This window comes from Stegostoma tigrinum, chromosome 24, assembly GCF_030684315.1.
Source record: "Stegostoma tigrinum isolate sSteTig4 chromosome 24, sSteTig4.hap1, whole genome shotgun sequence".
Taxonomy (NCBI): Eukaryota; Metazoa; Chordata; class Chondrichthyes; order Orectolobiformes; family Stegostomatidae; genus Stegostoma; species Stegostoma tigrinum.
In genome coordinates, this window is record NC_081377.1 from 3,158,056 (window position 1) to 3,230,144 (window position 72,089).

Below are 72,089 nucleotides of genomic sequence, written 5' to 3' on the forward strand. Positions count from 1 at the left end.
GTCAATAAGGTTCTTTGGGAGTGTAATCATGGTTGACATGTAGAAAAAGGTGACTGCTGTTAGTCTCCTGCCTGACGTTAAAGGAGGATAGGCTTAGGGTTACGGTCAGGAATGATTTTCACACCAACTTACATTAGGACCACAAGATATAGGAGCAAAATTAGGCCATTTAGCACATCGCAATAATCACTGATGTGTTTCTCAATCCTATTCTCCTGCCTTCTCCCCATAACCATTGACCCCATTCCTAATCAGGCACTTATCTATCTCTGTCTTAAAACCTCAATGACTTGGCCTCCATAGTTCTCTGCAGCAATGCAACAGATTCACCACCCTCACATTGTAGAAATTCCTCCTCATCTCGGTTTAAAGAGTCATCTCTTCACTCTAAGGCTGTGCCCTTGGCTCCTAGTCTCTCTGACTAGAGGAAACATCTTCTCCACAACCACTCTATCTAGGTCTCTCAGTATTCTGTAAGTTTCAAAGAGATTCCTCTCAGCCTCTTAAACTTCATTGAGTAGAGACCCAGAGTCCACAACCACTCCTCAAGACATACTTGTAAGTCTCCTTCAGATGCCACTTAAGGCCAGCACATCCTTCTGTAGATACACAGCCCAAAACTGTTCACACTATTCCAAATACGGTCTGACCATAGCCTCATACAGCCTCAGCAGTACATCCCTGCTCTTGTGTTCTAGTGCTCTTGAAATAAGTATTAACATTGCACGTACCTTCCAGAATACCAAATGAACTTGCTTGTTAGCCTTAAGAGAATCCTGAACTAGAACTCCCAAGTCATGTTGCGCTTCAGATTTTTGAAATCTTTCCCCGTTTAAAAAATAGCCTACACCTCTTCTACCTAGGTGCATAACCTCACACTTTTCCACAATGTAATCTGTCTGCTGCTATTTTGCCCATTCTCGTAGCCTGTCCAAGTCCTTCTGCAGTCTCCCATCTTCCTCAACACACCTGTCCCTCCACTTATCTTCATGTCATTTGCAAACTTAGCAACAATGCCCTCAATTCCTTTGTCCAAATCATTAATGTAGAACATGAATAATTGTGGTCCTAACACTGAACCCTGTGGCACTCAACCAGTCACTGGCTGCCATCCTGAAATAAACCCCTTTATCCCCACTCTCTGCTTTCTGCCAGGCAGCCAATCCTCTATCCATGCCAGTACTGTGCCCTTAGCAACATGGGCTCTTGTCTTATTGAGCAGCCTCGTGTGCGGTACCCTATCAAAGGTCTTCTGGAAATCCAAATTGATCACCAATTCTCTTTTATCTAACTTTCTTGTCACCTCTTCAAAGAATTCTAACAGATATGTCAGACATGACCTCCCCTTGACAAAGTTGTACTGAACAGTTATGATCATGCATTTTCCAAGTACTCAGCAGTCTCATACTTAATAGTGGACTGTAAAATATTACCAATGACAAAGGCCAACCAGCCTGTAGTTTCCTGTCTCCTGTCTCCTGCCTCCCTCTTTTCTTAAACATTAGGCATTTTCCAGTCCCCTGGGGCCGTCCCCTGATTCTAAGTGATTCCTGAAAGATCACCACCAATGCTTGCACAATTTCATCAGCTATCTCCCTCAGAGCTTTGGGGTGTAGTCCATCTCGTCTGGGTGAGTTACTTTACTTCAGCCATTTCAGCTTGCCAGCACCTTTTCCTCAGTGGCGGCCTGTATACTCACTTCTGCCTGTGACTGTGTAAAGTTCTGGTATGTTACTGGTGCCTTCCATTGTGTAAAGTACCTATTCAGTCACTCTGCCAACTCTTTGTGTCTGCCACTCCTTCTCTAGCCTCATTTTCCTGTGGTTCGAATCCATTCTTGTCTACTCTTACGTTACTATGTTTTTAAAACAAACTCTTGCAATCTTCTTTTATATTACTAGCTAGCTTACTCCTATATTTCACTCTCTCCCCTTTTGTTGCTTTTTTAGTTATCGTCAGATGGTTTTTAAAGGCTTCCTCTGGCTTCCCACTAACCTTCTCTATGTCGTATGCTTTCTCTTGCTAGCTATGGTTATCTCATCCTCCCCTATCTTTCTTCTTCCGTGGGATGAACTTCTGCTGTGCCTCAGAATTACCCCAGAAACTGCTCCCACCACTGCTCCAATGTCTTCCCTGCTAGGTTCCCCTTCTAATCAACTCAGGCCAGCTCCTCCCTCATGTCATTGTAGTTACCTTTACTCAATTGTAATACTCTTACGTCTAGTTCCAGCTTCTCCCTTTCAAAGTGCAGGATGAATTCTGACATATGATGGTCACCGCCTCGTAGAGTTTCATTCACCTTCAGCTCCCTAGTCAAGCCTGCCTTATGGCACATCACCAAACCTTGAATTGCCTGTTCTCAAGTGGGCTGATCTGTAGGTCACTCCAAAAACACATCCCGTAGACATTCCGCAAATCCCTTTCCTAGAGATCTGCTATTTCCTCAGTCCACCTGCATATTGAAATCCCCCATGATTATTGAAATTGTGCCTTCCTCACATGCCTCTTCTATCCCACGATTTATTTTCTTTCCCACATCCTGACTACTGCTGGGGCCTGTAGACATCTCCTATCAGGGCCTTTTTGCCTTTCCTCAACTCTACCAACAGATGCTTAAACCAGCCCTGAGTCTGACCTCCCCTTAACTTTTTCCATAACTTTCCATGCAAGTGAAGCCCCACCCCCTCCCCCTAAACCCCCAAAAATAAATTTCATTCAAAGCCTTATCCACAGCATTAGTTATGTTTAGGACTCTGGTTTAGGATCTATTAGTTAGGACTGTGGTTCCAGCATGATTCAGGTGGAGCCTGTCCCATCAGAGCAGCTCTATTGTTCCCCAGTCTTGGTGCCAGTGTCCTATGAATTTGAATCCCATTCTCCCACATCAATCTTTGAACGATGCATTCGCCTCTTTAATCTTGTTGACCCTGAGGCAATTAGCTCAAAACTCAGGCAAAAATCTGGAAATGATTCCCTTTTTGTTTCTGTTTAGCCCTGAGCTGTTCATAATCCCTCAGCAGAAACTCTGTCCTATTGCTTACATTTCTGAGTCCTATTGTCATGTGGGCACCTTTCAAGGTCTCCTTGAGTAGTGTAACAGGGTCAGAGAGTTGGCAACACCAGTCCATATCCCTTTCCCATCTGCCTTGTTCCTGGAGCTGCGTGTGACCCAGGCTGAGGAGAGGAACATCAACCACTTTCCATTCTGATGGTAGAACCACTGTGAATCCTACTTAAGAGGAAAGAATCAGACTGGTCCAGATAATTTAAAGGAAGTTTATTTTTAGGAGGACAATGACAGAGTTAGTTCAGGAGGTCACAGGAGCTCACTGTCACTAAGCGGCCAATTAGCAAAGAACACAAGTGAGCATTTGACAGTTTTACCCAAAGGATATTGGAAATCAAGTTATGTTTTGTCTCATGTTCAGTGTGCAAGTGTACCTTTAATACACATGTTTGTTGTAATATCCCTCAATGTAATTTATGATCTGATGGAACAAAGATTTCAGATGCCATCTTAAGATGAATCACTTAAAGCGTGATACACATGCTTTTCTGCTGTGAAACTATAGTCTCAATACTAGTCCAGACACTGAATGCCCTGTTAATGTAATAATTTGTAGATATTAGTGATGTTGTGGGGTACTTGACAAATTGATAGGAGAGTCCAGGAGAATAGATAATGACCATTTACTTCATACACGTATGGAGAGAAGCTTTAACACAAGAGTCAAAGCTCTATCTGCTGAAGATCACTTTCAAGATTGATACCGATTAAATTGGAAGGATATGGGTCAGGAGCAGGCAGGTGGGACTAGTTTAGTTTGTGATTATGTTCAGCATGGACTGTTTGGATCAAAGGGTCTGTTTCCATGCTCTATGACAACATTGATATTACAATTCCAATTTCTCCATTCAATAGTTCTGTGTCCCTTATTACCATTGTTTCCACGTAGTATTTATCGACATTGTCTGTTTCTCACCTAGGCCTTTGATAGCCACTAACCTTGACAGTCGAGATGCCTTGTTTGTTAGCTCTGTCTTTGCTTATTACTGAATATCTGACGAAAGATCTAATGCTTTCTAATTTAACCCTTCAATGCCCCATTTTGGATCTTGGACTAGCCAAGCTTCAAATCTCTAGTCAATCTCTTATCTCCTGTTACATCTTGTATAGCTTTCTGAAAAGGTCATTTAACCCTTTCATCTGTGAGTCCTACTTCTTCGCTACCAGTCACAACATTCCCTGACAAACGCATTGTCCTTCCTGTCAGTAACTCAAATGGAGTTAATCCAGTCACTCTGCTGAGTGTTTGCCTCAGTTCTATTCAGATCCTGTGCAACAAATCTGCCCAGCTGTACCTGTGATAATGGGAACTGCAGATGCTGGAGAATCCAAGATAATAAAGTGTGAGGCTGGATGAACACAGCAGGCCAAGCAGCATCTCAGGAGCACAAAAGCTGACGTTTCGGGCCTAGAACCTTCATCAGAGAGGGGGATGGGGAGAGGGAACTGGAATAAATAGGGAGAGAGGGGGAGGCGGACCGAAGATGGAGAGAAAAGAAGATAGGTGGAGAGGAGAGTATAGGTGGGGACGTAGGGAGGGGATAGGTCAGTCCAGGGAAGATGGACAGGTCAAGGAGGTGGGATGAGGTTAGTAGGTAGGAGATGGAGGTGCAGCTTGGGGTGGGAGGAAGGGATGGGTGAGAGGAAGAACCGGTTAGGGAGGCAGAGACAGGTTGGACTGGTTTTGGGATGCAGTGGGTGGAGGGGAAGAGCTGGGCTGGTTGTGTGGTGCAGTGGGAGGAGGGGACGAACTGGGCCGGTTTTGGGATGCGGTGGGGGAAGGGGAGATTTTGAAGCTGGTGAAGTCCACATTGATACCATTGGGCTGCAGGGCTCCCAAGCGGAATATGAGTTGCTGTTCCTGCAGCCTTCGGGTGGCACCATTGTGGCACTGCTGGAGGCCCATGATGGACATGTCATCTAAAGAATGGGAGGGGGGAGTTGAAATGGTTTGCGACTGGGAGGTGCAGTTGTTTATTGCGAACCGAGCGGAGGTGTTCTGCAAAGCGGTCCCCAAGCCTACGCTTGGTTTCCCTAATGTAGAGGAAGCCACACCGGAAGACCACTCTCTCCGTGACTCCTTTGTTCGCTCCACACTGCCCTTCAACCCCACCACACCCGGCACCTTCCCCTGCAACCGCAGGAAATGCTACACTTGCCCCCACACCTCCTCCCTCACCCCTATCCCAGGCTCCAAGATGACATTCCACTTTAAGCGGAGGCTCACCTACACATCTGCCAATGTGGTATACTGCATCCAATGTACCCGGTGTGGCTTCCTCTACATTGGGGAAACCAAGTGGAGGCTTGGGACCGCTTTGCAGACCACCTCCACTCGGTTTGTAATAAACAACAGCACCTCCCAGTCACGAACCACTTCCATTTCCATTTCAACTCCCCCTCCCATTCCTCAGACGACATGCCCATCCTGGGCCTCCTGCAGTGCCACAATGATGCCACCCGAAGGTTGCAGGAACAGCAACTCATATTCCGCTTGGGAACCCTGCAGCCCAATGGTCTCAATGTGGACTCCACCAGCTTCAAAATCTCCCCTTCCCCCACCGCATCCCAAAACCAGCCCAGCTCTTCCCCTCCCGCCACTACATCCCAAAACCAGCCCAGCCTGTCTCTGCTTCCCTAATCTGTTCCTCTCACCCATCCCTTCCTCCCACCTCAAGCTGCACCTCCATTTCCTACCTACTACCTCATCCCGCCTCCTTGATGTGTCCATCTTCCCTGGACTGACCTATCCCCTCCCTACCTCCTCACCTATACTCTCCTCTCTACCTATCTTGTTTTCTCTCCATCTTCGGTCTGCCTCCCCCCTCTCCCTATTTATTCCAGTTCCGTCTCCCCATCCCCCTCTCTGATGAAGGGTCTAGACCCTTCCCGAAAAATCAGCTTTTGTGCTCCTGAGATGCTGCTTGGCCTGCTGTGTTCATCCAGCTCCACACGTTGTTATCTTGGATTCTCCAGCATCTGCAGTTCCCGTTATCACTGTACCTCTTCTCTCTGGTTTGACAAATGTTCCTGCTCTCTGCAGGATTCCCTCTTACTGATTCTACTACTGGAAGCTTAGAAGACCTGATCCGAGCTGTCAGAATCATGGAAACGATAAACGGTAGGTACTTAAAGTTAGATGTTGGTGACAGGGTTAAAGACCCGTGATCATCTGACTCCCTGTTCCTTTCTAAAGGACAGGGAGCCCCTTTCAAAACCTGAGGTGGAAAAGCTGGAACACCCTTTGATGATACTTTTCCCAAAATGGTTCTCTAGGAATGGATCCACTGGCTGGGGTCATAAGTTAAGCTAAGTGTTTTAATGTGACTGTATCAGCCTGAACTCCAGGGAGCTCACTGAGATCCAAAGCAGTATTGGGAAGGCCACATGAAGTTGAAGTGAGAGTACATCACCTCATGAAGAGGATATGTACAGCATAAGTCAGCAATGAAGGAAATAGTGAGAGCTGTTAAACTACCATTAGAGGCAGCTGTGAAGATGGTCAAGGCACATTGGAAGGAACTAGTTGGCAGGTGCGGCAGCTAAGAAGGAAGTTACAATAGCCCAAAACATAAGGCAGCAGCAGTGATAGTTGATATGGAGGAAATAAACATGTTACATTCATAACAGGACATGGAAGACAAGGAAAAAGCAATGGGAAGAACAAAAAAATGGCAAAAGGCACCAACGGTGAAGAGAGGAAAGAGTGACTATCTGAAATTCCCGACCGCAGAGAGTTGTGGAGGCTGGATCACCGTAAGTATTTCAAGAGGCAACCGACAGACTTTTGGAATATCAAAGAGTTGAGGCTTGGGGCAGATTTAGAGGGCTGAATGGCCTACTCATGCTCTTTCTTGTTATGTTCTTAGGGAGCTATAAATTGCTAGAAAACAAACAAAATTTCACTTCCACTACCACCCACAGAGATAAGACATGATAGAAACTATCAACTAAAGCCATACAAGGGAGCAGGTACAGCTGGGCAATATAATAAAATGTGAGACTGGATGAACACAGCAGGCCCAGCAGCATCTCAGGAGCACAAAAGCTGACGTTTCGGGCCTAAACCCTTCATCAGAGAGGGGGATGGGGTGAGGGTTCTGGAATAAATAGGGAGAGGGGGGAGGCGGACCGAAGATGGAGAGAAAAGAAGATAGGTGGAGAGGAGAGTGTAGGTGGGGAGGTAGGGAGGGGATAGGTCAGTCCAGGGAAGACGGACAGGTCAAGGAGGTGGGATGAGGTGGGTAGGTAGGAGATGGAGGTGCGGCTTGGTGTGGGAGGAAGGGATGGGTGAGATGAAGAACAGGTTAGGGAGGCAGAGACAGGCTGGGCTGGTTTTGGGATGTAGTGGCGGGAGGGGAAGAGCTGGGCTGGTTTTGGGATGTGGTGGGGGAAGGGGAGATTTTGAAGCTTGTGAAGTCCACATGGATACCATTGGGCTGCAGGGGTCCCAAGCGGAATATGAGTTGCTGTTCCTGCAACCTTCGGGTGGCATCATTGTGGCACTGTAGGAGGCCCAGGATGGGCATGTCGTCTGAGGAATGGGAGGGGGAGTTGAAATGGTTCGCGACTGGGAGGTGCAGTTGTTTGTTGCAAACTGAGCGGAGGTGTTCTGCAAAGCGGTTCCCAAGCCTCCGCTTGGTTTCCCCAATGTAGAGGAAGCCACACCGGGTACAATGGATACAATATACCACATTGGCAGATGTACAGGTGAACCTCTGCTTGATATGGAATGTCATCTTGGGGCCTGGGATGTGGGTGAGGGAGGAGGTGTGGGGGCAAGTGTAGCACTTCCTGCGGTTGCAGGGGAAGGTGCCGGGTGTGGTGGGGTTGGAGGGGAGAGTGGAGTGGAGAAGGGTGTTGCGGAGAGAGTGGTCTCTCCGGAAGGCAGACAACGGTGGGGATGGAAAAATAGCTTGGGAGGTGGGGTCGGATTGTAGATGGCGGGAGTGTCGGAGGATGATATGTTGTATCCGAAGGTTGGTGGGCTGGTATGTGAGAATGAGGGGGATCCTCTTGAGGCGGTTGTGGCGGGGGCGGGGTGTGAGGGATGTGTTGCAGGAAATGTGGGAGACGCGGTCAAGGGCGATCTCGACCATTGCTGTGAGAAAGTTGCGGTCCTTGAAGAACGTGCACATCTGGGATGTGCGGGAGTGGAATGCCTCATCCTGGGAGCAGATGCAGCGGAGGCGAAGGAATTGAGAATAGGGGATGGAATATTTGCAGGAGGGTGGGTGGGAAGAGGTGTATTCTAGGTCAGTGGGCTTGAAATGGACATCAGTTTCTAGCTGGTTACCTGAGATGGAGACTGAGAGGTCCAGGGAGGTGAGGGATGTGTTGGAGATGGCCCAGGCGAACTTGAGTTTGGGGTGGAAGGTGTTGGTGAAGTAGATGAATTGTTCGAGCTCCTCTGGGGATCAAGAGGCGGCCCCGATACAGTCATCAATGTAACGGAGGAAGAGGTGGGGTTTGGGGCCTGTGTAGGTACGGAAGAGGGACTGTTCCACATAACCTACAAAGAGGCAGGCATAGCTGGGGCCCATGCAGGTACCCATGGCCACCCCTTTTGTCTGTAGGAACATAGAACATAGAATATTACAGCACAGTACAGGCCCTTCGGCCCTTGATGTTGTGCCGACCTGTCATACCGATCTCAAGCCCATCTAACCTACACTACTCCATGTACGTCCATATGCTTATCCAATGACGACTTAAATGTACCTAAAGTTGGCGAATCTACTACCGTTGCAGGCAAAGTGTTCCATTCCCTTACTACTCTCTGAGTAAAGAAACTACCTCTGACATCTGTCCTATATCTTTCACCCCTCAATTTAAAGCTATGCCCCCTCGTGCTCGCCGTCACCATCCTAGGAAAAAGGCTCTCCCTATCCACCCTATCTAACCCTCTGATTATTTTATATGTTTCAATTAAGTCACCTCTCAACCTTCTTCTCTCTAATGAAAACAGCCTCAAGTCCCTCAGCCTTTCCTCGTAAGACCTTCCCTCCAGACCAGGCAACATCCTAGTAAATCTCCTCTGCACCCTTTCCAAAGCTTCCACATCCTTCTTATAATGCGGTGACCAGAACTGTACACAATACTCCAAGTGCGGCCGCACTAGAGTTTTGTACAGATTCACCATAACCTCTTGGTTCCGGAACTCGATCCCTCTATTAATAAAAGCTAAAACACTGTATGCCTTCTTAAAGTGGGAGGAATCGAAAGAGAAGTTGTTGAGGGTGAGGACGAGTTTGGCTAGGTGGATGTGGGTGTCGGTGGAGGGGGATTGGTCGAGCCTGCGGGACAGGAAGAAGTGGAGGGCCTTGAGGCCATCTGCATGAGGAATACCGGTGTGTAGGGACTGGACGTCCATGGTGAAAATGAGGTGTTGGGGGCCAGTGAATTGGAAGTCCTGGAGGAGGTGGAGGGCGTGGGTGGGTCCTGGATGTAGGTGGGGAGTTCCTGGACCAAAGGGGAGAAAATGGAGTCCAGATAGGTGGAGATGAGTTCGGTGGGGCAGGAACAGGCTGAGACAATGGGTCGACCAGGGCAGGCAGGTTTGTGGATTTTGGGAAGGAGATAGAAACGGGCCGTGCGGGGTTGGGGAGCAGTGAGGTTGGAGGTTGTGGGTGGGAGGTCAGATCTGCAGAATCCAGTTTCTGGCTTGCCTGCTTCATTGGCCCCAACATGGCTCACACACTGAATCCTCCCATTTCCTCTTCAATATGTTTCAAGACAATTGAAAAAGCCCACTTCCCCCAACATTAATCACTGGACCAGTTCCACAAAAGCTATCCACGCAAGATACTGCAAATCCTTTTTTTCATTCATGGGATGTGAGTGTTAGTGGCTCGGCCGGCATTTATGGCCATTCCTAATGGGTCATAAATTAGGATTTATGGCAGTTAAGTGTCAACCACATTGCTACGGGTCAGGAGTCACATGTAGGCCAGACCAGGTAAAGAAGGCACCTCACGACTTGTCATCAGGAAAAAGTGGAAGCCAGGCAAAGGCAACGAATGGAGAGCACTGCCAAACCAACACCCCACCTACCCCAAATGCAATAGAACCTGCGGTAGCCGTATTGATCTGTACAGTCACTTTCAGACTCACCCTAAGAGTGGAACAGCGTCATCCTCATCAGCGGGGGACTGCCAATGAAGGAATGAATCAGTTGCACAATTTTGATCTGATGCCCCATGAGGAGATTTGGTCACAGCCTGGAGTAAACCATCCCAGTTGTCCTCACCCTTGCTTTTCCGTCAGTGCCTCCCTCACACTGCACAGTCTGATTCGGAGCCAGTGAGATTCAAGATGGAGATATCCTCTGCAGTGTTTATTTGGAACAATGTCACTGTCTCCAAGCTCTTACATACAGCAGTCTCAACACAAAGGTTTTTATGCTACATCTTAGTCTGGATTATTTCCCTTTTCCATCTGCATTTTAGTATCCTATAGGCTCCAATTTTCTTTCACATTAACTCCTACTAACTATGAAACATAGGGCAATAATGTTCAATACATATTGCTCCCAGCTAATGTGAACCAATGCAACTAATGAACATTTGAAGATAAAACAGCATAGTGGCTGTTGCCTCACAGCATCATGCACCCAGGTTTGATTCCAGTTTTGGATGACAGTCTGTGGAGGTTGCACATTTTACCTGTGTCTGTGTAGGTTTGATCCATGTTCCTCCCATCCAAAGCTGTGGATTGGCCATGGGAAATGCAGAGTTAAATGCAGTGTGTGTCTGGTAGGATGCTTTTCAGAGGGTTGGTGGTAAACTTGATGGGTTGAATGGCCTGTTTCCACACAGTAGGGGTTCTAGTATAAATCAAGGGGGTTATAGGGACTCCCCATTGAGCCTGTTCTACTCCATCCAATGAGATCATTGCTGATCTGATAGTTCTCAACTCCACTTTCCTGCCTTTTCTCTATACCCCTGATTGCCTGACTGTTTGAAAATCTATCTTAGACCTGAAAACATTTAATGACCCAGTATCAACAGCCTTCTGTGGTAAAGAATTTTACAGATTCGCCACCTTCTGAGAGAAGAAATTCTTTCTCATTTCTGCCTTAAATGAGCTGACCCTTAGTCTGAGATGCTGCCCTCTGGTCTTGGGCTCTCTCACACAAGGGGAGACGACATTGACACACCTGTCTTGTCAAGTCTACCAGAATTGCATGTGAGACAATCTGTTTTACTGAATTTGTGTTTGTCAAGGGTGTGTTTATGGCATGTTACTGCACTGGAACAGTTGTTATTTAGTCATTCTTCTAAACACCAATGAGTACAGACACAATCTAGTTAACCAGGGTCTAGGCCCGAAACGTCAGCTTTTGTGCTCCTGAGATGCTGCTTGGCCTGCTGTGTTCATCCAGCCTCACATTTTATTATCTTGGAATCTCCAGCATCTGCAGTTCCCATTATCTCTGATACTAGTTAACCACTGCAGTCTTTCTCCATTTAAAATACATTCAGCTGCTCTATTCTTGCTGTCAAAGTGCATAACCTCACATTTCCATACATTATATTCTATTTGCCAAGACTTGTACCCACTTGCTTAGCCTGTCTACATTCCTCTGTGGACTCTTTGTGTCATCCTCAGCACTCACCTTCCCATCTAGTTTCGTGTCATCCACAGACTTGACTACAGGATAATCAATTTCCTCATCCAGTTAATGACTATATATTGTAAATAACTGTGGCCCAGTACTGATCCCTGCTGCACTCTACTTGTTACATGCTGCCAGCATGTCCCCCTCATCCCAACTTTCTGTCTTCTAATAGTTAGCCAATCCTATCTCTATTCTACCTCCAACAACATTTTGACTTTATTTAGTAGATTATTTACACTGCACACTCTTCAAAATAGCTCTGTGCGACCTGATTACGGATGAAAAGATAGAGCTGTTATTGACCAGACAAAACCCCCTAAAAATATATCAGGGGGATAGCCTACATTTTAACTTGTATCTTACAGGTAGTTCTTCTATAATTTGTGTTTCATCAACATGAATCGGCTGTAACATGATTGATGAATAGTGGATGCTGTTTGGATGTTGCGAACGTTCTGCTATTCAAGTGTAGCGATTTCCCTATAATGTGATTTTCTTTTGCGTGCTTGCCTATAGCACAAGGATACTCAAGAACACAACTATCGCGTTACAGGAGAACTATCTGTATTTATAGGCAAATGTAAGATGCTGTGTTCCAGATGTAATTTGATTGGTTACGTTGCTTAGCTTTAAGCAAAACATACTTTATTTTTATCCTGCAGTTAAATACAAACAACAGAAAGAAGAAATGGTTGTGCTTTCAAGGGTATTGGAAAACTTAACAGAATATTGGATTATTTAATGACAAACACAAATTCAGTAAAACAGATTATCTCACATGCAATTCTGGTAGAGAGCGCAAGGGAGAACCCAAGCCTTTAGCTGTAACAGAGAGAGAGAAAGAAGGCAGCTTCCATAGTCAACTTCAAAACCCCAACAATTGCTGAAAGCTAAATGAAAACCCTGATTCTGTGGGAACCTGACTCCCCCCATCGGTGTTGCTTTTATTGTTCCAACTTTAAAAAAAACCCAAGGCCTCACAAGCTGTTTGCATTACTAGCTTGGAAGAAACAGCTCTTCACCTGAGGCTCAAAACCTCTCTTCAAAAAAAGAAACAGGACAAAATATGCCTCTTAAAACCATCACATCATCACAACTCCCCTCCTCCCCTTTAAAAAACAATGAACCATCAATATACAACAGTGGTTTTATTTTTACAAAACCTTTAACCTTAGCTATCAATACACTACAATACATATACAGGTAGTTATCCTATAATGTGATAGTCGCATTCTTCTGTGACCTTGTGCTATGGACAATTGCACTAGAAAAAATCAGCACAGAAAATCGTGTTATAGGGAAATCACCGTTGAACATTGCTCTACCTGTACAGCAGGAAGTTTGTGTTATCCAAACAGCATCCCCTATTCATCATTCACATTACAGCCAATTCATGTTAATGAAATATGCATTCTAGCAGAACACATAGACTCTAAGCATGCAATAGGTAGGCAATTATGTTCTCTCATCCTTCCATGTGCAAAATAAATAATAAACTCTATAATAATAAACTCCATCTAAACAATCTGGTATTCTTATCATTAACCTTTTCTAAAAACTTTTAAGGGGTTATGTTTGGGATATAACACTGTCTCAGACACATTATTGGGAGCATAAATGTTGAAATGTTATATTGCCAACATGTAACTCAAGGTCTCCTTGCTAATTGTGGAATATTGCTGTTGGTGATTATTCAGTTTTCTGGAAAAATACCCAACAGGTCTTTTTATCTTCTCATCATCTTCTAGGAAGAGTACAGCACCGAAACCCACATCACTCTCATCAACAGCTATTTTGAATGGCTTTCTGTAATGAGGTGTGGCTAATACCGGGACATAGGTTAACACAGCTTTCAATATGTCAAATGCCTTCTGACATTCCTCTGTCCACTGAAATTTTCTGCATTTCATCAACAAGTCCATTAGTGGAGCAACCACGCTGCTAAAATTTGGTATGAATTTTTGATAAAAATCACTCAAACCCAAGAATCCTAGTACTTTCTCTTCACTGATGGTAGAGGAAAATCCTCAATAAACTTTATTTTCATATCACTTGGAGCCATCAGTCCATGGCCCAATACCATGGCACGGGAACGTAACCTGGGTTTTTGTGAAATTACTCTTAGCCAGGTTTATCAAGCCTGCCTTCTGAAATTGATTGAACAATTACGATAGATGCTCCAAATGTTCCATCCACGTGTGACTAAAAGTCACCAGATCATCTGTGCGCACAACTGGGTAATCTTGAAATGACTTTATCAGTTAGTCTTTGAGATCTAACTGGTGAACTTTTCATAACAAATGGCATAGTTTTGTTTTCAGACCTGTGTCGAGTGGCTTCAGGAACATTTGCTGAAAGAAGCAAAAGCTGTGAGTGCCTGCAAAGTTTTCATGGATCAGGGCTGTATTGTAATACTGTGCCTAGGCACTTTACATCCACAACAGAGCAGCTTCCCCCATTCCGCTCTGCAAAAGTACATGAAAGCATGGCTTGATATCAATCTGGTCTTTGGTGACTGAGTGAATCTCATCTTCGGCAGAATTCAATAATAAAATGACCTTTATGCTTTTAAGTGCGTGGAGTTCAGGCTGAAGTTTGCAGCATTGGGGAATGGAGCTGGAGCCAAAGTTTGCAGGGTTGGGGGATGGAGGTGGGGCTGAAGTTTGCAGGGTTGGGGGATGGAGGTGGGGCTGAAGTTTGCAGGGTTGGGGGATGCAGTTGGGGAACATTTGCAGTGTTGGGGAATACAGTTGGGACTGACCTTTGCAGGGTTGGAGTATGGAGTTGGGTCCAAAATTTGCAGGGTTGGGGTATGGAGTTGGGGCCAAAATTTGCAGGGTTGGGGGTTGGAGGTGGGGCTAAAGTTTGCAGGGTTGGGGGATGGAGGTGAGGCTGAAGTTTGCAGGATTAGGGGATGGAGTTGGGGGCCGAAGTTTGCAGGGTTGGGGGATGGAGGTGAGGCTGAAGTTTGCAGGGTTGGGGGATGGAGGTGAGGCTGAAGTTTGCAGGATTAGGGGATGGAGTTGGGGGCCGAAGTTTGCAGGGTTGGGGGATGGAGGTGAGGCTGAAGTTTGCAGGGTTGGGGGATGGAGGTGAGGCTGAAGTTTGCAGGGTTGGGGGATGGAGGTGGGTCTGAAGTTTGCAGGATTAGGGGATGGAGTTTGGGGCCGAAGTTTGCAGGGTTAGAGGATGGAGTTTGGGGCCGAAGTTTGCAGGGTTAGTGAATGGAGTTTGGGGCCGAAGTTTGCAAGGCTGGTGAATGGAGTTGGGGCTGATGTTTGCAAGGTTGGTGAATGGAGTTGGGGCTAATGTTTGCAGGGTTGGGGGATAGTGTTGGGGTTGAAGTTTGCAGGATTAGGGGATGGAGTTTGGGGCCGAAGTTTGCAGGATTAGGGGATGGAGTTTGGGGCCGAAGTTTGCAGGGTTAGTGGATGGAGTTGGGGCTGATGTTTGCAGGGTTGGTGAATGGAGTTGGGGCTGAAGTTTGCAGTGTTGGGGGATGGAGGTGGGGCTGACATTTGCAGGTTTGGGGGATGGAGGTGGGGCTGATTTTTGCAGGATTACGGGATGGAGTTGGGGCCGAAGTTTACAGGATTTGGGGATGGAGGTGTGGCTGAAGTTTGCTTGATGGGGGAATGGAGTTGGGGCCGAATTTTGCAGGATTATGGGATGGAGTTGGGGCCAAAGTTTGCAGGATTTGGGGATGGTGTTGGGGCCAAAGTTTACAGGGTTTGGGAATGGAGGTGGGGCTGATGTTTGCGGGGTTGGGGGATGATGTTTGCAGGGTTGGGAGACAGAGTTGGGTGAGGGAAAAAACATCAGCCAGGATTCTTGTTTCTGAGCACTGCCCTGAGACTCCTACTAGAGGTAGGGATAGTTTGCATGAGAGCAAAGGAATAAGAGTGGGGTAAGATAAACTTATCATGGTTCAGAGGGCCAGAGATGTGGTCTACCTTTCATATATATTACTTTTACCGAATTCTTTCCTGGTTTCCTCATATTTACTGATGTAATCTGTTCTCATTGCTTCAGCCTGGTGAGCAACTGTGCACATCCATCACCATATCAATGCATTGGGACTTTATTGTAAAGCTAAGATATCTTTACTGCAAATGTCGAAAATCTGAAATAACTTGCTAGAAATATTTAGCATATTTGGCAGTATCTTCGGTGATTGAAACAAAACTGAAGTTTCGGGTCCTTGTCCTAAGAGATCATCATTGATGTTAACCTTGCTGCAATCTGACCTGTCTTTTTCTGGCATCCAGTTTATGGTGATATAGAGATCAGACGTCCCAGTTTGTAGCAGCTCCATGTTCAGTCAGATTTTATACCACCAACTGGAAATATTCAGACAACATTTGGATTCTGCTGGGTTTCTTGTCATTTATCTGAAGGATTTAGATGTGAACATGGGAGGTGTGGTTAGTAAATTTGCAGATGACACCAAAATTAGAGGTGTAGTGGACATCAAAAACAGTTACCTCAGAGTATAATGGGATCTTGGTCAGATGGGCCGGTGAGCTGAGGGGTAGCCCCGATGGCATCTATTTTCGATAAGTATGTGGTGCTGCATTTTGGAAAGGCAAATCAGGGTAGGATTAATACACCAAGTGGTAAAATCCTAGGAGTGTTGCCAATCAAAGAGACCGTAGGGTGCAGGTTCATAGTTCCTTGAAAGTGAAGTCCAAGATAGACAGGATAGAGAAGAAGGCATTTGGTTTGTTTGCCTTTATTTATTAGTGCATTGAGTAAAGCAGTTGGGACATCATGGTGTAGCTGTACAGGACATTAGTTAGGGCACTTTTGGAGTACAGCATGCATTCTGGTCTCAAAAACAAAGTTGCTGGAAAAGTTCAACAGGTCTGGCAGCATCTGTGGAGGTGACCCTTCCTCAGAACCAGATCCGAAATGTTAACTCTGTTTTCTCCTCCACAGATGCTGCCAGACCTGCTGAGCTTTTCCAGCAACTTTGTTTTTGTTCCTGATTTACTGCATCTGCAGTTCTTTTGGTTTTTATGCATTCTGGTCTCCCTGTTATAGAAAGGAAGTTGTGAAACTTGGAAGTATTCAGGAAAGATTTACAGGGATATTGCCAGGGTTGGAGGGTTTGAGCTAAAGGTAGAGGCTGAATAGGCTGGGGATCCTTTCCCTGGTGTGTCTTAGGCTGAGGGCTTATAAACCTCATAGAGGTTTATAACATCATTAGGCTCATGGGTAGGGTGAATAACCAAGGTCTTTTTTGGCAGATGAGGGGAGTCCAAAACTAGAGGGCATAGATTTAAGGTGAGAGGAGAAAGACATAAATGGGGCCTAAGGGGCAATGTTTTCATGCAGAAGGTGGAACAGTCCCTCTTTCACAACTACACAGGCACCATCCCTCATCTCTTTCTCATCAACAACTACATCAGTGTGGCCTCACGCTCCTGCAGGGAGCTCGAGCCCTTCATCAACTTTACCAACGCCTTCCACCTCGCTGTCAAATTCACCTGGACCATTTCTGACACCTCCCCTCCGACTTCTGGACCTCTCCATCTCCATCTCCGGAAACTGACTCACCACTGACATCCATTTCAAACCCACTGACTCCCACAACTACACAGACCACACCTCTTCTCACCTACCATCCTGCAAAAATGTTATCCCATATTCCCAATTCCTCTGCCTCTGCCACATCTGCTCCCAGGATGAGGCGTTCTACTCCAGTACATCCCAGACATCCTCCTACTTCAGGTACCGTAATTTCCACACCACCACACCCCACCTCTCTAAATAAGGATGCCCTCAACCACATCTCCTCTATTTCCCACACTTCTGCCCTCAAACCTCATCCCCCACGCAATAAAGATGGAGTCCCCCTTGTCTTCGCATACCACCCTATCAAACTCTGAATCCAACACATCATCCGCCAACAATTCCACCTCCTAAAATCAGATCCTACCACCAAAAAGATATTTTCCTTCTCCACCCTGTCCACTTTCTGCAGGGACCATTCATTCCTCAGCTCCCTCGTCAACTCTACACTACCCGCCCCCCCGCCACCAATGTCTCCATCACACCTGTTACGTTTCCCTGCAACCACAAGAGGTGCAACACCTGCCCCTACACCTCCCCTCTCACCTCTGTCCAAGGCCCCAAACAATCCCTCCAGATCTAGCAGAGACTCGCCTGCACTTCATCCAACCTGATCTACTGTATTCGGTGCTCCTGATGTGGTCTCCTCTATATCGGGGAGACCAAATGCAGACTCAGGGATCGGTGTGTGTAGCATGTGTGTTCTGCATGCATCAACTAACCTGACCTTCCGGTTGCTCCTACAAGCCAAAGTCCTTGCCTATTCAAGAAGGCCACTATTATCCCAGTACCTGAGAAAGCACATGTCTTAATGATTACTGCCCAGTGGCTCTGACCTCAATAATTATGAAGTGCTTTGAGAGGCTGGTCATGGTCCACATCACCTCCAGACTCCCAGCCCACCATGATCCCCTACAATTTGTCTACTGATGTAATGGGTTGACAGAGAATAGCCCGGCACTCATTTCTGGGACATCTGGACATCAAAGACACTAATGACAGACTCCTGCTCGTTGACTGCAGCTCTGCTTTCAATGCCATTATCGAGTCCAGACAGATCTCAAAGTTGCATGACCTTGGTCTCGGTTCTGCCTCTGCAATTGGATCCTCAGCTTTCTGACCGATAGGCTGAAATCAGTGAGGATTGGTAACTGTACCTCCCACACAGTAACACGCAACACTGGAGCTCCCCCCTAAGGATGCATCCTCAGCAACCCCGCCCCCCCACCCCCCGCTGTACTCCCTGTACACTTACAACTGTGTTGCCAAGTTCTGAACAAATGAAACCTACAAGTTCCTTAGAGGGACGGATATCTAACAACAACAAGTTAAAACGCAAAAGGGAGATAGAGGGCTTGGTGATGCAATGAAAACAATCTGTCTCTCAACATTGGCAAACCTAAAGAACTGATCATTGATTTCAGGAAGAAAGGAGGAGAACACGTCCCCATCTACATCAGCAGAACTGAGGTTGAGAGGGAGAAGAGCATCAAGTTTCTCAGTGTCATTGATAACCCACGGCCTGTCTTGGAGTTCCCACATTGACAGTCAAGAAGGTACAATGACACCTCTTCTTCCTCAGGCCCTTAAGCTCCCTCACCAAATCCTACAGATGCACTATTTAAAGTAAACTGCCTGGGTGCATAATGGCCTGATACGACAACTGCACTGCCCAGTCCGTAAGAAACTACAGAAGGTGGTGTGCACAGCCCAGACCATCACAGGAGCCAAACTTCCATCTGTGAACTCCATTTGCACGGCTCACTGTCGCAGAAAGGTTGCCAACATCATCAAAGACCCATTGCACCCCAGTAAGTATCTCCTACAACCTTGTGTCAGGTAGAAGATACAGAAGCCTGAACGCACGCACAAGCGGGTTCAGGAACAGTTTCTTCCAGGCCATTATCAGACTGATGAATGGACTCTCTAGCCTCAAATAACTCTGATCTTGCTAATGTTGATATCGCCCAGTGCACGTCCTGTGCAATGTAACCTGTATGCCTCAAGTCTTTTTGATGAGTACATCCTTCGCTTACTATGATCAGCCTGTACCGCTCATAAACAAAGCTTTTCACTGTATTTCAGTACAAGTGGCATTCAATCAATCAATCAAAGCCACCCATTTTAATTCCTCCTCTCACTGTCCTGACGACGTGTCCATCCTTGGCCTCCTCCACTGTCAGAGTGAGGCCAAACATAAACTGGAGGAACAACACCTGATATTTCACCCTGGGAGCTTAAGCCCAATGGCCTCAACATTGACTTCACCAGTTTCAAAATCCTGCTGCCCCAGCCTTATCCCATGTCCAGCCCTCCCCCTCCTCCTCACCTTCCTGACCAGATCTAACCTGTCCATCTTCCTACTCACCTACCTGCTCCTCCATTCCCACAGACCAAGCACAATGCCCCTACTTGCATCCACCTATCACCATCCCTTACCCTTCCCTCACCCCCACCCCTCTACGTCTATTTCTGGGCTCCCCTTCCCAATCCTGAGTAAGAGTTTTGACCCAAAATTTTGACATTCCTGCTCCTCTGATGCCATCTGACCTGTTGTGCTTTTTCAGCCTCGCACCTATAGACGCTGGCTTCCAGCATCTGTAGTCCTTATCATCTCCAAATATTGATTCCCACCTTTTGTTTTAGAGAGGGATACTACTCAACAAATTAAGACTCTTGTAGAAGGTTCTTTAAATGCAGGAATGGATACTAAAGATGCTGGTTTTATCAGTGCCCGAGGGCTTTTAATTACCTGATATATATGACATTGCCTGCAAAATTCAACCACGTGATTAAACGTTATCTACATAGGTAAATTCTTTAAAAAGATCTGGTATTCTCCTATTAACCAACCCCTGAGCAGGCAGTATATTCTTTTGCAGGTCTTTAGTTTCCATTGGCATCTCCATTTCCATTTTAATAAGCCCCACTGGCTTATTTTGTTTTACAGCATCAGTCTTCACACACCCTCCCCATAATAGCAACCAAAACAGAATCCCCCTTGTCCTCATGTACCACCCCACCAACCTCCGGATACAAAGCATCATCTGCTGACACTCTGCCATCTACAATCCGACCCCACCACCAAAGACATTTTTTCCTCCCCACCCTTATCTGCTTTCCGCAGGGACCACACTCTCCGTGATTCCCTTGTCCATTCCACACTCCCCTTCAGACTCACCACACCCGGCACCTTCCCCTGCAATGTCAAGAAGTCTTCACTTGCCCCCACACCTCCTCCCTCACGCCCATCCCAGGCCCAGGAAGACTTTCCACATCAAGCAGATGTTCACCTGCACATCTGCCACTGTGGTGCACTGTATCCGCTGTACCCGTTGTGGCTTCCTCTACATCAGGTAAACCAAGCGGAGGCTTGAGGACCGTTTTGCAGAACACCTACGCTCTGTTCGCAACAAACAACTGCACCTCCCAGTAACGAATCATCTCAACTCCCCCTCCCCATTCCACAGACGACATGTCCATCCTGGGCCTCCTGTAGTGCCACAACGAAGCTACCTGAAGGTTGCAGGAACAGCAACTCATATTCCGCTTGGGACCTCTGCAGCCCGATGGTATCAATGTGGATTTCACAAGCTTCAAAACCTCCCCTCTCCCTGCCATATCCCAAAAGCAGCCTAGCTTGTCCCCGTCTCCCTAACCTGTCCCATCCCTTCCTCCTAGCTCAAGCCCCACCCTATCTCCTACCTACTAACCTCATCCCATCCCCTTGACCTGTCTGTCCTCCGTGGACTGACCTATCCCCTCCCTAACCCCCCACCTACACTCACCTTTACTGGCTCCATCCCCACCTCTTTGACTGGTCTGTCTCCTCTCCACATATCTTTTCCTCTATCCATCTTTTATCCACCTCCCACTCTCTTCCTATTTATTTCAGAACCCCCTTTCCCTCCCCCATTTCTGAAGAAGAGTCCAGACCCGAAAAGTCAGCTCTCCTGCTCCTCTGATGTTGCTTGGCCTGCTGTGTTCATCTAGCTCTACACCTTGTTATCCTAAACCCAACTTGGATATAGAGATTTAGATCCTGACAAGAGACCCCAGTTTGCAATGACCATACTAAACCAAACCCCTTCAAATATGTCAAGGAGATAACCTAGACATTAACTTTTATCTTATTTATAGTCTTGTGCAAGGTGCTGTGTTCCAGGTGTAATTTTATTGGTTACACTACTTGGCTTTAAACAAATCACACTTTATTCTTACCCTATAGTTAAATACAAACTGAAGAAAGAAGAAAAGAGTATAACTTCAACTCTATTGGAAAACTTAACAGAATACTAGATTATTCAATTACTGAGCAGCGACTGTTCCTGTACGGTAACATTCAATGAACACATACTTGGCAAAGGCAGAGTCAGGAAAACAGATAGTCTCACGTGATTCTAGCAGCAGAGAGAGAACTCAAGCTTTCCGCTGTAACAGAGAGAAAAATGCAACAGCTCTACAACCAGCTTCTAAACCACAACAGCTACTGAAATCTAAACTAAAACCCTGGCTCTGTGGGAGCTTGACTCCAGCCCCGCCCCATTCACTGCTGCTTCTATTGTTCAAACGTTAAAAAAATTCAAAGATGACACAAGCTGTTTACTTTACTAGCTTGGAATAGACTGCTAAACACATCCGTCTCAATATATCTTCACAAAAAATAAACAGAAGAAAATACACCTCTTAAAGCCATTGTATCATCACACAGCTTACTTTACTTCATCACATGATGCTGAGGCTAATTGCTACATATCAATTTTGTGTCTCATCTGGTCAATAATAACCTGCTCTCTGTTGCACATTTGAGAGGGGGTTCCATTGGAGCACACAGTTCCTGACCCCATTACAGCCTTGCTTCAAATATGGACCAAAACCCTGAAAACAGTGACTTCTCTTGACATCAAGCTTGCATTTGACCAATTGTGGCATGGAGGCCCCCCATCAAAACTGGAGCTAATTCGAATCAAGGAGAAATCTCTCTGCAGTTGAAGTTATCCCTAATATACAGGGAGATGGTTGAGATTGTTGGAGGTCATCTCAGCCTCAGGAGATCACAGAAGATGTTCCTCAGGATAGTGCCCAGGGATAGAACTCTGGAAGTCTTCATCAATGTTCTTCTCTCGATCATTTAGGCAAGGTGTGGAGATATACGTTAATGATTGCACAATGTTCAGCATCATTCATATACAGAAAGAAACCATCTCCACAGGTAGCAATAACCTGTACTGGACAATCAGCAACTTGGGTTTTCAAGTGGAAAGTAGCACCACACAAGAGTCAAGAAAAGACCACCTCCAACAAGACAGAAAATAAACATCTGATGAAGGGTCTAGGCCCGAAACGTCAGCTTTTGTGCTCCTGAGATGCTGCTGGGCCTGCTGTGTTCATCCAGCCTCACATTTTATTATCTTGGATTCTCCAGCATCTGCAGTTCCCATTATCACAGAAAATAAACATCACCCTTTAAGTTCAATAGCATTACCATCACTGAATCCCTTCTGGCCAACACCCTGAAAAATGATCAGAAACTGAACTGAACAAGTCATAAGAGCAGGACAGAGGCTGGGAATTGTGCAGCAAGTAACTCACCCCCTGACTCTCCGAAACCTGCCAATCATCTACGAGGCACAAGTCAGGCATGTTGGGTATAAATGTTGACTTTCCTGCTCAGATGCTGTCTGATCTGTTGTGCTTTTCAAGCTCTTCATTTATTGATTCTAGCTTCCAGCATATGCAGTCCTTACTGTCTAAAAGTCAGGAGTGTGCTAGATTAATCCTACTTGCCTGAATGAGTGCTGTTCCTACAACACTCGAGAATTTTCACCATCAGAGACAAATATAGCCACTTGATTGGTATTTCACCCATCGCTTTCAACAGTCACTCATTTCACAACTGGCACACAGTCGCAGCAGTGTGTACCATTGACAAGATGCACTGTCCCAATTCACTGAGGAACCTCAGACAGCACCTTCCAAAGCGACAAACTCTTCTGCCCAGAAGGACAAGGACAGCACTGGCAAGCCATACACCATCGGGAATTGAATCTCTTCACTGTATCTGAGTCAGAAATGTGGAAGTCCCTCCACAACAGCACTGTGGACCTATTTACACCCCATGGACTGCAGTGATGCAAAAATGGCAGCTAACCACTAGCTTCCTCAGGACAATTAGGGATGAGCAGTAGATGTTGGCCTTACCAGTGATACTCAAATCCTGTGAACGGATGAAACAAAGGACACAACCGTTGTTCAGATGAGCTCAGTTACCTTAATACATACTACTGAGTGAATTTTGCCTATTGTGTCATCAATCTGATTTACACATGGCTTTAATGGGTAAGTGACTCAGTTCGAGTGGATAGTGGGAGACCCCTTCATTAAATACCATCTTCACCATCTCCAATGCCAGTTTCACTCCATTCTTAATCAAGAATTATAATCTGGCACTTTCCGAGGCTGCAGAGTTCAGATCTAAACTGGCTCCAGGCAAATTCTTCCATTTCTCACAATTCATGGCTTCCACCAGTGAAATTCCTGGGATAATGGGAGCTGCAGATGCTGGAGAATCCAAGATAATAAAGTATCAAGCTGGATGAACACATCAGGCACAAAAGCTGACGTTTTGGGCCTAGACCCTTCATCAGAGTCTTCATCTCTGATGAAGGGTCTAGGCCCAAAATGTCAGCTTTTGTGCTCCTGAGATGCTGCTTGGCTTTGCTGTGTTCATCCAGTGAAATTCCTGGATTAGGTTTTGACCTATCTTACTTTGAGATGTAGACACTGGACCACATAGAACAAGATGGGGACTGTTTCAAAATATACAACTTGTTGGATCCTAACAAATAAAATTAAAGTCTCCATGGTCATTCTCTGAGAGACAGTCACTTTAGGAGAATCCTCAGTGGGTTTGGGAGTTGAACCCATGCTCTGCATTACAAACTGGCCATCACAGCAACTGATCCCCAAATGCTAATCTGTAGAGTGAGCTAGAAAGCCACCTTGCTGAATGTAAATTGGTCTTGATGCTCCACTGTCTTTCAGGGGAGCTTCTCAGATTGATGTTGACAGCCTGTGATTTTTGATTAATTCAGGGTTTGAGTGAAGATCTTGATTAATGCTTGATTCATTCCCTTTTGACATATTCACACTCCTCCAGCATTCGAACCAAACCTTCCAAGACCGCAGCTTCTGCAGTTTTGTGAATACCTCCTGCTGTCTCCTTGTTAACATTCTGCATCTGTACAGGGTAATTGCTGGCTTGAGTAATTTGTGACAAGACTGCAATAACATCTGAAGCTTAACAAATCTTCTGCCCCCTACAGTTTAGTTATCCAATCTAATCACCAACTAATGTCAGCAAGTTCACAATCCCAACCAGGAAGCTTAGTATTGTTGGACACATTGTTCAGGAAGTGCCTGGAAAAAGGCTGTGACTAAACATTCCCATAGATTTCTCTTGTTGAGTCATTCTACACTACAGTGGGTACATGACAACAGAGATTGCATTTATATAGAAGTTTTAATGATAATAAAGGGAAGTAAAGTTAATGTTTTGAGTCCAATGTGACTCTTCTTCAGAAAAATTTGTAGAAGTATTTGTGGAAACAGGTTGCAAGATGGGGTTGGAGAAGGAATGTCCTTCAAACTACCGCATCTAATTAACCCTAATACTTTTGTGATACCTTCAATACAGTCACCATTATATCCACCTAGACATTTTGCCAAGAAAGCAATGGGGCTGTGGCAGGAATGAGAATTGGAATTCATTTTCTGGGACTGTGGGACTAGGATCTTCTTTTTTATTCATTCACAGCATTGCTGGTTAGGCTGGCATTTATTCCCAGACTTGATTCAACAACATTGCTGTGGGCCTGAAGCCACATTTAGACCGGACCAGGTAAGGATGGCAGTGTCCTATCCTCAAGAACGCTAGTAAACCAGATGGGGTTTTCTGCCATTCACAACAGCTTCACGGCCATCATCAAGCTCTTAATTCCAGACTGTTATTTAATTCAAATCCCACCACCCGCCCTGAAAGGATTCAAATCCAGGTCCCCATGAGATTATCTGGGCCTCTGGATTAAAATCTCGTTCATGATAGCATTAAGGCATTGCCTAGAGGTGAAGTCAGAGAGGATGGCTTCAAAGACAGGCCAAGTGTCATAACCAGAGAAGGGAATAATTGGAGGGCTTCTAGGAATTTGAGAATTTGTGTGACAGCGCAGGAAGATTTTTTTCAGAAACAAACAATGTGGATTGTAAAATAAGGGAAGTCAGGTTAAAGAAGAAAGAGACACATTAACAGCTGCATGAGTGTGCTCCATCCACGCCAAGGGCAGGATGGTACTCAGGTAATTTTATTAAATTCCACCCACAGAGTCCAAAACCAGGGGTCACAATCTGAGAATAAAGGGTAAGCCATTCAGGACTGAGATGGGGAAACATTTCCTCTCTCTTAAGAGTTGTGAACCTATGGAATTATCTCCCACAGGAAGCTGTTGGGGCCAGTTCATTAGATATATTCAAGAGGGAGCTGGATGTGGCCTTGCAGCTGTAGGGATCAAGGAATATGCAGAGAAAACCAGAGTGGGATACTGGGATTGCATGATTAGCCATGATCATATTGAATGGTGGTGCAGGCTTGGAGGGCCGATTGGCTTACTGCTGCACCTACTTTCTATATTTCTATGCTTCACTCGTGCAAAGCCTGCCGGAAATCTACTTTTTCTAAAAAAAAACTATTCAAAGATGGAATTTGCCCCAGTTCTGATGAAAAGTTCTCAGATCTGAAACATTAACCCTGTTTCTCGGCCCACAAAGCCGCAAGATCTGCAGAGTGTTTCGAGAATATTGTGTTTTTATTCCTGTTTCCCAATATACAAGCTCTGTATAAATAGTTGTGAAGCCGCGCCTTTTGCACAGATGGACAATAACAATCCCTAGCCACGAGGGGGCAGTTCCCCCTCACACAGTGCTTGCTCAGGTACATGAATTGGTTTCCCGTTGAATCCCAGCACCAGCGAGAGCACTGCGACTTTAATGATAGGTTACTGCCCAGATTACAGTGTGATCTTTAAAAACACGAGCCTTTCCCAGCCTGACAGGCTATTACTGTCAGAAGTTAAATATTCACAGGTTTACAGCATTGAAAAGTATGACTTAAGTGTGGACGCCTGTATTTGCAAAATTTACATTTGATTACTGTGTTAAGGGGTTTTGCGGGAACCAAATTATATCCAATTTAACTGGTGACATTACAGAGTATTTCTGAGTGCTTAAGTGAGTTTCATTTTTGTACACAATACTGCTTAATGGGTTTACTTTGAATTGGCAATTAAATGATGTCTCAGTTAAGGGAGCCCCCCTGACTGGGAAATGCAATTTACTTTCCTGTCACTACAGAACAGATACAAGTGAATACAGGCTACCTGGGCATGCTCTCTCTATACTATCCTATTCTGTCTCTTGTACACACTGTCTTTCTACACATTCTGTGTCTGCTTTTCTGTCTCTTGTCCACTCTGCCTCTGCGCAGTATGTCTCTGCTCACTCTGTCTCAGCTGTCTGTCTCTCTCTCTTTCTCTCTCTCAGCCTCAGCTCTCTCTGTGTCTATCTCTCTGTCTCTCTCCGTCTGTCACTGCCTCTGCTCTCTCTCCCTCTCTCTGGCCCTCTGCTGTCAGTCTTTGTTCTCTCTGTCTCTCTCTCTGGCTGCCTGCTCTCCCTCTCTGGCTCTCTCTCTCTCTCTCGGGCCCTCTCTCTATCTCTGTCTCTCTCTGTATCTCAAGCTCTCTTTCTCTGAAGGTCTCTCTCTCTCTCTCTCTCTCTCTCTCTGCTCTCTCTGTCTTTGCTCTTTCTCTCTGTCTCTCTCTGTCTCTCTCTCCCTGTCTCTGTTCTCTCTCTGTCCCTCTCTCTCTGCCTCTCTGCATGCTGTCTCTGCTCTCTCACTGTCTCTCTCTCCTTATCTGTTCTCTCTTTGTCTCCCCCTTTCTCTGTCTCTGTCTGTGTCTGCTCTCTCTCTCTCTCCCTATCTATTCACTCTTTCTCTCTCCCTCTCGATCACTCTGTCTCTGTACTTTCTGTCTGTGCACATTTTGTGTCTGCAGTCTCTACATCAAAGCACTATCTTTTTCTCCACGATACAACCAGGCCTGTCCTGTCCTGTCCCTGTTACTTTTCTTTCTTGGAGCCTTTCTGTGAGTTCTGCAGCCAGGTAGTTTAGTAAAAGTGGACACTCGGACGTTGGGCTATGAGGATCAGCTCAAGTGTTGCCATGGTGCAATGGATGATAATGAAGATGTGTCATTAATTCACGGTGCTGTGTGTACACTGGACAAGGGGATGGCCCTTTCCCAGGCAGTGACCTCGGCTCAGGAGAAAGGAGAAAACTGACTTCAGATTCAGCCCTGAGATTTGGTCATGTAACCTGGGTTGGCTCCAGTGCAGTTCTTGGGCAGTACTGTAGAGTTGACTCTGATACCTTTCACACAGAGGGTAAAGGATTGCATGGCACTCTGCAGCAGGAGACCTCTCCCTCAGTGTCTTGCAAAAACACCACAAGGTAAACACAAGATCTTTGCAGCGCCCTGAGATTGTGAAAAGCTTTGTGGAAATGTCAAGATTTCCTCTCTCCCTCTTTTGCCAAGTGTTGCCTGATGCAGAAAACTATCAGGTGGGAATTCTAATGAGGAATAGAATGGGAGACTCAGTTCCAACCTCTGGAATCATCATCAGAGAGTGTGTCTCTGTAGGCACAGGCTCTGTACTGTGGAGTGAATTACACTCCTGGGTGTGGATGTGTGTGTGTGTGTGTGTATGTGTGTGTGTGTGTGTATTGGAGTCTGTATGTATATGAGTGTGCATGCATGTGTGTGTGTGTGTGTGTGTGTGTGTGTATCTATGTATGTGGGTGTGTTGTGGGATGTGTGTGTATGGGTGCGCCTGTGTCTGTATGTTTCTGGGAAGTGTGTGTATGGATGTGTGTATGTCTGCACATGTGTGTGTGTGTGTAGATATGTATGGATGTGTGTGTGTGTGTGTGTGTGTGCATGTGTGGGATATGAGTGTATGGATGTGTGCACATGTGTATGTATGGGTGGGTGTGTGTGTGTGGTTATGTGTATGGGTGTGTGTGTGTGTGTGTGTGTGTGTGTGTGTGTATTGGAGTCTGTATGTATATGAGTGTGCATGCATGCATGTGTGTGTATCTATGTATGTGGGTGTGTTGTGGGATGTGTGTGTATGGGTGCGCCTGTGTCCATATGTTTCTGGGAAGTGTGTGTATGTCTGCACATGTGTGTGTGTGTGTGTGTAGATATGTATGGATGTGTGTGTGTGTGCGTGCATGTGTGGGATATGAGTGTATGGATGTGTGCACATGTGTATGTATGGGTGTGTGTGTCTGTGGTTATGTGTATGGGCGTGTGTGTGTGTGTGTGTGTGTGTGTGTGTGTTTGTGTATGGGTGTATTTGTATGTGTGTGTGTATAAGGGTGAATGTATGTGTGTTTGTTGAGGGGTGAGTGAATGTGTGTGAGTCTGTGTGTGTATGGGTGAATTTGTGTGTGTGTGTGGTGAGTGCATGTGTATACAAGTGTGTGCACGGGGGTGTGCGTCTGTCTGTTTGTGTGTGTATGTGTGAGAGAGTGTGCATGTGTGTGTGAGATTGTGTGTGTGTGTGAGAGAGAGTGTCAGTGTGTGTGAGTGTGAGTGTGTGAGAGTGTGTGAGTGTGTGTGTGTGAGTAAGTGTGTGTTTGAGTGTGTGTGTGTGTGTGTGAGTGTGTGTGTGTGAGAGAGTGTGTGTGTGAGAGTTTGTGTGTGAGAGTGTGAGAGATTCAGTGTTTCTGCGTGCTCCTCCTGGTGTAAGTGATTTCACTTCGCAATGAGAGTGCTCCCCAGGCATACAGGCTGCATACTGGCCTGTATCTGTATCTGTGTCCCTCTCACTGCGAATTATCCATTCCAGACCGTCGGGCAGCATCATTTCAAAGTTCAATGAACATGAAGCTGTACTCTGAGTTACATTAATCTGTTAGTCTGAGAAACGCGTTGACACCATGTTATCTGTACAAAGTATCACAGATCTGACACAAAGAGATGCCAAACATAATTACATGGCAGACTTTAATAATGGAGCAATTGGCAATGAACAGTGTAATAATGATCCCGATGAGATACAGATGATACATCAGCCAGCACAACCTATAATGAAAGGTTTCTATAGAGAGACTGTACTAGCTCGCTCCAATACCTCAGTAATGTGATGACTGGTGTGTGGAGCTGAGCTGACGCACCAATGAGATTAGAGCGCCCACTCTCAGGGGATACTGCAATGAGATTAGAGTGCCCACTCTCAGGGGGAGTACTGCAATGAGATTAGAGTGCCCACTCTCAGGGGAAGTACTGCAATGAGATTAGAGTGCCCACTCTCAGGGGGAGTACTGCAATGAGATTAGAGTGCCCACTCTCAGGGGAAGTATTGCAATGAGATTAGAGTGCCCACTCTCAGGGGAAGTACTGCAACGAGATTAGAGTGCCCATTCTCAGGGGGAGTACTGCAATGAGATTAGAGGTCCCACTCTCACGGGGAGTACTGCAATGAGATTAGAGCTCCCATTCTCAGGGGGTACTGCAATGAGATTAGAGTGCCCACTCTCAGGGGGAGTACTGCAATGAGATTAGAGCTCCCACTCTCAGGGGGAGTACTGCAATGAGATTAGAGCTCCCATTCTCAGGGGGTACTGCAATGAGATTAGAGCACCCACTCTCAGGGGAGTACTGCAATGAGATTAGAGTGCCCACTCTCAGGGGGAGTACTGTAATGAGATTAGAGCTCCCACTCTCAGGGGGAGTACTGCAATGAGATTAGAGGTCCCACTCTCACGGGGAGTACTGCAATGAGATTAGAGCTCCCATTCTCAGGGGGTACTGCAATGAGATTAGAGTGCCCACTCTCGGGGGAGTACTGCAATGAGATTAGAGCTCCCACTCTCAGGGGGAGTACTGCAATGAGATTAGAGTGCCCACTCTCAGGGGGAGTACTGCAATGAGATTAGAGTGCCCACTCTCAGGGGGAGTACTGCAATGAGATTAGAGCTCCCACTCTCGGGGGAGTACTGCAATGAGATTAGAGCTCCCACTCTCAGGGGGAGTACTGCAATGAGATTAGAGTGCCCACTCTCAGAGGGAGTACTGCAATGAGATTAGAGTGCCCACTCTCAGGGGGAGTACTGCAATGGGATTAGAGTGCCCACTCTCGGGGGGAGTACTGCAATTAGTTTACAGTTCCTGCTCTCAGGGTGTACTGCAATGTGCTGGCTGTTGGGGGATCTGTACTTGGCTTTATTGTCATTGTGGGGATGGTGGTATAACTGTCTGGTACCATGATCCTCAGTATGTTGCAGTGTCCAGCTTCTGTATGTGCTGAATGTAAACAGGATCAGACTTGCCTGTGAGGCACATCACAGTTCAATATCATGCTGCAATGTCTAAATGTATTAAAGTCCCTTGGAGGAAAAATGTGGCCAATATTGATGGTCAGCATTTTCCCCAGATAAAGACACCAACCCTAGGAGTCTCCCACCCTTACATCCTTACAAACACAGACACCTCTCATGGAATGAGCACAAAGCATTTCCACAGCAACAGAAAACAAGCCCTGATAACCTAAACCCGCACATGGCCCAGCCCCTAATTCATTTATTGTTGGGGGTGTCAGTCAACGTAATGGGTTAGAGAACATGGGATTGCGGGCCATGTCAGAATTATTCAATGGACAAGAGAGCAGAAGGTGGATAAAATGGTCATTCTCAGGATAGCAACCTGTTAGTTAGCAGTGAGCCGAATCTCTGCTGGGCCCTCTACCATCCACAACCTCTCAATGATGGGGGTGCGAGGACCAATTGTAATATTTCCAAATTCAAACACAACCCTGGGTGGGAATATAAGCTGTGAGAAGGATACAAGGAGACTACAATGGAGTTTGGAAAGGCAAAGTTTATGGACATGAACATGACAGATGGAATAAAATTTGAAAAATGTGAAGTTATCCACGACACCCAAAAAAAAACAGAGACAGAAAATCTCATCAATGTTGGGAGTTTGGAAAGGGTTGCCATCCATAGGGCTTGTTCATGAGTCAGCATGAGTTAGCGGGCAGGGACAGCGAGCAATTAGCAACTGGTACATTGATTTTTATCACGAGCACATTTGAGTACAGGAGATATGTGATAGATTCAGCAGGCCAAGCAGCATCAGAGGAGCAGGAAGGCTGACGTTTCGGGCCTAGACCCTTCTTCAGAAATGGGGGAGGGGAAGGGTGTTGTGAAATAAATCGGGAGAGAGGGGGAGGTGAATAGAAGATGGATAGAGGAGAAGATAGGTGGAGAGGAGAAAGACAGGTCAAAGAGGTGGGGATGGAGCCAGTAAAGGTGAGTGTAGGTGGGGAGATAGGGAGGAGATAGGTCAGTCCAAGGATGACGGACAGGTCAAGAGGGTGGTATGGGGTTACTAGGTAGGAGATGGATGTGGTTCTTGAGGTGGGTGGAGGGGGTAGGTGGGAGGAAGGACAGGTCTGGGAGGCAGGGGCAAGCTGGGCTGGTTTTGAGACGTGGTCGGGGAGGGGAGATTTTGAAGCTTGTGAAGTCCATATTGAGATAACAAAGTGTGAAGCTGGATGAACACAGCAGGCCAAGGAGCATCTCAGGAGCACAAAAGCTGACGTTTCGGGCCTAGACCCTTCATCAGAAGTCCATATTGATACCATTGTGCTGCAGGGCTCGCAAGCAGAATATGAGTTGCTGTTCCTGCAACCTTCGGATGGCATCGTTTTGGCACTGCAAGATCCCCATGATGGGCATGTCGTCTAAGGAATGGGAGGGGGATTTAAAATGGTTTGCGACTGGGAGGTGTAGTTGTTTGCTGCGAACCAACGTAGGTGTTCCACAAAGTGGTCCCCAAGTCTCCGTTTGGCTTCCCTGATGTAGAGGAGGCCACATTGGGAACAGCGGATACAATATACCACATTACACGATTTTGGTTTCCCTACCTCATAGATGGGGTACCATGGGGATTTGCTAGACCAATCCCTTTGATGGTGGGACTGTGATTTGAGGAGAGATTGAGAAAACTAGCTCGTTCTTCTTTGAGAGCTTCAGTGAAGGGTAATCTCTTCTGAACATAGAGAATTCCTGCAGGGTGTGAGAGCCTGGATGTTGTTGGGCTGTGTTCCCCTAGCTGCCTGGCTCCATTCTTTCTAATGGTCCCCGTTGCTGCTGCTGCTCTCACTGGCAGGCCTCCGGGCTCTGTGCTCAGCTGACTGTGAAATCGGAGGTCTGTGAGTTCACTCCCGGATTGTCACCCGTGGACCCTCCAAGAGGGAACATGGCTGGCTTGTGACCCTACAGCGTGGGAGATAAACTTTTGGGCTGAGATAAGGAGGCATTTCTTCAGTCAGAGGTGGTGAATCGTTGGAATTTTTTATCCCAGAGGGATGTGGAGGCTCTGTTGTTGAAACTGAAATCAATACATTTCCAGAGGTAAATGACATCAAGGCACATGGCGATAGAGCAGAGAAGTGGTGTTGGAGCAGTGGATCAGCACAATCCTATGAAATGTTGGATGGGTTCAGTAGATTACTCCATCATTCCTACCTTCTTACGTTCCTTTGATGTGTGTTCAATGTCCAGGGCCAGTAAGTAAATGACACACAGCAAGATCCCACAAACAGCAGCTGTGACAAACATTGCTGCTTGTGAACAAACAGGCAGGACTCTGACCTTTGTGCGTTTTCGTACACTTTATCGAGCTCCACCTGCACTTACGGGAGAGGCAGGAAAAAGCACCCGACAATCGGGCCAGCTTGTGCTGGGGGATAATTTGGTAAATTCCAAACCGGTAAGTTTGGCACCAGAGCTCTGGCCCTGAATTTCATTCAGTCTTCACTCTTCTATAAGAGGTGGCCTCTACTCCAACCAGAAACAGAAGCAGCTGCTTCTCAGATCAGCAGTCATCCAGCAAGCAGGTCCCTATCTCTGGGAAAACACTCAAACCTAGATCTGGCCTCACAGAATATGACAATATAAGCTATTTACTTGTAATATTGAAACGTTAAATCAAACACAAACTATTCCCCTCTGCATCTTCCAAACCTCAATCACATCATCCGCTAAAGCCACTGATATCCCCCTGGAGAGTTAAAGCATTCTTTTTAACTGGGGGTTAGTCTAGGAGCTGTACTCTATAACTTTCCAAAGCCTTAATATCAACAGGCACCTTTCAGTTACTCCCTGGAATGTTTAATATCCGCTTGAGAGAAGAGATTTAATACAACATCCTAAAGGGTCAATCCACTGATTGTTTCACAGTACTGGGCATGAGACTGAAGCCTATAATTTGTCTGATTCACAGGCAAGAGAGCTGCTGCCTGGGTAAAGTATAAGTTCAAAAATGTAGGTTCTGCATGACTAAAGCATCCTGGATTCAGAAACCTTCAGCCCCTGGTGAGGCCATCATTATATAAGCAGGCTGCGCTGTACTATTTATTCACTATTAAAGCAAGTCTGATTGTAAAGGAAAACACAGTGTGTCTCATTGATCAAGATATAGGGCTTGTGGGTTTGTGCCTTTGTTTTTGCAGTGTGACAGAGAGATGAAGCAGACGCTGCAGAGTAGGCAGTTTCTGTGACAAGTGCTCTGTCACATTAGAGCCAGATTCCCATTCTCCATGTCTAAGATGGGATCTCTCTGGCTGGCCACTCAGTGGGCATGGAATCTCACATGAATCCACACTAATGTTCTCCAGATGCTGCCTGTGTGCCAATAACGCACGGAGTTTGGCCAGCTGAGGTTAGCACCTTTTTCAGATGCCTGAGTACAGATGTCTGAGGCTAACCTTCCAGGTAAACTGAACCCCTCTAACAATGGCCCTTTGGCACCTCCTGGGCTCCCACAGAACTTTAGGATCTCTCTTCCAGCCCACGTCCATCACTGATACTTCCAGAGTCACATTGTTTTCTCAAAGACTTCTTATTACCCACTTTTTCATTTAAATTGCTCAAGTATTATTTAATGCAGTCTCTCTTTGGGATGGACATTCTGCCTTTACAAGGTAAGTATACCTTGCCTTTAAGAGAGTTCACTTTAAGAACTCTATGTGTTGTGTGCATACAATGCTGCGCCTCTGCCTGACTGTCAGTCTCCTGTCGGTCTGCAAACTGCACATGCAGGAATCACGCTGTATCACATGCTTAATTACTGATAAAGTGCTTTGCTGTTTTCTTCAATAAAACTAACTAATGGAGTTAATCAATCCCGGATGAGTGATCGACTGTTAAGACCATCATCATTCACATGACGAAGAGTAGAGAGACTGTGCCACGTCGTAGTTACATCAAACTGCTCTGCTGAAGTTGTCAGTGCAAGGACAACACATCGACCACATACACATGAGGTGGGTGCTATTCACCTTGAAATGAACAAACGAAGGCAAATTTTGACCACACACCCATCAGAGACACGTGAATATTTTATCCTTTGAGATGGATATCCTGCTATCTTGGCACAATGTCCAGTACATTGCTGATCACCCACTTCCCTTCCTGGTGCCTATGATAGCTGATATTGGGAATGGTTCTTCCTTCCTGGTTGTTGTTGTCTCTCTCAAACGTGCCATTACCAATCAATCCCTCAGATCCACTCTCCTTGTAAACTATTGCCTTTCTCCAACCTCCCATCCCTCACCAACATCCTCAAATATCTCATTATTGCCTACTAATACTGCTCTCTATATTTGAGTCCCATTGATCAGTTTCAGTGTGTGCAATTAAACACCACCATTAATCAATGTTCTCTATGAACTCCCCTGTTCTGGGTGATCACAGTAAACTTTCCCTCTTGACGTCTCTTCACAAGTCTGCAGTCTTTAACATGACCAGCCATCCCACCGTCCTCTGAAGGCCCAGGCTGGGTTTGTAACAGGATGTGATTGCTCTTCCCTAGCTCCCTTCCTGATCTGTCCACATACTTCCAGAGATAATGGTACAATACTTTCATTACTCAACCTGACAGCATTAGCTCTGGTGGCCCCTCAAGGAACTTTGGCTCTTTCCTATTTCTTGTCTGTATTCTGCTTGTTGATGATAAAGTCACAATGTCAACTCCCTCAAGCACATGAGTGAATTCCTGTGTCATGCCCATTCTGGGCCTTCTAATGCCTGTGCTGTCAGCTTTCATGTTAACATCCAGTTCTATTGAGGCACAATGTTTTAACGGAGTACAGGAAAGATTGAGGCTGTATCAGTGATAATGGGAACTGCAGATGCTGGAGAATCCAAGATAATAAAATGTGAGGCTGGATGAACATCTGCTCCCACGATAAGGCATTCCACTCCCGCACTTCCCAGATGTCCAAGTACTTCAAGGACCGCAACTTTTCCCCCACAGTGATCGAGAACGCCCTTGACCGCATTTCCCGCAACACATCCCTCACACCCCGCCCCCGCCACAACCGCCCAAAGAGGATCCCCCTCGTTCTCACACACCACCCCACCAACCTTCGGATACAACACATCATCCTCCGACACTTCCGCCATCTACATTCCGACCCCACCACCCAAGACATTTTTCCATCCCCACCCCTGTCTGCTTTCCGGAGTGACCACTCTCTCCGTGATTCCCTTGTTCGCTCCACACGGCCCTCCAACCCCACCACACCCGGCACCTTCCCCTGCAACCGCAGGAAATGCTACACTTGCCCCCACACCTCCTCCCTCACCCCTATCCCAGGCCCCAAGATGACATTCCACATTAAGCAGAGGTTCACCTGCATATCTGCCAATGTGGTATACTGCATCCACTGTACCCAGTGTGGCTTCCTCTACATTGGGGAAACCAAGCGGAGGCTTGGGGACCGCTTTGCAGAACACCTCCGCTCGGTTCGCAACAAACAACTGCACCTCCCAGTCGCAAACCATTTCCACTCCCCCTCCCATTCTTTAGATGACATGTTCATCATGAGCCTCCTGCACTGCCACAATGATGCCACCCGAAGGTTGCAGGAACAGCAACTCATATTCTGCTTGGGAACCCTGCAGCCTAATGGTATCAATGTGGACTTCACCAGCTTCAAAATCTCCCCTTCCCCCACCGCATCCCTAAACCAGCCCAGTTCATCCCCTCCCCCCACTGCACCACACAACCAGCCCAGCTCTTCCCCTCCACCCACTGCATCCCAAAACCAGTCCAACCTGTCTCTGCCTCCCTAACCTGTTCTTCCTCTCAGCCATCCCTTCCTCCCACCCCAAGCCGCACCTCCATCTCCTACCTACTAACCTCATCCCACCTCCTTGACCTGTCCGTCTTCCCTGGACTGACCTATCCCCTCCCTACCTCCCCACCTATACTCTCTCCACCTATCTTCTTTTCTCTCCATCTTCGGTCCGCCTCCCCCTCTCTCCCTATTTATTCCAGAACCCTCATCCCATCCCCCTCTCTGATGAAGGGTCTAGGCCCGAAACGTCAGCTTTTGTGCTCCTGAGATGCTGCTGGGCCTGCTGTGTTCATCCAGCCTCACATTTTATTATCAAAGATTGAGGCTGTTGTCTTTCACCTCTGATAAATTACTTCCCCCATCCCATTGACTCCTTTCAGCTGCTGCTTCAGGTTGGACCAGATTTCTCACGGCCTTGGCATCCGATTTGATCCTTAAGCCAACCTCGATGAGGAAAAGCTGAGAGGTAGTCGCCGCGTTGAGGGTGAAATTTTGCCTTTAAGCATCAAGACAGAAGGGAATTTTGAAAATGATTTGAAAGAGCAGGTTGTGAATTAGAGGGCATTCTGTAAGACTCTGTATGATCCCTACATCTTGTGACAGCTCAATATTTAATCAGCATCCAGCACGGGAAGGCAGTGCACACTGAGCAATTAACAGTCTGCTGGAATCGGCTCAACGGGATCAAAGAAACGAACTCGCAAAATTTGGAGAGCTGGGAATTGAGGGTAATTTTCTCAGGGAAGTTGGGACACTCATTTTATTACAATGTAGCCTCCAGAATTTGACAGATTACTTAACAAATGCATTATTGAACTGAACTGTCAGTGCACTGCAAAACCCCAGCCAACATTGTCCAATATAGAACGTAACTGCAGCAAAGGAACATGCCAATCGGCCCAGGATGTTGAGCCGAACATGACACCAAATTAAACTAATCCCTTCTGCCTGCCCTTGGTCTATACCCCGCCATATACATGGAATTATCTAAAAGTCTCTTAAACACCCCTATCATATCTACCTCCACCTCCACCCCTGGCAGCATGTTTCAGACTCTTACCACTCTATGTAAAAAACTCTGCCCCCACATCTCCTTGAACTTACCCTCTCTCGCCTTAAATGCATGCACTTAGTTTTAAATGTTTTGGACATTTCTAAAACATTCTAAAAAGGTTCTGACCATCAACCCTATCTATGTATCTCATAATTTTATCGGCTTGTATCAAGTTTCTCCTCAGCCTCTGCCGTTCCTGTGAGAACAACCTCAGTTTTTCTAGCCTCTCCTTTAGCTCATGCCCTCTAATCCAGAGAACATCCTAGTAAACCTCTTGTGGAAACAGACCCTTCAGCCCAACAAGTCCACACCAACCCTTAGAACATCCCACCCAAACCTAAACATCCCTGAACACGGTGGGAGATTTCCCATGGCCAATCCACCTAACCTGCATATCTCTGGACTGTGGGAGGAAACTGGGGCACCCGGAGGAAACATGACATCCTGACTCTTGTTCTCTTGTATTCAACTCCTCGGCCCATAAAGGCAAGTATGCCATGGGCCTTCTTCAACACCCTTGCATGACCACTTTCAGGGAACTATGGACTTGAACCCAGGATCCCTCTGCTATTCAGGGTCCTGCCATTAACTGTATACTTTTGCTTAACATTTAATCTCTCAAAGTGCAGCACCTCACACTTACCTGGATTAAACTCCATCTGCCGTTTTTGGCCCGTATCTGCAACTGAGCTATATCCCCCGTATCCTTTGACAACCTTCTACACTATTCACATTTGCACCAATCTCTGTGTCATCTGCAAACTTACTAACCCACCCACCTACATTTTCATCCAATTTACTTATAAATATCACAAACAGCAGAGGTACAGAACCCTGTGGAACACCATTAGTCATGGGCCTCCAGCCTGAAAAACAACCTTCCACCACTACCTTCTGCCTTCTATGGGCAAGCCAAATCTGAATCCACATGACCACATTTGGTTAGAGTAGGAGAGAAGAGTTGAAACTCTACAGTAATGTAATGTTTGAAGCTTACCATTCCTTGGCACTGGGTTATTCCCCACTCCACTGATCAGAAATGGTGACTGAGCCAACTTCCCCCAAAACATCTTTTTATTTCAAAAATATACATTAGTCATAAAAAAAATGTGTCCTGTTGCATTGACAGTTTGGTTCTGTGCAGTTGCATATCAAGCAAATAAACAAAACATTGGAGTTTGACTGTTCAAAAAAAACCAGAGACCTTCCTTACACAAAGCTAATGTTTGCATATATTTGAGGTGCTAGGAGGATTCAATGACTGAATAGATTCCCATTTAGCTTCAGCAGGAGGACCTCAGACAGTGGTCTTTCCCCATTATGCCTTGGCAGCATCTACCCCAAGTTTTAGTGTGTCCCTCAGAGTCCTGGACCTTGGAATGTGCCAGTCTGCAACTCTCAGTCAAGGTTAACCCCTTGTCCTGGAAGACCAACAACCTTTGGGCAGATCAAAGGGCATCTTTCACCAAGTTGATGGTCCTCCAGGTGCAATGTTTGTCATGGTGAGCGTCCCAGGGAACAGACAGATCACAGAGTCCTGCATCATGGAGCTGCTCAGAGCAAACCTTGAGGTCAACTCCTTGTTCTGGAAGACAAGTTTCTCTGCCATCCTCTATTGGATGTTCTTCCTCTTGCTTATCACCAGGGTAATTTTCTTCACTAATGTTACACACCAACAACATGTGGCTAATTGTGAATCCAATGTGGCTGTTTACTGGAATAATTTCACACAGAGGCCGGCATCCCACCACCAAGTCATCCATTATTTACACAAGGAGAGTCCTTGACACTGATCCAGCTCCCTCAGTGCCAGTTCTCAAAGTGACCTAAACCTCTGACATTCCTGCTTATATCTGTCAGCCAGGACTCCCTGATTAAGTCAGATTAACAGCCGCAATCAGGGAGCTCACATTCACTGCAGTCGACCTGACTGACCTTGTTACAATCACTATAATTATTTTGTTGATCAATAAGCTGTGGAACGGTGTGGAGCAGGCACAATTATAGAACCTGTGATTTTAAGATCCAAACGATGCCTCCACCTGAAGATTTTGTATATTTCATGGTGTGTGACACAAGTGAAACCTTGCCACCTCAGTGCTATGGCAATGCAAGCAACACTGTGTGGAGAGTGAAGTGTCTTTATGGAGGAGCATGGCCAATCAGAACAATGATGAAACCAACCTGGATTGACCAATTGCATCATTTACACAAGGCAGCCTCATCAGATTGAAGCATCACTAGTAACCCTTAGATTGAAAGCTAAGTGTTACATTCATACACGTGGCATCAGATAAAATTGTACCAGAATCGTAAATGGCAGCAAAAGAGATGATTGGAAATACCAGTACATGGGAATTGTAAGAGGAAAATAGACCAAAGTCCAACATTCAATATCCACTTTCTATTTAGCTAAATAATACATCAATATCAGATGTATTTAACCATAATCTCAATCAATGCATCCACAACATACCCAGAGGCCTCTGGTTTTTCAATGATAGTGTCCCTCTGTAGCTGTTTCAGGGCAATCCACAGTTTTAAAAAGAAGCACTGTAAGAAAATGGCCTTTTGTAAAGAACTGGTCAACCTGGCATCTGTGCAGGCATCTGGGGACAGAGACCTTCAGAGGTATGAGATAACTCAATCAACAAAGCTGGCAGTCGCCAGGCATCGTATCCAGGGACAGGCATAGAAATTATAACGAGCCTGAAACTATGAACAATGGAGCCGATCTAGTTAATCGGATAACAATTTACGCTGGTCTGAAAACAGTTTGGGAGGCTCCATGAAGTTGTCAAAAATTCCAGTTAAGTGAATTCGGGACAGTATCAGCCCTTTTGTTTCCACAAATGATGAGATTAAACCGGCCCCAGCAATGCTTGTGAAATGGAATTACCTGGGGGCCAGAGCTGGCCGGTCCTTTGGAATCGCAAGAGTAAAACGGGCAGCAGGGCCGGCTATCGCGGCTGGTCTTCTCTTTCACTCTCCTCGCCCTGAGCTCGCTGCTCCTCTGGACACCAACTCCTTGGGGCTGAAGACATCGACCCTGTCTGTGACCTCAGACTTCGGAAGTCCGCAACAACCTCCTTGTGTAAATAACGGATGACTTGGTGATGGGATGCCGGCCTCTGTGTGAAATTATTTCAGCAAACAGCCATATTGGATTTGCAATTAGCCACATGTTGTTGGTGTGTAACATTAGTGAAGAAAATTACCCCGGTGATAAGCAAGAGGAAGAACATCCAATAGAGGATGGCAGAGAAGCTTGTCTTCCAGAATAAGGAGTTGACCTCAAGGTTTGTTCTGAGCAGCTCCATGACCAGACAAGCAACAAGTCCCTCTGAGACCGTTAGAACCCTTTTCAGGCCTGGGACACTCGTACTCTGGAGTAGTTGTTTAGGCATAGGGGGAGGGTTTTGTGTGATTCTTAAAGTATAAGTACCCTGTATTTTTGTAAGGTTCAAGATTTACGTTGTGTCTGCTCCAGTTTTCTTATATTTTATGTCATAGTGTAGAGTATAAGTTTTATTGATGTATTGTGCAGATTGGGCAAGTTGAGTTTTCCTTTAATAAAGTTCACTGGTAATTTTGAATTCATATTTGAGTCCGTCTGTGTTCCTTCTGGGTACACCAATTTTGGCTGAGCTCAGGGCAGATCCCATACTATAATTCCAGTGTCAAGGACCAGAGGGTGATCTGAGCGATTCGAACCGCCCACTCAAGGGGGATTGCTGGCCAGGATAAGCAGTTTGATCTCTCTTTTTCTCTCTCTTGGGACTACTGCCCGAGTGGGTAGGTACCAGGTGGCCGTTGTCCCACCAACAAAAGAGGGAATCACCCAGGCATTGGTGGCGGTCGCGATTACTGTGTGGAGATAAGTTTCAACTCGCTGGTCAGACTATAAACAGTGAGTTCGGTTCAGCGCTCTCTCCAGCGGAGTTGCCCTAGTGCGGCATTCTGAACCTTTGAAGTTTCAGAGCCTGCTGGAGAGACCACCACAGTAATTGGGGAACCCCAGATACCAGCTTGAGCGCTAACTAAAGGAAAGAGGCCTTCTACACCTCCCTCTGAGCCGGGAGATCTGTGTTCAAGACCCATCTCATCCAGAGGTGTGTAATAACCTCTCTAAGCAGGTTTGTTATAAAATACCTGTAAAGGAGTTTCTTATAAAAGGAGAACTAGGTCAACCTGGTTAAACCTCTGGTTCATTCTGTGATTTCCATTGGCTGAGATTGGTATGAGGTTGGCCATTAGGAGCCTGTGTTTTGTGCCTCTTCCAGAAATGGCAAGGGCAATCTCATCCTGTGAACGCTTCATCTGTGTCAATTGGGCATCACCAGAAAGGTGGTTATTTATTACCCAATCCCTCTATTTTCCCTTGAGGATATGGTTGTTAGGTTACCATCTTCAACATGGCCAAAGACTGGCTAGATTGTTTCATAAGGCATTTGATAGTCAAATACATATGTGGGGGTTAACTGCCTTTGCACTGCTAGGTTTTGAATGGCAAAGTGGGGTTGAAAGGTGGAAAGGTTCCTATGCTTCGAGAGAGTAGAGATAAGAACTGGATTTGGTGCAGAACAGTCCATGGGCAATGCAGATTATAGGATTTTTTTACCTTTATTCATTCATGGGATGAGTGTGTCACTGGTTAGGCAGTGTTTATTGTCCAGCCCTAATTGCCCAGAGGGCAGATCAGAGTCAAACACATTGCCGTGGGTCTGGAGTCACATGTAAACTATACCAGATAAGGATGGCAGTTTCCTTCCCTAAAGGACATTAGTGAACCAGATGGGTTTTTTCCCTGATAATCGACAATGGATTCATAGTCATCATTAGATTCTTAATTCCAGATGTTCAAATGCCACCATCTGCCATGGCCCAGGTGCCCAGAACACTATCTGGGTCTCTGGGTTAACAGCCCAGCATTAATAACACTAGGCCGTCACCTACCCATGTGTGGGTGAAAATAGACAAATCTGAAAGTTGTTAAGATGGGTGAGGAGGCAGAGGCAATGATGTTGCTGTTTAAATATAAATGGAACAAGTGGAAATTGAGCGAGTATTGAGCGCTGAAGTTCAAGGGAAGTGTTCTAAAAGTTACCACTGTCTTCGGGCAGCTGTTCTCTAATGCAGTGTATGTTTGTCACACTCCATCTCTCTGTGTATCACAGATAGGTGTCGGACCGTGACTGAAAACTATTTGCCAATCAGTGAAGCGGTTCTGAGCAATTATAATATTAACTTGGATAAAGTTTTGACAAAGATCTGTGGCTCGGGGTGTGGAAGAGGTTGTTGACTTGCTCATCAAGCTGGATCATTCTTGTTTTGACGTTTCATCTTGGATATTGGGAATGAGATGGTTCAGTTGATCAGGTCTTCAGGGGGCTGAATTCAGAAGTAATGATCATAAATTTGTGTTAGTTATTGTGAAAGGCAAGGAACAATCCAGACTAACAAATAACTAACTGGGGAAAGACAACTTCAGTAGGTGATGACAGATCTGATCCACATAACATGAAATTAAGGGTTGGAAAGTCAAAATATACCTGAATAATGAACTGTCTTGAAACCTTGCATTATTCAGGAGGCTGAGGGGGTGATAGAGAGGAGTTACAGGGAGGTGGTCACACCCAAGGTACAGGAAAAAGGTAGCTCAGTGATGTCAGGAAGGGGGAAGGGATTAGGTAGACAGTGCAGGGATCCCCCTGTGGCTGTTCCCCTCAATAATAAGTATATCGTTTTGGATACTGTTGTGAAGGACGACCTACCGGGGAAGGCCATAGCGGGCAGGTCTCTGGCACTGAGCCTCACCCTGTGACAAAGAAGGGAAGAGGGGAGAATAGGAGTGCAATTGTAGTTGGGGATTCGATAATAAGAGGTGCAGAAAGGCAGTTCTGTGGATGCAAATGAAATGAAAGGATGGTATGTTGCCACTCGGGTGCAGGGTCTGTGATATCTCGGATCGTGTCTTAAAAATCCTTAAGGAGGAGAGTGAGCAACCAGCAGTCATGGTACACATTGGTACCAATGACAGTGGTAGAAAAAGGACTGAGAATGCGAAAAAAGAGTACAGGGAGTTAGGCTGGGAGCTGAGGTCCAGGACAAACAGAGTAGTTATCTCTGGATTACTACCAGTGCCACGTGATAACAAGGTAAGAAATAGGGAGAGAGTGAAGCTCAACACATGGCTACAGGGCTGGTGTAAGAGGGAGGGCTTCCATTATGTGGATAATTGGAACACATTCTGGGGAAGGTGGGACCTGTACAGTAAGGACGGGTTGCATCTGAGTCGGAAGGGCACAAATATCCTGGGAGGGAGGTTTGCTAGAGCTGTGCGGGAATGTTTAAACTAGTTTGGCAGGGGGTGGGGAACTGGATTTATAATTCAGAGGATGAGGCACTCAGCCTTCCAACAGACACAACAGACAGTGAGGTGGTTTATGAAGAAATGCGGTCAATGGAGCGTAATTGTGGACACTGAGATGGTTTTGTGGTGTGTATACTTTAATACTAGAAGTATCAAAAATAAAGCGGATGAACTTAGAGCATGGGTCGGTACTTGGAACAACAATGTTGTGGCCATTACAGAAACTTGGGTAACTCAGGGAGAGGAATGGTTGTTGGAAGTTCCAGGATTTAGATGCTTTAAAAGAAATAGGGAGGGTGGTAAAAGAGTGGGGGAGTGGCATTGCTAGTCAGGGCGCAGAGAGCAGCTACTGAAAGGCAGTTTGAAAATGATATGCCGACAGTGTCAGTTTGGCTTGAGGTCAGCAACAAGAAAGGAACAGCCACTTTTAGATTAGATTCCCTACAGTATGGAAACAGGCCCTTCAGCCCAACAAGTCCACACCGTCCCTTGAAGCATCCCACCGAGGCCCATTCCCCTGTAACCCACACACCCCTGAACACTACGGGCAATTTAGCATGGCTGATCCACCTGCACATCTTTGGACAGTGGGACGAAGCCAGAGCACCCGAAGGAAACCCACGCAGACACGGGGAGAATGTGCAAACTCCACACAGACAGTTACCCGAGACTGGAATTGAACCTGGGTGCCTGGTGCTGTGAGGCTGCAGTGCTAACCACTGAGCCACCGTGCCGTCAATTTGGGTTTTTTTTTAACAGACCCCCTAATAGTTGCGGAGAAGTGGAGGAGCGGATTGGGAGGCTGATACTGGAAAGCTGCAGAAGTCACAGGGTTGTAGTCACGGGTGACTTCAACTTTCCAAATATTGATTGGAAATATTTTAGTTGTAATAGTTTAGACAGAGCAGATTTTGTCCAGTGCGTTCAGTAAGGATTCCTGACACAGTATCTAGATAGATCAACACGAGGAGAGGCCACTTTGGATTTGGTGCTTGGCAATGAACCGGGCCAAGTGTTAGACCTGTTGGTAGGAGGACATTTTGGCAGTAGTGATCATAACTCTATTTCTATCACGACAGTCATGGATAAGGACAGGTACATACAGCAGGGTAAAGTTTACAACTGGGGGATGGGTAATTACAATTCTGTTAGGCAAGAACTGGGTAACATAAATTGGGAACAGATGATGTCAGGGAAGAGCACTCTTGAAATGTGGAGATTGTTTAAGGAATGCATGCTGCATGTGCTCGATATGTTTGTCCCTAGCAGGCGGAGAAGATGCGGTCGAGTGAGGGAGCCATGGTTCTCGAGAGAGGTCGAACGACTGGTTAAGAGGAAGAAGGAGGCTTATGTAAGGTTTCGGAAAAGATGAACAGAATGGGCTCTTGAGGAATGCAAGTTATCCAGGAAGGAGCTGAAGAGAGAGCTTAGGAGAGCTATAAGGGGGCATGAGAAAACCTTGGCAGATAGGATCAAGGAAAACTCCAAGGCATTTTACACGTATGTGCAGAACAAGAGAATGACCAGAGAAAGGTTAGGGTCGATCAAGGATTGTAAAGGGAATTCATGCACAGAGCCTAAAGAGATAGGAGAGGTCCTTAATGAATACTTTTCTTCAGTATTCACAATGGAGAGGGGCCTAGTTGTAGAGGAAGACTGTGTGAAACAGATTGGTAGGCTAGAGGAGGTTGATGTTCGTAAAGAAGATGTGCTAGGAGTTCTGAGGAAGTTGAAGATAGATAAATCCCCAGGGCCTGATGGGATTTATCCAGGATTCTATGGGAAGTGAGGGACGAAATCGCAGGGCCTTTGGCAATGATCTTTTCGTCATCACTGTCAACGGGTATCATGCCGGAAAATTGGAAAGAGGCAAACGTCATTCCCTTGTTCAAAAAAGGGAACAGGGATAACCCCGGAAATTACAGGCCAGTTAGTCTTACATCAGTGGTGGGGAAATTATTCAAAAGGGCTCTGAAAAACACTATTTATGATCATTTGGAAAGGCACAGTTTGCTTCGTGATAGTCAGCATGAATTTGTGAGGGGCAGATCATGCCTCACAAACCTTATTGAATTCGTTGAAGAGGTGACCAAACATGTGGATGAAGGTAGAGCAGTGGATGTGGTATACATGGATTTAAATATGGCGTTTGATAAGGTTCCCCGTGGTAGGGTTATGCAGAAGGTAAGGAAGCATGGGATAGGGGGAAATGTGCGGATTGGATTCAGAATTGGCTGACCCTTAGAAGACAAAGGGTGGTAGTGGACAGGAAATATTCAACATGGTGCTCAGTTACTAGTGGTGTACCACAAGGATCTGTTCTGGGTCCTCTTCTATTTGTGATTTTTGTAAATGATTTGGATGAAAGAGTGGAAGGGTGGATTAGCAAGTTCATGGACGATACGAAGATGGGTCACATTGTGGACAGTGCAGAGGGCTGTTCTAGGTTACAAAGGGACATTGACAGGATGCTGAGCTGGGCTGAGAAGTGGCAGATGGAGTTTAACCCTGAAAAGTGTGAGGTGATTCATTTTGGAAGGACAAATTTGAAAGCAGAATACAGGGTTAACGGAAAGATTCTTGGCAGTGTGGAGGAGCAGGGGGATCTTGGGATTCATGTCCACAGTCCCCTGAGCGCTGCCACCCAGGTGGATAGAGTTGTTAAGAAGGTGTATGGTGTGTTAGCTTGCATTAATAGAGGGATTGAATTCAAGAGCCATGAAGTTATGCTCCAGCTATACAAAAGCCTGGTTTGGTCATATCTGGAGTATTGTGTCCAGTTCTGGTCACCTCATTACAGGAAAGGCGTGGAGGCGTTGGAAAAGGTGCAGAGGAGATTTACCAGGATGTTGCCTGGAATGGAGGGAAGGTCTTACGAGGAAAGGTTGAGAGAGCTAGGGCTTTTCTCTTTACAACGATGAAGGATGAGAGGTGATAGAGATGTACAAAATGATCAGAGGTATAGACAGAGTAGACAGCCAGAGACATTTTCCTAGGGTGGAGGTAGCTTTTACGAGGGGCATAGTTTTAAAGTGAGTGCACGTAGATATCAGGGAGACGTCAGAGGTAGGCTCTTTACTCAGAGAATGGTAGGCGTGTAGAATGCATTGCCGGAGAGGGTAGTGGAGTCAACCTCATTAGGGGTATTCAAGTAGCTACTACATAGGCATATGGATGATAGTATAAAGTAGGGGTGGAGGTTAGATAGACCTGAGGTTTCAGGTAAAAGCTCATACAACATTGTGGGCTGAAGGGCCTGTACTGTGCAGTACTGTTCTATGTTCTATAGATTGCCCTTTTGTTATGTTGCAAAGCCACAGACCCACAGCAATGTGGTTGATTCTGTCTAAAGAAATGCTGACCTTGACATTGAGGCCCATATCCATGATCAAACAAAAAAAATCCAATTTTCCTTTCAGGTAGTGTCAGAGACCAAGCAGTTAGAAATGATACACTTGTTCAAAAAGGGTGTAAAGATAACCCCAGCAGCAACAACAGAGCTTGGTGCTGCAACAGCTTCTGGAAATGATAACTCAGGATAGGATTAATGAGGAAAAGCCAGATTAATTAAGGAAAGCTCAGACAATTTTGTTAAGAGCAAATGTTGACCGGTCTGATGGTCGTGGGCTATTGCTGATATTTCCTTACACAGTCAGTTATAGATTTCCCTGTTCTCTCCTCCCTCCTTCTCACTGTTTCATTTGATTTGTCTGTTATGGGTGACATGATGGCCTAGTGGTTAGCACAGCTGCCTCGCAGCATCAGAGACCTGGGTTCAATTGCAGCCTCAGGCGACTGTATGGACGTTACACGTTGTCCCTGTATCTGTGTGGATTCCCTCCTGGGTGCTCCAGTTTCCTCTCACAGTCCAAAGATGTACAGGTTGGGCTGACTGGCCATGTTAAAATGTCCAGGGATGTGTAGGTTAGGTGGGCTGGAGATGGTGGGCTGGGTGTACTGCTCTTCAAAGAGCTGGTGTGGACTCAGTAGGCCAAATGGCCTCTTTCTGCACTGTGATTCAGGTTTTTTGTGTACTTTTGAAGTAATAAAAGAGATGGATGGTAAGGGTAAAGTTGTTGATGTGGCCTACATAGTCTTCCAAAAAATGAAGTACCACACAACAGACTGGAGAAGAATGAGTTCAAAGCCAATGACAACAGCAACATAGACATACGATTTGTTGAATGACAGGGCAAGAGAGTACTATTTAGTGGGTGCTTATTGGACTGGAAGACGTTTAAAGTCGATGTCCCTAGGGAGCATGATTTAAGATCTTTGCTGCTCCTGCTTTGTATTTGTGATCAACAGCTGGTGTAAAAGTCAAAATTTGAGAATCTACAGATGATACAAGTGTAGAAATATTGCAAACTGTGAGGAGGATAACATAGAGCCTCAAAGGCTAAACAGGGTGGGGTTAGCTCATTCAAGTAGATGAAAGTTAATGCAAAGAAGTGAGAACAGAGTCATTTTAGTAGAACCACCATGGGAAAACAATGTAACATCAAAATGACAATTCCAAGGGGAGTGCAAGAACACAGAAGCCTGTGTATGCACAGGACAGGTGGAGGCAGCAGTTAAGGAAGCTAAAAGAATTCTGAGCTTTATGAATAAAGACATGGAGTAGAGGAATGAGGGAGCTTGTTAACTGTGTCTAAGATGTTGGTTCAACTGCAGCTGAAGAATCACATGTAGTTCTGAGCACGACATTTTAGGGAAGAGCACAAGAGAGAGTTAGGAAAAGATTTACAAGACTGCTTCCAGGGTTGAGACATCTTTGTTACAGGTAAATTGGAGAAGTTGAGGCTATTTTCCTGGGAGAAGAGAGAGTTGAGAGGAGATTTCCATTTGGATGGTGGTCCTGGAGGAAGCTGAGATAAATAAAGTTTAATCATAGAGTCATAGAGATGCTCTGCACAGAAACAGACCCTGCAGTCCAACTTGCCCATGCCGAACAGATATCTGCATTTGGCCCATGTCCCTCTAAACCCTTCCTATTCATGTACACATCCAGGTGCCTTTTAAATGTTGTAATTGTACCAACCTCCACCACTTCATCTGGCAGATCATTCCATACACGCACCACCCTCAGTGTGAATAAGTTGCCCCTTAAGTCCCTTTTAAATCTTACCCCCTCACCTTAAACCTATACTATGTAGTTTCAGACTCCCGTACTCTGAGGAATAGACCTCTTCTATCCAATCTATTCATGACCCTTGTGATTTTACCAACATCTATAACGTCCCCATCAGCTTCTGACATTCCAAGGAAAATAGCCCCAGCCTATTCAGCCTCTCCCTATAGCCCAAAGTCTCCAACCGTAGCAACATCCTCGTAAATCTTTTCTGAACACTTTCAAGTTTGACAACATCTTTCCGGTTAGCAATGGAATGTACAAGCTTCGAGATATACGTGGTTAAGTTTATCATAATCGATTATCTGCTGAAGTCAAGTCAAATTGACGTTATCTGGTGGAAGGTATACGTTTGAGAGTTCAATGCTCTCACCCTACTTCAATCAGCGATCCTTCTCCCTGGTTTTCTGTTCCTATTTAACTCAAGTTAATAGATAAAACTTGAAATACTGCCATCTTTTAACTGGATCTTTAATTAACACATGAGGGTCATGTTATGTGATCTGCGATATGCTCACTCACACACTGTGAAGATACAACATTTGGAAATATATTCATAAATCAGATTACACTCAATTGTGCCCAGTTCTTGAACCACACTACTGGGTAACAAAGTGTGGAGGTGGATGAACACAGCAGGCCAAGCAGCATCTTAGGAGCACAAAAACTGTCATTTCGGACCTAGATCTTTCATCAGAAAAGGGGGATGGGGACAGGATTTTGAAATAAATAGGGAGAGAGGGGGAGGCGGATCGAAGATAGATAGAGTTGCAGTGGGAGAGAGATGCCCTGAGGTTTGTCCGGAGGGAGGAGGGTAACATCTTCAGGTTAGGCATCCCTGGAAGAGGCCTTGCAGTGAGGTTAAAATTGTATCAGAGATAATGGGGACTGCAGATGCTGGAGAATCCGAGATTACAGGTGTGTGTGTGTGTGTGAGTGTTTGTGAGTGTGTGTGTGTGTGTGTGTGTGTGTGTGTGTGTGTGTGTGTGTGTGTGTGTGTATGAGTGTGTGTGTGTGTGTGCACGTGTGTGTGCGTGTGAGAGTGTGTACGTGTGAGAGTGTGTGTGTGTGTGTGTGTGTGTGTGTGTGTGTGTGTGTGTGTATATGTCTGCGATGTCCAGGCCTTGAATAGGGTGCAGAGAAGATTCACTGCAATGGCAACATCAGCAAGTGGCCTGCATTCTGTGGAGAGACTGGGGGAGCGGAGATCCTTCTCCTTAAAGCAGAGAATATTCAGGAGAAATTTTGTAAGTTTCAAAATCATGACAGATTGCATCAGAAAAAGCAGATTCACTAGAGAGGAGGGTTAGAATCAGAGGACGCTTTTAGAAAATAAATGGCAAAAGATTCAGGAGGATATGAGGAAGATGGTTTTCATGCAATTGACAATTGTGTATAAAAGTGCAAATGAGCAAATTGCACAGGAACATACAAGCAAGAATTGGATCAATGTATGAAAGGGCCATAGTGACTGGGGCCAACTGAATAGCTGTTTCACAGAATTAGGACAAGCTCAATGGCATGAATGACCTCCTTCTGTTCTGAGATATTCAATAATTACAAACGCTGTTTAATTGGCTGAATCTGTCCGTCTGTTTGGGTCTAAGGCTGCAGTTAATGTGCAAACACAGAATGTGTTGTGATTCGCTGACAATATGAAAATGGTAATACACCAAAAAAGGTTTCAGACAATTTTGTCATCAGTGATTTCATTGTACTGGATATAACACTGAGAGCTGGATGTAAAGGAGTGAAGTGTCCCTGGGCAGACCTTAATAATGCATTGCCTTTGTAAATGAATCACAATAATCCATTGGGACCAATTTGAAAACTGAAAACCTGTATCTAAATTTGTTTATATTAACAGAGGTTAATAAAGTCTGATAAATTAATGAAGCTCCAAACAGAGCTTAGTGTCAATGGTCCAGAGAGTTCTGTGGTTGTACCCACTGCAATTGTGCACAACTGCTTCACTGCACCACACCGAACAACACTGCACTACACCACATCGGACCACACTGTACCACATCACACCAGACAGTACCACATCACACCGCACCACATAAGACCATAGCACACCATACCGTACTGAACCATACTGTACCAAACCGTACTGTACCATACCACACCACACTGTACCACACCACACCATACCACAGCACACTGTACCACACCACACTGTACCACACCACACTGCACCACAACACACCAGACAGTACCACATCACACCGTACCACATAAGACCATAGCACACCATACTGTACTGAACCATACTGTACCAAGCCATACTGTACCATACCACACCACACTGCACCACACCACACAGTACCACAGCACACTGTACCACACCACACCATACCATAAAACAGCCCACTGCACTACACCACACCAACCACAACACACCACACCACACCACCCTGTACAACACCACACTGCGCCACACCACACAGTATCACACTACACTGTACCACACCACATTGTACCACACCATACCACACCAGAGCACACCACACTGAACCACACCATACTGTACCACACTGAACCACACCACCCACATTGTACAACACCACCGCACACCACACCACACAACATCGTACCACAATGCAGCACACTGCACAACACCACACCACACAGCATCACACCACACCGTACCACACCACACAAAACTGTACCACACCACACTGTACCACACCGCACTGTACCACACCATACCATGCCACACCACACCACACCACACCGTATCACACCATAATGTACCATAGCACACTGCACCACACCACAACATATTACACCATACCCTTCCACACCACACTGTGCCACACTACACTGTATGACACCACAGCGTACCACATTGCACCACACCACACCATACCACAACACACAATACTGTACCACGCCACACTGTACCACACTACACTGTACCACACCACACCATAACACATCACACTGCAAAACACAAGACCATACCACACCGCACCACACCACACTGCACAACACCACACCACACAGCACCACACCACACCGTACCACATCACACCGCATCACACAAGACCATACCACAGCATACCATACCACACCACACCACAAAAGACCACGCCCATACCATATCATACACACTACACCATAACATACCACACCACACCGTACCACACCACACTGTACAACACCACACCATATCACACTACACTGTCCCTTACCACACTGTCCCATACCACACGGTACCACACCACACCATGCTACACCACACTGTTTCATACCACACCGTACCACACCACACCACAGGACGCTGTACCACATCACACCACACTGCACAACACCACACCACAGCATCACACCTCGCCACACAATACTGTACCACAGCACACTGCATCACACCGCACCTCACCATACCACACTACACTGTACCACACCACAACTGTACCCCATAAGACCGTAGTACACCATACTGTACCACGCCACACTGTACCACACCACACCGCACCACACTACACTGCACCACATCACATCGCACCATACTACCCAGCATCACACCACACTGTACCACATCACACCACACCACACCACACCACACTGTGCCACATCACACAATACCGTACCACAACACACTGCACCACACCACACCATACCATATCATACTGTGCCACACCATACCACATTGCACCCCAGCACACCACACCATACCATACCACATCATACCCTCCCACACCGCACCACACTGCACAACACCACACCACACAGCATCACACCACACCATACTACACCACACAATACTGTACCACACCACACTGTACTACACCACACAATACTGTACCACACCACACCACATTGCACCACACCACACCATACCACAGCACACTGCAAAACACAAGACCATACCACACCACGCCATACCACACTGCGCAGCACCACACCACACAGCATCACGCCACACCACACTGCGCCACACAAGACCATACCACATCATACTATGCCACACTGCACAGCACCACACCAACCAGCATTATACCACATCGTACCACACCACACTGAACCACACAAGACCATACCACATCATACCGTACCACACCATACCATACCGTACCACACCACACCACACTGCGCCACACAAGACCATACCACATCATACTATGCCACACTGCACAGCACCACACCAACCAGCATTATACCACATCGTACCACACCACACTGAACCACACAAGACCATACCACATCATACCGTACCACACCATACCATACCGTACCACACCACATCACACCACACCACACCACGCTGCGCCACACAAGACCATACCACATCATACTGTGCCACACTGCACAGCACCACACCAACCAGCATTACACCACATCGTACCACACCACACTGAACCACGCAAGACCATACCACATCATACCGTACCACACCATACCATACCATACCACACCACACTACACCACACTGCACCACAGAAGACCATACCACATCATCCCACACCACACCGTGCACACTGCACAGCACCACAACACACAGCATCACACCACACCGTAGCCCACCACGCCACACTGTATCGCACCTCATAAGACCACATCAGACCACACCACACCATACCATACCACACCGCATCACACTGCACAAAACCATACCACGCAGCATCACATCACACAGTACCACACCACACAATACCATACCATACCACAACGTACCACACTACACCATACCACGCGACAGCACAATGCACCACACTGCACAGCACCACACCACACAGCATCACACCACATCAAACTGCACCACACCACAGCATGCCAGAACACACCATGCTGTAAAACACCACACTGTATCACACTACACGGTACCACACCACACCATGCTACACCACACCGTTTCATACCACACCATACCACACTACACTGTATGACACTATACTGTACCACACCACACCACACCATACCACACCACACTGCACCACACTGCACCTCACCGCACCACACCACACTGTACCACATCACACTGTACCACACCACACTGCACCACACCGCACCTCACCGTACCACACCACACTGTACCACACCACACTGCACCACACCACACCGTACCACATAACACCATACAACATCACACTGCACCACACCTCATCGTACCACAAAGACCATACTGTACCGCACCACACTGCAGCACAGAAGACTGTACCATGCCACACCGTACCAAGCCACATGGCACCACACCACAACACACCATACCACACCACTTTGCACCACACCACACCATGCCATACCACAGCACACTGCACCATACCACGCTGTGCCACACCACACAGTGCCACATAAGGCTATACCACACCACATCATATCACACCACATCATACCACACCACATTGCACTGCACAAGACCATACCCTACCATACCACACCATACCCTACCACAGCACACTGTACCACACCACACAGCACAACACCACACCACCCAGCATCTCACCACATCATACCACACCACACCGCACCACGCAAGACCGTACCACACCATAATGCACCACACCACACTGTACCACACTGCACCACACTGCACAGCAACACGCCACCCAGTGTCACACCACACCGCACCACACCACGCCATACCACACCATTCCACGCCACACAATACCGTACCACACCACACTGCACCACACAGAACGATACCACACTATAACGTTCACACTACATGGTACCGCACCACACAATACTGTACCACAGCACACCGTACCGCACCACATCACACTGTACCACACCACACTGCAGCACACAAAACTATACCACACCACACCACACCATACCACACAATACCGTACCACACTGCAAAGCACCACACCACACAATACTGTACCACACCAAACTCTATCACACCACACAGCAGCACACAAGACCATACCACACTACACCACACCGTACCAAATCGTACCACACTGCAAAACACCACACCATACCATACCACACCACACGGGTACCTCACCACTTGCATCACCCACACCGTACTGTACCATCCAGACCACACCAAACATCTTACCAAGGATTACTTTGACTACTTCAGCTTTATCTTTGGCACCGATGTGCTGGACCCCCCCATCATTATGGGGCATTTAAGGTCCTCAATTGGCGAGCTGGTGGAGGTGGGGTTCAGGTGGGACCGGTGCCTGGCACCACCCCCACCCCTGGTATCATTGCGATGGGGAAAGCTGGTGTCCAGGTAGCAGGCAGGCCACTCTTTGGATTTAACAAAGTCCCTGCCTTCGCACCCATTGATGGTGTGATGGTAACTCCTGTCCAAGGCTATAACATGACCACCTTTAGGAAACATGCAAATAATCCAGGGTAATAACCTTTGGGAAAGACAGGCATGATAGGAAATGATAGGAGTGATCCGATAATAAAGAAATATCAGGCAGATGTTAATGAGAAATGATCTTGTCTCAGGAAATAGAATTGTATGGGCAGAGATTAAATATGACAACAGCTAGCCAATAGGCTCACTCAGAGTAATTACACCACTGGACAAAGCATTGAGCAAGAAACTGCTGGAGCTTTTAACAAAGGTATAGTCATTATTATAAGCCTTCATAATCGTCCTAAAGGTTTCATTAATCAGGTAGAGTTTTGGGCAGCATGCTTGGCTCAGTGGTTAGCCCCGCTGCCTCACAGCACCAGGAAACCCAAGTTCAATTCCAGCCTCGTGTAACAGTCTGTGCACATTCTGCCTGTATGTGGCGGGTTTCCTCCTTGTGTTCTGGTTTCATCCCACAGTCCAAAGATCTGTCACTTAGGTGGATTGGCTATGCTATATTGCACCATAGTGTCCAGGGATGTGCAGGTTAGGTGGGTTTGCCTTGGAAAATATGGGTTTATGGGTATAGAGTGGGATGCTGTTCAGAGGATTAGTGCTGATTTGATGGGCTGAATGGCTACTTTTTGCACCGCAGGAAACCTATAGTTATTCCTAGACAATAAGGGAGTAGAAAGCTTTTGTAACAACTTCTGGAGTAATCAACTGTGGAACTAAATAGGAACAAGGCTATTTTAGATTTGTACTGCATAAAAAGACAGAGTTAATTAGTAATCTCATGCTAAAAAGTCTACTGCAAAGGTATAATAATAACATAATCAAATTGCATAGTAAATTTGGGTTCAGCATTGATCAAGTATTTCAATTTCTGTTTTAACAGCTGAAGACATCAAATATGTCCCAAAAATAGAGAGGCCTCTAGGGGCAAATCAGAATGAAGAAACTAAGGTAACGAATGGAGGGCTGTGACCAGTGGTGTTCTACGGGATCAGTGCTGGGACATCTGCTCTTTGTGATCTACATCAGTAAATTAGTAAGTTTGCAGATGATACAAAGATTGGTGGAGTAGCGGATAGTGAGGAGAATTGTCAGAAGATACAGCAGGATATAGAACAGTTGAAGACATGGCAGAAAAATAGCAGAGGAGGTTTAATCCGGACAAATGTAAGGTGATGTTCTTTGGAACGTCAAGTACAGGTGGGAATCATACAGTGAATGGCAGAACCCTTGGGAGTACTGATATGCAGAGGGATCTAGGTGTGCAGGTCTGCAGATCACTGAAGGTGGCAGTGCATACAGATAAGGTAGGTAAAAAGGCCTATGGTATCCTTACCTTTATTAGAAGGGGCATTTAGAATAAAGATAGACGAGTTATACTGCTCCTTTATAGAACTTCAGTTAGACCACACTTGGAAAGTTGTGTACAGTTCTGGTCACTGCACTACCAGAGTGAAGTGGATGCTTTGGGGAGGGTACAGGAAAGGTTTACCAGGATGTTATCTGGTATGGGGGATCTCAGTAATGGATAGACTGTGTTGCTTTCACTGGAATACAGGAGGTTGAGTTACATTTGTAAGATTATCATGGCATGGGCAGAGTGGAAAGTAGGAGGCTTTTTTCCAGGGTGGAGGGGTCAATACTAGGGGACACAGGGTCAAGGTGTGAGGACGGAAGTTTAAAAGTCATGTGTGAAGCAGGTTTTTCACACAAACGGTGGTGAGTGTGTGGAATGCACTGCCAGAGGAGGTGGTGGAAGCAGATACAACAGCAACATTCATGAAGCACCTGGATGAATAAATGAACAGAAAGGGATTAGAAGAGTGATGATCCTGTAAGTGAAGTCATTTTTAGCATAGAAGAGCAAAATATCTCAGCAGAGGCTTGGGAGGCCAAAGGGCTTGTTCCTGTGCTGTATCATTCTTTGTTCTTTATCCTTGGTTCAAATATGAAGCAGAGGAAATGTACCTAAGAATCTGTCAGATTGGAATATGAATAATGCTCTGAACCTGATAGCCATTTTATTGTGCATTGACTGAACACAATGGATTAGCAGCCTATGGGCTAAACATGTTAGTTCCCCCATCTGATGCAATAGACTTGTGACTCCAGGGATGAGGAATGTCAGCGAGGAAGCTAGGCTGGAGAAGTTAAGGTTGCTTTCCTTGGAGAAGACAAAAGGAGATTTGATCAAGGTGTTCAACATCATAAGGGGTCAGGGCATAATGTAGGGAAGAGACTGTTCCCTCTCGTAATAGAATCAAGAATGAGAGGTTACAGATTTCAACTATTTGGCAAAGCGAACAGAAGTGTTGTGTAAAATAGTTTTTGTTTCAACAGGATCGGTTCACGTGTGGAATGCATTGTGTGAGGATGTGGTGAAGGCAGTTTGATTCAAGGTTTTGAAAATGCAACTGAACTGAAAAGGAACAATCTGCAGGATTACAGGGAGAAGGAAAGGGAATGATTGGAAAGCAGGCACTGGTACAAGGGCTGAATGGCCTCCTGTGTTGTAACAGTTCTGCAACTGTGAAATTTACAATGGCTGTGCACAGATGCAAACTTTCTGATTTGTGTAAGACCCCCCCCCCCACCCCACGCTTCCTTGACCAGCCCCAGTGTCCCACAAATTGACCTCTCTAGCCATGCGGTTATCTGCTGGTTATTATACATGTGATACACAACAATAAGGTAATGGTGATAGATGTAGAATGAGGGCCCACCTCTTAGCTCTCTGCTGCTCTGTTTCTCCCTCCCCTCATTCCTTCTCAACTTGTCACTCCCATTACCAATCTTCCTGCATTATTTTTCCTTCGTGCCCCCCTGCCCTTTCTCTTCATTCTGCTGTGTGTATTGCTCTGGCAGAACCGATTCCCTTTCCTCAGAAAGAACAGAATTGAACACATAGCAATTACACGAAGACAGCACATTGCAGAATCAATATTACAGTTCAGAACATTGTATAGACACCATAAATCACTTGAGAGCACAGCTGTCCCCAGAATTTACTCGCAACTCGCAGTGAAGCATTACCTGAGCAGAGATTCACTTTTTAGTTCACTCACGGGATGTGGGCATTGCTATCTGGCCCAGCAATTTTATTGTCTATCCTTGGTTGCCTTTGAGAAGGTGAAGGTGAGTTGCTTTCTTGAATCGCTACAGTCCACATGCTGTGGGTTGACCCATAATGCCCTTTAGGAGAGAACTCTAGGATTTTGGCCCAGCGACAGAGAAGGAATGGTGATATATTTCCAAGTCAGGATGGTGAGTGGCTTGGAAAGGAACTTGGAGGTGCTGGTGTTCCCATATATCTGCTGCCCTTGCCCTTCTAGATGGAAGTGGTCGTGGGTTTGGAAGGTGCTGTTTGAGGATCCTTTGGCGAATTTCTGCAATGCATCTTGTTGATAGTACACGATGCTGTAACTGAGTGTTGATAGTGCAGGGAGTGGATGCTTGTGGATTTAGTGCCATTAAGCGGGCTGCTTTGTCCTGGATGGTGTCAAGCTTCTTAAGTGTTATTGGGGCTGCACTCATCCAGGCAAGTGGGGAGTATTCCATTGCACTCCTGACTTGTGTCTTGTAGATGATGGACAGTCTTTGGAGAGCCAGGAGGTGAGTTACTCACCACAGCAGTTCTAGCCTCTGATCTGCTTTGATGGTGAGAACGTAACTATCCCTTTAATAGCACTGGGATGGCCACCTCCCGATCACTTGCTGTGTGAATGGCCTACAGATATCACAGTGGTGGCACATATTAGGAACTGCAAGCTGAGATCTGAACAATCTTTGATCTGCCATCGTATTGTGGCATTATTCCTTCAGCAGGATACAGGGACAACCCTTATGCTAGCTCCTGTAATGTAAGAACTAGACTGTGTTAACATGTTTCTGAAAGATTCACCAGACGTTTATCACAGCTCCTGGCAATCACAGACATTTTACTGGTGGGCACTGCAGTGTCTGGGCTAATACTAACTTACTCAATTACAGTTACATGCTTTCATATGCCTCATGTGGGAGTGGCTTCGGTCAGAATAGAGTCTGAGAGTTTTACACTCTCAGCTCACATATGGCAATACAATGGTGATATTATGAACACACTATCTCTGAGATATAACACAACAATCTTGGCTGCCCTGTCTTTAATTGCATTGGGAAGCATTAGCCACTCACATCAAAACCTGTCTGTAATTGCAAAGAGCTGACTGCAGTATGCAGCTGATGATGTTTCATCCTGATTTCTACCTCATTGTTGCTAACTGGGTCAGCAACAAGAGGAAAAGAAGTCCCATCATTGTGCACAAACCCATCACTAATATTATTTTTTAATGCCCCAAGCATGCTCCATTAACAGCGATGCAGCCTTCCACAACATGGCCTCAGTATGACGACAACGAAGCCATGGTACCAAGGCATTTCAAACTGGCTAATGTGACAAAGCTGGCGAGGAATTGTGTTGATCACATTTTACCTTCAGCTTCCAGTGCTGACTTATTCTTGATTGGCATGCATTAGCAAAGGTTCAAGCTGTCTCCCTTGGGGAGTATTTTGTTCCCACTGCGCTGACTGCAACACTTTACTGCAAGAAGTTGCCATCCATATCCACAAAACAACATGAGCTGTGCAAATGATAATCAATAATTTGTTTAGGAAGCAAATTGATTTGCTGTCTGGCAGAGGGCACAGTTGAACTGCAAAGCAGTTGGGCTGTTGAATATTGATTTTGAATGCTGAATAGCCATTTCATTTCATGTCCTTTTTGTCCAGACCATTTAATCTGTCAGCTCCAAAGAAAACTAACATATAAAAAAAATTTATATCTGAAAGCGATGGTTAGTAATTGTGGAAATGGCAACAATTCTCATCTGCTTTTATCAATTAGTTATTAATCCTCCGTATAATATATCGGAGATGGTCCCTGGTGGTTCAGCTCATTGATATGAGTCATTGAGAACATGGAGACAAGGAATTGGTGTTTAACCTGCATTAGCTGATCATAGTTGGTGCTGTTGTGTTATGCCTCATGCTGAATATGTCACTATACCTTTCTGAGATACAGTACATTAATATACCTTTAATGGACATCCTCATGGATATCATCACTGGATCACAGCATGTGACCTGAGAGTATAAATATTGCAGACTCCATCTAAACTCAGTACACTTGAAGCATAAAATGTTACTAGAAGCATGCTGCATTGTTGTAATTAGATAGCTTAATATGAGCCCAGGCACTTATGTACCTGGAAGATGTACATTTGTGTATAATAGTTAGCTGTAATCAATGTCTATTGGATTCTTCAATACCAGATATCCACACATAGTTTCTTATAAGTGATCACATCAGAATTGCCACATCAGGTAAGTATCCTACCAGAGTAAAACCCACATGGTTAGCCCCAGTGGCTAATTATAAAGGACCTTGGTGGCAGCATTTTTGAAAATTAATAGGCAGATAGCAGCTTTGAATAACAGACAATTTAGGTAAAGGAAGCTAGGAACAGGAGTAGGCTATTCATCCCTTCAAGCCTGTTCCAGCATTCAATAAGATAATGGTTGATATGTGGCCTAACTCCATATACCTGCCTTTGGTCCATATCTCTTAATACCAAGGAAAGTCCTATCTCAGATTTAAAACCAACCACTTATCCAGCATCCACTGCTTTTGTGGAATAGAGTTGCAAACCCGTACTGTCCTTAATGTGTAGAGGTGCTTCCTAACACCTATCCTGAGCTCTTTACCCCTAATTCTCAGACGATGCCCCCTGTTCTAAAATCAACAGCCAGTGGAAATAGCTTCTCATTAACTATTTTGTCTTTTCTTGTTAATATCTTGAAAGAGATACCTCCTCATCCATTTATCAGCATCAGCCTTTGTGAGTAAAGACACCTGTATAGATTTATAGACCAGCAACAGAGAGGGAGTTCATTTCTTTCAAAAGGAAACAGACATGTTCAAGGCAAAATGAATTCATGAGATTGCCTCAGTTATGAAAAACTGCAGTCCACTTCTGAGATGAGACACAAAGGCTAGAATGCTCTGTTCCAGACATGGATACAAAAAAATTGCATTCTCTCACACCAGCGACAGCACCTGTGTTCTCAAAGCAAAAGCATTTTAACTTCTACTTACTCAGAGTCAAAGAACTTTTCTCTTTCACATTTATGCTGACATAAATGTACAGTCCAGTGTTCTTAATGTTTGTACAGATTGCAAAATCAGCATCATCGACCAGGCATCTAGTGATACCTTTACTGAATTATAACTATTCAAACAAGCCATGCAGTTTTTTATGCAGATCTAGTGACAGAGGGCCCCAAGAAAAGAGTTCTTCAGCAAGGAAGGACTTTGGAGAATTAAAACATCTCATTTTTCCATTGATGCTCAGTCAAATCCAGAATTTGACAGTTCTCAAAAACCAGCTAAAGGTACAAATTAACTTCAAAAATTAGCAGATTCATCTCATGTTATGACAGACAGCAGACCCTAGAGTTTATTGACTAGTTTCTTGGAAAGTGAGACAGCAAAAGGTATGAAAGTTGTTTTTCTGAAGATGACTCTCAGACAGTCTCATTGAATTAGTCATCACTTCCACACCTATTAATCTCCCCAGAAAGTACCTCTGTGGAAGAGAAAATACATACAATTGAGATGTATACCACTGTACAAGGTCTCTTCTGGAGCACTGTATTCCGTTCTGGTCACCCTGTTATGGGAAGGATATTATTAAACTGGAGAGGGTTCTGAAGAGATTTACTAAGATGTTGTTGGGAATTGAGGGTTTGAGTTATAAGGAAAGATTGGATAGGCTGGGGACTTTTCTCACATGGAGCATAGAAGTTTAAGGGCTGACATTAAAGAAGTTTATAAAATCATGAGGGGTATCTTTTCCATAGGGCGGAGTATTTCAAAACTAGTGCATCTATTTTTAAGGTGAGAAGGGAAAGATTTAAAAAGAAATGAGGGAAATCTTTTTACACAGACAGTGGTTCATGTGTGGAATGAAGTTCCAGAGGATGTGATGGATGTGGGTGCAGTTACAACATTTAAAAGACATTTAGATAAATAAATAATAAGAAATGTTCAGAGGGATATGGGCCAAGAACAGGTAGGTGAAGCTAGTTTAGTCTGGGAACATGGCCAGCATGGACTGGTTGGACCAAAGGGTCTGCTTCCATGCTGTATGACTGAATGATTCTATATGACTCAAGGGAGAACAGAAATGTAAAGACACATGTCAACAACAGTTACATATGCATTAGTAACAGACAACACTATTGCTACAGTCAGCAAAATGAATCAAACGAAGAAAGTCTGCAACTCATACAATTTTTCACACTAACCCAAAAGCTGTCCAATTTTTCATGACATCTGTAAAGCATACGGTGCCAAGAAACATTGGGCGTGTGCACGACGCCTGGCTTTAAAAGCCAGACTGCAGATCAAGACAGAAATGACCAAAAATATGGAGGAATACCAGAGCAATCGCAGCAAGCAAGTTGTCAAGAAGGTGCTCAAATCTAAACACATCCATGAAATTTAAAGCCAACCAAGCGAAAAGCAAATTTCAGCAGATGGTCATGTTTTTCATACTGTTACCCTCACACACCATGTTGACATCATGAGATGATCAGAAGTTTTTATTATTAATATTGCATGTCCTGAAAAGGTAGGTCAACCCTCCTTAAAAGCTAAAATCAACGCAAGAGCTAGTTCCAACATATTATCACAAAATGTTTTGAAAATCATTAGCCAATAAGGGGTGGCTCATGCTACAGCTTTTGTTACAGTTTTAGAGTGCATAATGCATCACCCAATATGCATTAGCTGAATCTCTTTGCAGTGCCAATATAGTTTCTTGAAATCTTCCACCTGGTAGATGCAAATGATCCAACAGTGCATGGTAACCAGCTAGTACAGATCTCAGTATAGCCACAACACCTGAGATTCAACTCATACCCACTCACCTTGGTGGAACAGATCACACCTGATTTAGTCAATGACCCGCAAGGATGGTTACGGCTGACAGACTCCCTCAAGCTGTAGAAGGAAAGTTGAAAACGTCCTCACAGTTAATCTGTTACACTTTGGCCAGAGTCAGTGTAAACAGCTACAGTTAGCAACTGCTGAAGAGGAGCAAATCCAAGAGTTGCGAAAGATCATTATCAAAGGATGGGCTGACAATATTCAAGAAGTGCCTGGGAAAGTTTTTTCATTTTGGTCATACAGAGATAAACCTGGCATATCATGACAAGCCAATTTCAAGGACACACTGAATTCTAATACAAAAAGCAACATACCAGGATAACATGTCCATATCAAACTGGGGAGACGTTGGCTTTGAACACAAAATGGCCGGCAATTATTTCTTTGTACTAGCCAGGGATAAATCAGGCGATTCAATGGTTTGTGATTCTATGTGAGACATGTCAAGCACACCTCTAGATCCACATAATGTTCCATCAAGCCTTGAACGAAAAGTAGCAACTGGCCTATTCGTAGTGCACAGGGAAGATTACATCCTTGTGATGGATTACATCTCCAAATTTCCTCTTATTTGGCAATTTAACAACGGGCTCAATGATCACTGATAATACTTTCAATTTATTCAGTGTCCCAGAATGGACAGTTCTGCCAATGGACTATCGTTTACTGGCGAATTGTTATGTGTGAGAAGTTATTTGTGACGCATATCATCGCCACATGGCTATCCATAATCCAGTTAAAATAGTCTAGCAGAACATATAGTGCGTACTATCAAATCAGATCACCCTGTGTCATGCCACAAGATAAGATTTTCTAGTACAGAACCAACTAGATCTGTCCTAGCTGGTTGCTGTGCACTGTTGGACCATTTGCATTTGCCAGGTGGAAATTTGCTGTAAGTTGGTGTGATGCCAATGGAATAGGAACACTACCTCTGGAATAAATGGTGCTAAAATGGTGAGTAGATGAGGCAAATAGCAAAGGTCTTTTCCCCAGGGCAGGGGAATCCAAAATTAGAGAGCATAGGTTTAAGGTGAGAAGGGAAAGTTTTAAAAGGAACCTGAGGGGTAACTTTTTCATAAACAGGGTGGTGCATCTATGGAATGAACTGACAGAGGAAGTAGATGCAGTTACAGCGGTAACATTTAAAAGACATTTGGATATGTTTGTGAATAGTAAAGGTTTAGAGGGATATGGACCAATTGAGGGCAAATGGGGCTAGTTAAGTTTGAAAAACTTGGTCAGCATGGACAAATTGGATGCACCGTTTGGCTCAATCACTTTAAGTCTGAATGAGCTTGCCCAGCAACCAACTATCTAACTATTCCAAGACATGGGGCATTTTTGGTCAAAGATAGAGGAGAATGAATGGCATGACGGCTCAGTGTTTAGCACTGCTGCCTTACAGTGCCAGGGACCTGGCTGCCTTATCACTGGTCTACCATAGCCCTGGTCAAGACATGGACAGCATTGTACCCGAGCTCAGCATCAGCAGGGATTGCATAATAGTCACATGGTCACAGTGGAGCCCATATCACACCAGGTGTACAAGAGGGCTGCAGAATGTTAGAGTCATGGCAACTGCCAGAATAGTGGGCATATACCTCCAGGAAGTGGTAACAGTTATCGCAGATGACCTGAACATGAATTAAATGGAACACCTTCTTATTGACGAATTCCACTGTATTGTGAAGTGATCTTTTGATGTCATATGTGTGCAGCTGATAGCACTCTACCTCTTGGGGAACACAATTATGTTCCTGAATCTTCCTGCCTGGGCTGCAGCACTGATCCTGTCACGGGGGACCATGGTCACTACTTATCTCCCCAAAGCTTTTACATTGTCTATTTCCCCAGGCTGCCCCAACATCAAATTGCTATCCATTTCCCCAGGTGGAGTCCCACCAGACTGAATTTTGCTTCTAAATATTCTCCCAGACCCTGTAACTCTGCCATTACACCATGGTAGCGACCACATGGACCCTCTATGCTCCCCATTGTGGTGGTCATTGTCAATAACTGTCTCCCACCCACCACCTCCTCCAATGTTGGTCCACTTGCTCCCATTCACCTTGAGCATCCCCTGGTCACTGACTGCATGCCCACTTCTATAATCACCTCTATTTCCCTCCTCTACCTTTTCAGGCAGCAGTCCTTCAGCTGCCCCTACTCACTCTTTCCCCTTTTAAACTTTGCTGAAAGATCAGCAGAAGGGCCTCCAAGACTGTAATCACCTCAGATCTCTGACCAACTTGTTCAGGGCTCTGTAGATATGATGAGCCAAACCCTGACTTTTATATTTGCAGTTCCTGACTGACAATATTAGATTCATCTAGCTGCTGCTGCTGGTCTGACAGGGTTGGTTGCTGAATGCTCCCAGGACTGTACCGGGACAGTTAACCTGATTGAGATCATGACAATTTGATGGCTGACCCTGGAGAAGCCCCTGGACTGTCTATGCAGATTGTGCCAATGACTGAGGGTACTTATTGACTGACAGCACCCGTCCCCTCATCTAAACAGAGGACTGACACCCACCCGGTTTCAAAAACAGCCATTTGGTTGAGCGAAGGTAACCAGGCACATGCTGTTGACCCTTAGAACGATGTGTTGCTGCGTCACACAGCATGATATTTCTGTCCCTAGTCAGGTTCCTGCATGTGTCTGTCTGTCTAACTTAAAGAGAACCTCAAAATGGCAGCAGGGACGGCCTTTGGCTCTGGTGGAGATGTCAATGCAGCAACAGGCATATCATGGTAAGGCTTTGCGAGACAGAACTGTTGCAAACATATGCACTAACTAAGTGAGTACTAAGATTGCAAGCAAGCAGCCATGATATAGTCCTTTCAAACCCTGCACAATATTCCTGCAGCTGCTTCCTCAGTATGAGCTACCCCCAGTGTACCCTGTAATGGAGCTCTGTGCCTCCTCAGTAGCCTGCTAATGGATTGGAACTGGGGCCAGAAAGGGTTGGCAGGCCCTGGATGTTAATGCCCATGATCTGGCGGGGGAGTTGGCAGGGGGTGCATGCAGCTGGTGCCTAAATGTTATGCCCTGAGATGTTGTTTGGTCATGAGCAACATGGAGGTTATTCAGAGCAATGAACAAACTGAATGCACAAAGTACCCACTCTGCTTTCCACGTGGAGTTTTCCTGATGCCTAGCTTTTTGTTTTATTAAGATGGCAGTCTAAATGTTAAAAAGGCAAACTGAGCTGTTAACAAGATGATTAATATGTGTCAAATGGCATCTGTCTGCTGCCTAGTGAGAATCTCAATGTACTGCTTGTGAAAATCAATGAGTTGAGATTATATTTATCACCGAATTCTGCAATACATTTTACTATAGCCCATGTTGTTCAGCTTTATATAAGATTCCATGCAGAGTTTCGTACGTTACGAGGAATACCATAAGTGTTGACACAGCAGGTAAAATATCCTGATGAACACAACACACATCAGTTCTAACACAGGAACAAAAACAAAATTACTGGAAAAGCTCAGCAGGCCAGGCAGCATCTTTGGAGGAAAAAACACAGTTAACGTTTCTGGTCCGGTGACCCTTCCTCAAAACTCAGACCTGCTGATCTTTTCCAAGAATTTTATTTTCGTTCCTGATTTACAACATCCGCAGTTCTTTTGGTTTTTTATTTATACATCAGTACTAGTAGTTGTGATGCTAAAGTAGGCCTCAGGTGCCCTGAGTCATTAGCTCTGGCTCAATTATGCCGCTCTCCCACTGCTGGGCTCGGTGCTTGTATGTTCAAGTAATATTCGAGAGGCTTGAATGCAAAATGTATGTTTAAGCCCAAGTGCAGAATTGACAGAGTACCACATTGTCAAAAATGCTGTCTTCCAATTAAGTCAGTAAACTGAGCCCCTATAAACTTCAAAGAAGAGCAGGGGTGCTTCACCTGGTGGCTCAGTCAATATTTATTGCCAAATCCATTTTACTCACAACATGGCGTTTATGCTGCATTGCTGTTTGTGAAACTTCAAAGTGAATACATTGTTTGCTATGTTACAGACATTGCAACAGCGACTCTACCTGAAAAATATAATAAAAAATGAGCACAGAAATTAATTGGTGAAGAGCACTGTCGGAAATTCTAAAAGGCTCTGTAAAGATAACAGGCTGAGGAAGGAAACTCATACACTTGGCTCATTTCGTTATGATTCCGTGATAGCTGCCGTCAGATTTGAAAATGGGCAATAGGCGGTTCCCCCAGCTCCTGATTCAATGGCTTGACAGCATTCATTGTCACAATGAACATATAACCATTTGGAGCACCCATCAGATTTAACTCAAGACCTCAGTTAGCAATAGGAACAGGTTCTAAGTAACCCATTGTCCTCAAACCTCAACATGCAAAATATTATGTGGACCATTTTATAATTAATTCTGATCATCCAAAAAATGCACTCTGTGACAACGGCTATTCGGATATGTCTATTAGGGCATTCTTGTACATCCATGGAATCTGATAATGAAGGTCTATTTGCAACGATTCAGTGAGGGAAACAAAGGGAGAAGTAGCCCAATTAATATTTGTGATGGTCTGGCATTTCCAAGAAGAATGGAAGATTGATTTTGCTTCCGGTTGTTCCAGCTCTGAGCCACATTGCACTCTGTGTTTCCAAAGACTCCATGTGCACAGGCATTGAAGTAGCTGATGCTTTTAAAATAGTCTCGAAGAATGGATAGGGAGGTGACAATCAGCAGGATGGGACTTCAACATGAACCGAGACTACAATACGTGATGGGTGGTATCTGCTTTTTCCCTACTGTGCACATGATTCGGTACCATAGTATATGAAGGCCAACTTGCCTGCTAGAATTAACTTGGAGACTTCTCATTTAACCTGTTGACATGGGTTAGGCATTAGATACTGATTTTATTCCTGCTAGTTCATTATGAACTAATTTGCAGTTGATTACTGAAAAATAAAATAGGATAACAGAACTGGGAATTGTATGAGCTGGCTTTGACCACGTTAATTATAACTCAGCAGTACACAAATCCCCACTGGCACCCAATTTACAAGGGTTTTAATTGTACAGTCAGTCACATCGAAGGGTTCGTGGTAATAAGTTTGTGAGAGAGCCAGTTGCATAGCAACAGGGAATGATTCACATATAAACATTTGCAACAGCATAACTTATCTAATTGAAATAAAAATCTTCTGAGGGGCTTGGAACTTCCTCCACTGGTGTAACCTAGAAGTTCGATTTAAAAATCTGCCAATGCTGCATTGGATTTTATTATCAAATAAGACCTCAATCTTCTCCTTGTTTTATGAGAACTCAATCAGCAGAAATGTCTGGGTTAAAGAAATCACTGAATCCACACACCAGTATATTTCTCTTTTTAAGTATGCAAATTTCAGTTTCAATTTATTTCACCATTATTCTCAGATACAACATATTTAAGACAAACAGATAATTCTGGAAAACCTCAGCAGGCTGACCTCAGCATGGAGAGGAAAATAGAGTTAGCAACTCAAGTCTGATGTGAATCTTCTTCAGGCACTCATATTTGTTATTCCACCACATTTTACCAACTGGGCAAAGGGAGATTTTCAGGTCAGAACATAATTTGTGCTAATTCACACCACACAAAAACCAGGCTATAACTATCTAATAAGAGACTAACAAGCCACTGCCCCTTGATATTCAATGGTGTTACTGTTACTAAATCTCCCATTATCTCTGCCCTAGGGACTACCATCGACCAGAAACTCAACTGGGTTCACCACATAAACACAATGGCTATAGCAGCAGGCCAGAAGCTTGGAATGCTCTGGTGAGTAACTCACCGCCTGACTTCCCAAAGTCTGTCCATCATCTACAAGACACAAGTCAGGAGTGGGATAGAGTACTCCCCACTGGCCTGAATGGGTGCAGCCCCAACAGCACTCAAGATGCTCGACATCTTCCAGGACAAAGCAGCTCAACTGATCAGCACCACATCCACTCCCTCCACCACCCATGATCAGTAGCTACAAGTTACACTGCTGAAATTCACCAGAGATCCTTAGGCAGCACCTTACTTTCATTTAGAGGAACAATACATGGCAACACCATCCTCTGCAAGTTCCCCTCCAAGCCACTCACCATTCTGACTTGGAAATATATCCCCATTCCTTCACTGTCGCTGGGTCAAAATCTGGGAATTCTCTCCCTAATGGCATTGTGGGTCAACCCACAGCAGGAGGACTGCAGTGGTTCAAGAAGTCAGCTCACCAACACCTTCTCAAGGACAACTAAGAATGGGCATTAAGGAAAAACTGTTTGGATAGTGACATCCACATCACATGAGGGTGAATAACGGGAAAAAAAAGACATCTAGGTTACACGTGTTCATATTTCACTCAGGGTAGAGGGACAGGTGAGTGAGCAGTGAGTAAACATGCTGTATTCTCAGCATTATTCATAGGAGTCTGGGATACATTTGCAAGAAAGTTTTGCTGATCTTGCATGACATTGGCTAGAGCTTAAAATATCTGAAACAAAGGCAGAAATCACCAGAGAAACTCTGCAGGTCTTACAGGATCTATGGAGAAAAAGCAGAGTAAACATTTTGGGTCCAGTGAACTTTCTTCAGAAAGGTTATACCTCAGCTAGAACATTGTATACAATCCTGGATGTGACGTTTTGAGAAGGACATGATTACATTGGAAATAGTGCAGAAGAGATTTACAATAATGCCTCTAGAGTGAGAAAGTTCAGTTATGAAGATAAACTGTAGAGTATGGTAGTACAGTGGCACAGTGGTGAGCATTGCTGCCTCACAGCAGAATAAGCAAATTAGTCATGGGAAATGAAGGATTATAGAGAATAAGGTTGGGACGGGGAATGGGTCTAGATGGGATGTCCTTCGGAAGGTCGTGAGGACTTGATGGCTGAACGACCTGTTCCCACACTGTAGGATTCTATGTTGTTTAGGCCTAGAACACTTTGCCTTGAGGTGTGATTGAGGAAGGCTCAATCAAGGCATTCCAGACAGCATTCAATGATGATATAAATGGAAATAATGTCCGGGGTTTTCTGGAAAGGGCATGAGAATGACAAGGAGTAATGCTGCTCATTCAGAGAGCCAGTCTGATATAATGCACCGATGTAACAATATGTAACAATTCCATAATTCTCTGACTCTTTCTGAGCTGCTCCTATTGCAAAAGGATGAAATACCCTTTTTCAAATCAGGACACACTGCTTGGGAAGAGATCGTTCCAAGCTCCTGTGCACCAGCAGCAATACTTCCTTGCCTTTATATTCCGATCCTTTAAAATAAACAATATTTTATTTTCCAGCCTAATCCCCTACTGCATCGGCAACATCTTGTGATTCAGGACACTCAGATTCCTATCTACCGCTGTGTCAGACAATCTTTCTCCATTTCAATAGTATATCACTTTGCTATTCTTCCTGCCAAACTGGACAAGTTTACACTTTCCTAAATTGAATTTCACTAATTAATCATTTTGCCCACTTACCTAATCTATCTCTATTCCTCTTTGGACATTTTACCTCCTGATTGAAGTGAGGTTAGACTGGTGGACCTCATAGAATGAGATCCCTGATCGGGGTTGTTAATCTGGTCTGATCAGGGAGTTCTGGCTGACAGACATAAACAGGAATGTCAGGAGTTCTACTCACTCTAGGAGCTGGCTCTGAGTTAGCTGGGTCAGTGTCATGTACTGTGCATGCGTAAATGAAGGGGGATTTGGTGATGGGATACTGGCCTTTGTGGAACTATGACACCTCCTCTTGACAACTTATGGTCACAACTACTTGGTGATATTGCCAAATGGTAATTTTCAGTAAATTACTGATTGACATTATTGACCAGCGCTCCCTCAGCCCCACACTTGGACATCAGCCTACATTCAGTGAGGAAGCCTCCAGAGTGAGATCTGAATCTGCAACCTTGACTTAGAGGCAAGCATACTAGCCCTGAGTGAAAGCAAAACTGGAGTAAGATTTAATCCTTTTACACTGTTGTGTCAATGCCAGGATAAAGACACCCAATACAGTTTGACATGGATCTTTGTCTATTACACAGACATTTTAAATATAAAGGAGTCTTAAGGCTTCAGAATCTGCATGAATTTTTAAAATCACATTCACCCATATCTCTGAGACTGATTTGTAAAAAATACCTCGTCTTCCATTCTAAGAAACTGCTGTGAAAAGAATATTCCCTCAATTGCTAATTTGCATACAAGTCTCTTCCTTGCTGATAGTACCCGCTAGATGAGAGTTGCATTATGCAAATGTCAAACCAATGTCAGGGATTACAAAATTAATGAAAAGGAGATGAGGTGGTTATTTAATCATTGAGATAAGGCCAGTCATGTGGAATGACAGTGTTTGGTCAAGGCGCATTGCTGCTGTTAATCGTGCCGAGTACAGATATTGAACACCAGAGCTCATATAGAGATATGTCAGTGCCTTAATGAGCCAAATTAACCAACAACCTCAATCTGTGAGGCCAGAAGATAAAAATTGGCATCAAGCCTTCATCAAGCCAGTGGCATGCAGGAGGAAGCGTTTGGCAGATTCTGCAGAAATTTTCAAAGCTCTCAGAGGAATTCTTAGGGCTCATGCTCCCATTTGAATATGCCACCAGCTCACACCAAATTTCTTGACTCAATAATATAGCATAGTCATCAAACTGTTTATTTTGATGGGATTGCTGGAAAACTCACAGAGTGATTTAGCACAACACATC

At 45.3% G+C, this 72,089-nt stretch overlaps 1 protein-coding gene and 1 long non-coding RNA gene across 2 annotated transcripts; both read left to right on the forward strand.

Annotated features, from left to right (window-relative positions):
- The first annotated feature begins 6,110 nt into the window (after positions 1-6,110).
- On the forward strand, positions 6,111-13,624 carry LOC132210922 (uncharacterized). Its single transcript, XR_009447164.1, has 3 exons — positions 6,111-6,188; positions 6,698-6,823; positions 13,436-13,624. It is a non-coding gene; the product is annotated as an uncharacterized LOC132210922 (long non-coding RNA).
- Positions 13,625-40,836: 27,212 nt separating this feature from the next.
- On the forward strand, positions 40,837-53,114 carry LOC132210926 (histidine-rich glycoprotein-like). The gene is made up of 2 exons (XM_059654232.1): positions 40,837-40,880; positions 52,046-53,114. Exons 1-2 carry the CDS (start codon positions 40,837-40,839, stop codon positions 53,112-53,114), a joined length of 1,113 nt encoding a protein of 370 aa, XP_059510215.1.
- The last annotated feature ends 18,975 nt before the right edge of the window (positions 53,115-72,089 follow it).

What these genes read in the sequence shown, in the direction of transcription:
- LOC132210926 (XM_059654232.1), top strand. Translation starts at nt 40,837, where the DNA reads ATGGCAGAGAAGCTTGTCTTCCAGAATAAGGAGTTGACCTCAAG. An exon ending in AATAAGGAGTTGACCTCAAG is followed by an intron (nt 40,881 to 52,045) that starts GTTTGTTCTGAG and finishes GCAAAACACAAG; the next exon opens with ACCATACCACACCGCACCAC.